Source organism: Manacus vitellinus, unplaced genomic scaffold, assembly GCF_001715985.3.
Source record: "Manacus vitellinus isolate BGI_N305 unplaced genomic scaffold, ASM171598v3 scaffold_5_pilon, whole genome shotgun sequence".
Classification (NCBI taxonomy): Eukaryota; Metazoa; Chordata; class Aves; order Passeriformes; family Pipridae; genus Manacus; species Manacus vitellinus.
In genome coordinates, this window is record NW_021940682.1 from 23439021 (window position 1) to 23511109 (window position 72089).

At 36.2% G+C, this 72089-nt stretch overlaps 2 protein-coding genes across 2 annotated transcripts; both read left to right on the forward strand.

The window, feature by feature from the left end:
• Positions 1 to 10462: 10462 nt before the first annotated feature.
• On the forward strand, positions 10463 to 46476 carry DCN (decorin). The gene is made up of 8 exons (XM_008934654.3): positions 10463 to 10656; positions 14635 to 14870; positions 29622 to 29734; positions 39518 to 39731; positions 39920 to 40033; positions 41226 to 41319; positions 43711 to 43849; positions 44975 to 46476. The coding sequence occupies exons 2-8, from the start codon at positions 14663 to 14665 to the stop codon at positions 45167 to 45169; spliced, it is 1077 nt and encodes a 358-aa protein (XP_008932902.1). The 5' UTR covers positions 10463 to 10656; positions 14635 to 14662; the 3' UTR covers positions 45170 to 46476.
• Positions 46477 to 62371: 15895 nt separating this feature from the next.
• LUM (lumican) lies at positions 62372 to 71421 on the forward strand. Its single transcript, XM_008934655.2, has 3 exons — positions 62372 to 62683; positions 65550 to 66446; positions 70386 to 71421. Exons 2-3 carry the CDS (start codon positions 65570 to 65572, stop codon positions 70538 to 70540), a joined length of 1032 nt encoding a protein of 343 aa, XP_008932903.1. The 5' UTR covers positions 62372 to 62683; positions 65550 to 65569; the 3' UTR covers positions 70541 to 71421.
• The last annotated feature ends 668 nt before the right edge of the window (positions 71422 to 72089 follow it).

The window sequence follows — 72089 nt, forward strand, 5'->3', positions numbered from 1 at the left end:
GGCCCATCCCAGATAAGCTACACAAGCTTTCCAACTTGCCTGTGGCAGCCTTTACTCTTCTGTTCTTATCATACTCTGCGTAACCCTAGAACTACACTGAGGCAACCCAGCTGAAATGTCCAGCCAAAACTCTGTCCAGCAGCAGACAGTGAGCACCCAGATTTCTTTCAGAGGCCTCCATGCAACACACAAACTTGAAAGGAGCCTAGTGCTCAACGACATTATTTCAGTGTTCTTCCCACTCTACCCGTTGTTTAGAAATTTTTAGAAAGCCTGCTTTTTAAATTAAGAAACGTGAAACATAGAATTTACCTTGTAACAATACAGGTTCCTTTTTCTAGAAGTGACTAAAGAAATTTCTCAGCATGAAAGTAAGTAGAAAGAAGTATTACCCTGTGGGAGTGTTCAAGAATACATATTTTTAAAATCTAATTGGTGAATAATGGCAAAGGATGTCAGAAAAATACATGTTCTAGGGGAGGAAAACTTTAAGTCTTCAGTCTGGTAAGCAATAGATATAGCTTATATTTTGATATTTCTCCATCTAGCATTCTCCTTCCCCATTTTTCTGTCTTTTTATTTCCTCCTTTAATTTTAATTTCTTCACATTCAATTATAAGAGTGATGTATTTTCTCAAAAGAGATGCTGACTCCCACATACCAATCACTGTTTATAGCACTATGTGCTAAAGCAAAAATTTTTCAAATATTCAAGGGATGCATATTTTTGCATACTGTACTGCCCCACAGTTAGTGGCATTTAATACAAAATATAATGAATATAAGTACTTTTCCATATCCATGCTCCGAGAACAGCTTTCAATACCTGGATTGCAAACAACTTCTTCAATGCCAGAAAAAAATGGTGTTGTCTCTATATGACTCTACAGTCCTTTTGAGTTGCAATTTTAAAGTTACCCGGCTATTCTTTCACGCCTATAGATCACATAATTGTGTGTCAGTGTTAATATGTTCCTTCAGTAATTGGTTCACATGAAATGGATTGCTATAAAATTTGCATCCGTGTTTTCATTGTACAAGTGAAGAGGATAACCCAGGCTCAATGGCATTGCAATTTTACTCCATAATTTCTTATTTCAGACACACTAAAAGATAGGAATCTTTTTTTTGGACCAAATTAAACAAACCAAAAAATTTCTCTGAAATAATATGTGCTTCCCACGAAATATTTACAACTAATCTCTGCAAGGGTAGAAAGAACTAAATCAGTCCAATTTAAATGACTCTGTAAACCCAGTTATAGTAGGTTGGACATAGTCTCATATTCATTTCAATCTACAGTATTTGCACCAGACAAACTGAAGAACTCCAAGCCTGCAATCCCTCAAGGAACACAGTAATCTTTGTGCATGACTTAATTTCTGTGAAGTCTCAGAAAAATCTGCTACTCCAGACATTTGAAGTATATGTCTGTCCACTGTCATTCATTCTCTCTTAAATGCAAAATAGTGTTCAGAAATAACATTCACATCATAAGTACATTTTTGTTGCTGGTCTCTTATTCTGCCTTCAAGACACATGCAATGTAGTTTGGCTCCAACCTGATCAGAGCTGATTTGCTGGGTTCTACTTGTGATTATTGATGTACCCACACAATCAGTACACAAAACCAGACAGTGGCAACTGAAATATAATGTTACTACCTCTAGTTTTAGAAAAATTGTCAGAGCTTTGGCACTATCAAACCTAAAGAAGGTATTTAGACATAGCCTTTCAGTGACTGAACTCACATCTGTTGATACAGCCAATTCTGAAGTCTACAGAAAAGCCAAGAATTCAAGATGGTCACTTTTTACAATGTTTTACCAGAGGGTGATGTGTCAACTCTTCCTTCTTGTTTCAGAATATGTAGTCAACTTTGTTTTTAGAGAAGTCATTTGTCTGAGACCTGTTTTGTTGGATTCTGACATGAGAGAATTGTCTACTGGATGTAGATCTTGTTTTTACAGAGTATGTTGCCTTTGTATTGGATAAAAAGGTGGAGATTTGCTCTTTTTCAGGGATGTCAGGGGTGACAAGAATTATTTCTATAGGTGCATCAGTGACAAAAGGAGACTAGGGAAAATGTGAGCGCTCTCCAGAAGGAAATGGAAGATCTGGTTACCCAAGACATGGAGAAGGCTGAGGTATATTTTTTTGCCGAGGTATATATATGTAAGAAAATCCATAAAAATTAATAATCTCACAAGCTGAACCTTCTTTCAAGATTCAAAGAATACTTTTAAGAACTACAAAACCCATTTTGCCATCTCCAGTGTTTTTGGCAATTACATTTCATATTTTTTTAGCATCACCAATATTGTTCTCCTTTAATCTGAAACATACTGTACTAAGTGATCAATTCACTATTTGAAAGAGAAACTATACAAAGAAGCTACTTGCTTTGGAGAATAGCACCAAACTGTCTCAATAAACAAAAAAACTGAGAGGTCGTGGGGACACTTGCAGGAAAGAAAGGGAGAATTTCAGTAGATGGTGGCAGGTCCATAACTTTGTACTAAATGAATATAAAATGGCTGACCGATAATGTTTATGGACAAGGGTGAGAACATACGCAGAAATGAAGCTATGAAAAGTGCTGACAAGAGGTGAATAGAGATCTACGCAGAGAAAAACATGTTTTGTTGTCATTATGGGTGACTATTTGAGCTCTTCAGACTGGTCAGGTCATTGAGCCTCTCAGTCCAGCAGTGCCATCTCCTCTTACATGTCCTGGTAGTGATTATAGCAAACTTCAGATGACTTCAGGTTTAGCACTTCAAAGCCACAAAACAAAATAAAAATATATTAAAGTAATCCCAACCCTAAGGAACCCTAGCTTGCCCCTGCAAGCCTGCTGTAGTCCATAACTCAAAGGTTTATTCTGTTAGAACAGGGGAATGCAACATGCTTTGGGACATGGGAAAAGAAGAGAGGTTGTAAAATGTACTCTTTCTGAACCATATATGCTTTCATCCTGCATGTGCACCTGACAAATTAGATAGGCATTTCACACTAAATAGCAGGTGTCCTTTAGGCTAAAATATAAGTTAAATTAGTGGGATATGTGAAAAAAGAATCCCCAAACCCAAAAAGAACCAAACAAAATAAAGCCACAAAAGTAAGGATTTTGTGAGGTCTGAAATGTTCTACAGAGTTTAAAAGTTTCTAGCATTTTCTTGGATGTATTTTAAAACATGTTTTTCTCTCTTCTATCCAATAATTTGAATAATAATTTTTTATTTTTTGTAACCTAATTCTATTGTTTTTTTTTAATCAACTGTTTCACATTTTATATTGACACTAAAATGGCACTGCAGGCTGTGAGTGGATTAGATAGAGTGTAAACTCCCCAGAGAGATGAATTTTCTGATTATGACTCAAATATAGGTAATTCCTCTTGTGAAGCTGATTCAAACTGTTTGGAGACACAGTGTGCAGGAAGACAGAGGAAGGCCCTTAACAACATGATAAGAACCAGCTGTTCTAACCCCTCCAAGTCTCAAGAACCAATTTGGAGTGAGTTTGGTTTTATAAGTGAAGAATAGTCTCTGAAAAGATTTCTACTTGCAGGCACATGTATGGCTTCTTTAGAGGCAAGCTTTCTATCTTGCTATAAAAAGCTGATACATTCATTTTGAAACATCCTATTTAACTTTTACATGTAAACCAGAATAAATCAATCCTTAAATTTAGTTGTAGTTCCCAACTGCTACAATAAACTGATCTTCCCAAAAGCTCTTAGATAGTGCAGTTTCCTGTCTGTTTTCTGTGTCCATTCTCCAGTGGACACAGATTTTCAAAAATTGCTCTTTGGAAGTCTCTTTGAAAATCAAATCTATCTGAGATATTCTGGAAAACCATTAGTCACTTTTACGAATCTTGACTTAGATTTCTATGGGTTTGGGTTCCTCATATATTCTGATAGATGAAGATGAGTAAATAAAATCAGTGACTAAGTTCAAAAATTGCATAAATCACAGGATACTGCAATTTCAATAAGATGGTATGACGTGTCTTCTGGAGTTGTGTCCCTGCATGCTCATAAAGTCATCTATTACGTACACAGATCTGAAAAAAACCCCAACCAAAAACCCAAAAGTGAGATAAATAAGTACCACCCAAGAATATTAAGAATACGAACAGTAGTTTAACTTCTATTCAGATGAAACACAATGAATATATGTTATCCTCTAAATTAAAATGTAACTGGGCTTTTTGGAAAACAATGTTTCAGAAAGTAACTGAGAAACAAATTACAAAGAAGGAAATAAAACAATGAATAATGTCAAAAGAGAATAGCCTTAATTGTTTTCTGACTGTCAATAAACATTTCACTGTATTTTGGTAGCTGAAGGAATTGCCATCACGTTAAAAGATTTTACATGTAGAATTAAACTCTATTTTGTTTAGAAAACCTCACTATGTTTTATCCAGATTGACTATGGAAAATTCCTGTTGAGGAAGATCAGTGAAATTATTTGGTCAGAACAATCTTTTGAAAATCTTACTTATAAGAATAAAAGTAGAATATAAGTACTTTAAATTGTAGGGAAAGAAAAACTCGTATTTGGTTAATGGCAAGTTAAAGTGAATGACTCTTCAATTGCTTAATGAAATCCAATGGATGTTTTGGAGACTGTTTCCAAAGAATCCAATACTTTTTTTTTTTAGCCGTTATAGTGTGAAAATCACTTTAAAAGCTTTGACTGCCCTTTTTTATAAACTTCCATTTCACCCTTCTTTCCTCTATAGTGAGGACAGAGAGTTTATAAAAACTCTGTCATTACCTGTGTCTTCAAAGTCATAATTTTGTATATTTAGCTGAAGTTAGAAATTTTTATTTCCTCAGCAGATTACCAACATACAAAAATGAGCACTTTGATACAGAGAAAAAGACACAAAACCTTATGTAAATGTCCTTTTTCCCTATTTCACTCCTGTTTTCAGGACTTTCCTTGTAACACCGTCACCAGCTCCCCCTGAACAAACTTATTCTCTGTGATGACTAAATGGGAAATCCAGGATGACTCGGCTGTTCACATGTTTTTCATAATCTGGGAATAGGCTGTTCAGAGCTGCACAGGATGTGTCTCATTTTGAATGCTGGTTCATAACCCATGATTAAAAGAGGATGTGCAAGGAATACAGTTCCAACATTTGCATGAATTACCATCATCCTTTTCTAGGGCATTGTGTAATTCAGCTGGGATGATGAGGTTTGTCCAGAGCATGATCTAGGGGCCACTGAAATGAGAATTAAGGTTTAAATTTTTCATTCGAACCTTGAAAATAGTTAACTCCAACTCAAGATACTGTGAAATACAGAGAAAAGCCAAAATCTGATAAAACAGCTGCTCACTTGAAGAAGATTAGTCTCCTCTTACCTAAATTAATCCTCTATCCTCCCCAGTCATCACTCCCTCTTTCACAACCCATGTTCACAGAGTGACACTCTTTCCTGGGAAAGTGTCTTCCATGGGGACCTGTAGCCTCCTGGAACCTTTTCTGAGGGGTGTCTACCAGCGTGTGCTTTCCTTCCTATAAGAGATTTCTGGAGGACAGGAGGCTGCTGACACTCGCACAGAAGTCAGGGAGGAGCAAAATTTTATGCTGTCTATTACTGAAGAGCAGCAAATGGAGCACCCGAGTACTGATACAAAGGCGTGTGATAGCAAAAGTTTTTGCCTGTGTTTTCTTCACCATTAATTAAAGGTGAAGAGGTAAAGTCAAAGTGAGATTCTCAGGTCTTTGGTCCACAATTGCCTTTACTTTCCTCTCATTCTTTTTTTCTAGGAGGGCTAGGGGCTGGAATGATTCATACAAAGTCTATTTTACCTATTTGCTGCATATTTGAGGAAGAGAGGTAACAGTGATCTCAAAACGTACATTTACACTACAAAGACATGAAGAATAGTTAGGAAAGGCTTCCTCCTCAAGGAAGTTAAGTTCAGAGCATTTGAAGTCATAGTGAGTAGTAAGGCTACATGGATATGTGGTTAACTCCTGCAGCTCCTAGATACACCTGGACAATATGATTTGATTCGAGAGAGAAAAGAAATGCCAGTGGAAAGGAAAGCAGGTGTCAGGTACAGGAGCAGATTGGCTTTCCAAAGAAAAGAGACTGAAATAAAGAATATGAATATGTCAGATACTTCAGCTGGGGAAAATTTGAATTTATTTCCTAGAGTGATCTGCAGATGCCACAGACCGCCTTCAGGAGAGAGCAGAGAGATGATCATGAGGGGTAAACAGTACATGCTCTTGCAGAGTGGGAAAGGCAGAGATGGGAAGACAGACAGTAATGAAAGAGACTATTCCTCCAAAGAGAGAGCTCTCTCTTTTGAAGTTTGTCTGTATTTTGTTCAAACTATTACACAGGGACTGCTTTTCACAGCTGCTTTAAAAAAATGGTACTTGTAGCACACATTCAAAAATCTGACACGTTGGTCCTTTTGATCTGTAGAAATGAGAAGAAGTTCAGGATGATAATTTCTGAGGTCACAGAGCACTGAAGGAAACTTTCATACTCAGAATAACCAGAAATTACATTTCTGTCTCTTTAACTACCTTGTTAGGCTGTGCCTGGGTCAATATTTACCTGAATCAATGTTTACTAAGCTGGGGTGAATATTTACTCACATTTTTAGTAGAGAAACTCCATTGCTATGGTAAAGAACTGTTTACTACAGTTAATTGGAAGAAATTATTATGCCCAATGTAGAAAGAAGAGACAGGCAATAGTATCTAGAGAATGTGGAGGATGCCATGTTAGGGAGCTGGTAAAGCCCAGGCATGAAATTCTGAGGATGTGGAGGGGATCCCTGAGAGGCAGCCAAGCAGGGGATCTGGTTTCATTCCTTCCTGACAGGATTGGCACTTACCTAGTTGGCTAACAAGGACTTTGAGGCAGACTTGCCTGCCCTTCTTTACCACAACAATCACAACAATGTTAAAAAGTTTTTGATCATCAAAGCTGGGATCTATTAAAAGGCAGCCCAAGAAAAGTGCCTTTTTCTGTAGTGAAAACTTAGACTGAGAAAGAACTTGAATCTCTGGGACACCATGTTCCTGCAGAGCAGATCCTGTCCTCCTTCTTTGGTTTTATTCCAGTAGCTCTCTGCATTGCAATAAATGCTACCCATTTTTTTCCCAGACTACCTAAATAAAAGCCCTTCTTTCCACCCCCAGGGACAGATTGTGTCAGTTCTGAGGAGTCTGCAACCTGTTCTGGCAGCACTGGGTGCCTGTTGGATGTGCCTCTCTCCCAGCCCAGCCCCATGCTCTGGGAGCAATTTCCCCAGGGTATGTTTGCTCCTTACAGGGCAGTGTTCATCTCTTTCCTGAAAAGACCTCCACTGGACCCAGGTGGAGCAGTCACCAGCAAGTAGGTTTCCTGCCTTCTTTCCCACCACTTCCCTTTGAAAGACCCACAAAGTAATCTAAGAGCAAATGAAGCAGATGCTATCCATCAAAATTTAATAAAAAGATTGTTATATAAATAACATTTACATGCAGTTGCCCGTGACTTTCTGGGAATCAGTATTCGGAGCACCATGTAGCCCTAAAAATTTGTTAAACTGGAGTAATAAAATCACATAGAAACCAAGACTGTTCTAATAATGGTTTTTTATACTGACTAAGCAGTAGTCAAAGTAGGTCAGACTGGGAAGGATGGCTTATTGATGCTAGGCCATCTGTATGGTCATGGGCCATAAAATTATATAATGACTTAATATTGTTCTTTGGTTGTTTGGCTTTTTTGAGGTTGTTTATCTTTTGAGTGACATAGCAAGGGGAAAAGAGTGAGGTTAAAAGAATACTTGTATCAGAAATGATCCCACATTCCCATAAAGGCGCACAGATATTGTGTATCCAGATAAGGGCAAAGCTGGTGAAGAGTCTAGAGAGTAAGTCCTGTGAAGAGCAACTGAGGGAGCTGGGGGAGTTTAGCCTGGAGAAAAGGAGGCTCAGGGAAGACCTTAACACTCACTACAAGTACCTGAAAGGAGGTTGTAGCAGGGTGGGAGCTGGCCTCTTTTCTCAAGCAACTAGTGACAGGAGAGTACATAGCCTCAAGCTGCATCAGGGGAGGTTCAGGTTGGACATCAGGAGACATTTCTTCATGGAAAGGGTTGTTAAGTGTTGGAACAGATTGCCCGAGGAGTTGGTGGAGTCACCATTCCTGGAGGTTTTCAAGAAAAGACTGGACGTGGCCCTTAGTGCCATGGTCTAATTGATAAAGGGGTGATCGGTCAGAGCTTGGACTCAATGGTGTTCAAGGTCTTCTCCAACCTAAACAATTCTGTGATTCCTTAACTTAAAACAATTAATAGGACACTGCACCAATATTCAATCTTCTAAGTCTTCTCCCACTTAGTTGCTCTGTCCTCCACATACTCCACCTGCTATTTTAGGAGGGTTTGGACACCTAAAACATACCCCTTCTACCTCTGGGTATCTGCAGGTAGCATAGTTGTTTTCATAATTCCTAAATGGAGTAACATCTTTTCCTCTCTAAGCTTCTTGGAATGGACCCCCAGTCCACTTGGCAGGCTCCCTGTGCTCCACCTTTATCTTCACATTTTGGTTTAACTCTCCCTAAAGCCTAAGACAAAAAGAAGGACAGATGGCTGTCCAATCCTCCTTTGCCTCCAAAGAAATGACTAAGTAATTTAAATTACAATGCCTTTCAATCCTGTAACAGATATCAGAACAAATGTATTAAATTTTGCTGGGAAAGGATATGAATGGGTTTTGTGAAGCAAACTGACAACGAGTTTACCCTGACCTGTTCCTCATCAAAATCTTGCTTTGAAATGTTTTTAAACACCAGATGCAGCTGGTGACCAAGGTTCAAATAACTGACATTACTAAGATGTAGCCAAGATTTCATCAAGCCTCATGGCGACACTTCTGGACAAAGATAAGGCTTTGTTGTAGGCATGAAAGCTTGGAACACCACTAATCATATGTAGAAAAATGTCACAACAAAACCCATTAGCAGTTTGAATCCAGTGAAGAACAGGGAAAAGACATTAGCTTAAGGACTAGGGTTGAATAAACAATTCTTAACTTTTAGAGTGAGCTACATAAAGAAACTGTAATGTAAGGTGTCTGATTACACCTTTGTTCTACACAGACCCAAACTAACAGTCAATTATTCTACCGTGGTTTTTTTCCACCAAAGGACAACAATTAAAAAGCTCTTGCGAGGACTCTTGAACTTAAATGAAGAGGACAGCTAAAATTTCAAGAGTCTGTTGTGTCTAAAAATTTTGAGTTCTTTTAAACATCATTTCACATTTACGGGCTTTAATTTCAGATTTGCACCTGGTCTTAGCCTAGGGGCAGAAATAAAAGGATACAAGTCAAAACACAGAGACACAAGCCTTCAGTATTTAGATAGGACAGCCAACAGCACAGGGAAGCTACACGTGTTCACAATGTGTTTGGGTTACTAAATAAATAGTAATTATTGGATTTGCTCTTCTTTCAGTTTGCTAGATTTTTAAAATTGTGCAGGAATAAAGAAACTGCATTTTAGCTTCCACTGACATTTGCATAAACCCAGAAATTACTAAAATAAAATACAAATCTGAACAATGAGTCAGATATATTTTTCCTTTCATGCTTTAAAAAAAAAATCTCTTCTGTTTCTTAAACCCCCCAAATAACAACCAAAAAAACCCACTCAAAAAACCCACAACCCCCCCCCCAAAAAAAAAACCCCAACCAAACAAAAAAAAACTAACAAAAAAACCCCACCCAAACCCAAACAGTTAAAGCTAATTTCCTCTCTGCTTTGCTGTCCTGGTGAGAAGGCAGTCAAGAAGAAAAAAAAAAAAAGAAGCAAAGTTTATATAAAGCAGTTCTAACCACAAATGTTAGAATCATTTTACTAATGAAAACATGATTTTCATATATCTCAAAAATATGTTGTATTTTGAAAAAATACATACAAACTCTATTATTAAACAAGATAATAGTGAATTAAACTATATACTACTTGGTTTGACAGTGATTATAACATAAGCAAAGGAGGGTTGATGTCTGTTTAAGTAGTTTTACTTAAAAGTAACTCTTTTTTTTCCTGATATTAATCTCCACTTTGCCTAACTCTAAGATTAATTTTATATAGTTTCTTTGACTTAAAAATACTGTAAACAAGAGGAACAGCCAAACATTTTTTTCATTAATGAGTCATAAAAAACCCCATAGTTAAAACCAAGAATTTCCTACATATATATTGTAGGGACTTAACTAAGTAAGATGAATTACAGCTAAGAATCTGTCTTATAATGTACAAGTAATTTGGGACAGTAAACAGTTGAGAGAGAAATAAAGGGAATGAAAAAGAAAAGAAGGAAAAGAAAGCAAAAGAGCTGATAAAGTTTCTGGCTACAATACAGGAGACATATCATTACCATATGATCTAATGTGGGTGTCAGCCTGGACTGTGTTCATTGAGAGAAACCTTATTTTTTAACTGTGCTATGGAATAGAAGCAGGAGGGTTTTCCACCAAGTGACAGTCACTGAGCTGAATTTACCCCCTCCTCCTTTCCACACCTGCAAAGCTTTTTCCTGGGTTGAATATTTAGTTTAATTACATCTCAGCTTTGAGAGCTCCTGTTGCAAATCCCTGGATTAAAAGGTATGGTTTTTAGTAATTCTCCTGAACTATGCTGCACTAATAAAACTTCAGGCAAGTTTACGGCAAGAACTACTTGAATTTTAAGATAAGCAAGCTAAAAATCCTACTAAATGTTTAGCAATGTTAAGTTTTCTATCCAGTACTTTTGTTTCTTGAAAACACAAGAATGCATTCTCAAGGACTGTGTAGATTTCATACTGTTTATTTGACTATTCTGTCTCTTGTTTTGATTTGTATAGGCGCTGCTATAGCCCTTTCTTTTTCTTTACTGTAAACTTTTGCAGCAGTATATTCTCTCTCTGCAATCCAGTGTTTAGAATCGGTGATGTAGAGAGTGTAAAAAATGCGTGTGTGCTTACATTTCTGTTTTAAACTGCACTCTGTGATTTCTTTTTCATTTCGGTTTCTTCATATATATTCCAGACACTGAGGAATATAATTTCAATTTCAGAGAAAGAAAATATGTAGTAGTTAGTTAAACAGGCTCATTGTATGCCTTTAAAATGTTAGAAAGTGCTATGTTACAGGGTACAAACAAGGGAAACACATTTAAAGAAGGTTCTTATGAATGAAATAGTAGGAAAAAAATTCCTGGAGTTGAAACTCCTGTTAACAGAATTTTAATCTCTTTAAGAGTTCCAACTCCTATGTTTCCACATCTAGACTTGATTGCACAAAATGGGTAAAACACAAAATTGAGGGGATTTTTTTGAAAATGCACATATTGTTTAACTTGTCTTTTCTGGAATTTTGAGAGACTTCTGACAATAGGGGAACTAATTTAAACCTTAATATTAAGGTAAACTGACATGAAGACCACCAATACAGTGGTGACGTGAACTCATGAAGCACACTTCCAGGGGTATTTTAAACTGAAATGTGGCCAAGCCTATGGTATAGCTTCCTCTGTTTGTGGAAAAGTCTTCCTCATTGTAAACAGATAACTAAAGCAAATTTAAACAGTTATGTCCTGCAGACATAAATATTGTGTCACAGAACTTTAAGAATTTAGATTTTTGCCCTCTTTATTTTTTTTTTGTAAGTGAAATGTAAACATTTCTTGAAAGTACAGTTTTGTATATATCTTTTTCTTTGTTTGTGTTCACTTACACATGCAAACAATAGGCACAGATACATGTGTCTTGCAGGATGAATACATATTTGACTGAAGACATGCAGACCCATTTATATTTCTATATCCTGATTAATATGTAGCTTGTGTTTGCTATTTTCTCTTCTGTGTCCTCAGATTATATACTCGGTATCCTTTGTTGTCCTAAAGTTTTACTTTATAGCCAATTCTTTCTGATTTTATTGCAGTTTTTAAAAAACAGGGACAAAAGGAAAAGGCCTACTACAGGGTTTAACTGAGATATATGAAGTCATCAATATTAATGTGAATAAGAATCAAAGTGTGAAGACTTTCAAAGTGCCTTTGCATTTTTTGGGGGCTTTTTTGAGTGGTAGCAGTTTAGTTCCAGGATAAGATCCTGATAGTGCATTCTTAGGATGGATGGTACTTATCAGTGACCCTGAGAAGGAATACAAGAAGTTTTAAATATTTAAAAATAATTTAGAATCATATTAATACATTAAAAAAAATGCTGAGGAAGGTCTTTAAAAAGTACTGACTGCCACTGGCATTCCAGGATTAGCATGCAGCATTCCAAAAGTTTATTGATGTTAATGTACATTCTGAAAAATAATTTCTACTGGGGTAAAGTTTTATTGATTATTTTCACAAGGCAGCTTATTGCAATGAATGGTGATAATTTAGCAAATTTGTCTTCTCCTTTAAGACTACTAATAAATTGCATTGTTAATTTACAATAATTTGTAGATAATAATTATTATTTAAAAAAATCTTGTTTTAGATTAAATCCTGGGAACATCTCACCACTATGCGTTAACAGCATTTTGCTGCGAAAGCCTGACTTTTCCACATGTACTCTGCCTGCACTGTGGAGGTGGTGTTGGGGAAGGGACACAGACCACAGACCCAGTGTCAGTGGGGGCCCAGGACAGTAGGAAGCACAGGGGGATGGTCCACACAGGAACACAGCCTGCTCCATGTCAGCTACATGTCACGAGTTTACACAGCACTGAGCTTGGATGACAGGACATGCTAAAAACTCTGACTCTCTAGTTGATGTTGGGGTCTGTGAAACCCCTCAGTGCCTGCAGTAAGTCTGTTCTAGGAATAGAAATACTTTCGTGTCCAACTGATGAAACAACTATGTCTCTTAAAGAGACAACATTAATAGTGGTTTACTCCATGTGATGTTACTTGGGAGTCTTTGGGATACCTGTCTTCCAGTCAGGTAGATCACAGAAATGTGGGCTATGATCTTAAACCACTAGCCTCTCTCATAATGTAACCTTATCATCCTCTCAAGAAACAGACCTAAAGGCTTCTGCAGGACTACAGAATATAAATTGTATCTAATTCCAGTCCTGTGGGGTTTTATTTATTTATTTAGCTTTTTTTAAATTGTTTTTACACTAACCACTCCTGTTAGAGGAGCTGGTTGTAGTATTTTAAGAGACAGGCTTCAGTAAACCACGCTTGCCTAACATTACCTATTCTTGTTAGTCATCTACCTGATAGGTTCCATATGGCAATGTAGGGAGGGAGACAGTCCTCCTCTTCTGCCTCTCCCACAGTTTTTTTATCTTTCCACCAATGTAAAATGCTATAATACGCCTATAACTGTCAGATTATTTCTGCTAGAAAAAGAAGTAGTCTCAGCTAGCACCCAGACAGGGCATTTCAAAAGACATGGACCCCAAGAAGAAAGTGGACATTCTTCATTACACAGAGCAACATCTGTATTCAGGACTATGCCATTCATTTTAAGAAAAGGCTCCTCTATAAATGACAAGTTAGCCTTTCTGTCACTTGGCAACTGGAAAGCAAATTTCTTAATTTTACTTTATTATGGGTTCTTTTAGATCAATGAAGGTTTGTAAAATATAAGCTGCTTTATATAAAATACACAGTAAAAAGAAAATAATTTTCAGAAAATTAGCTGATCTATACAGCCTTGATACAAAACCTGCAAACAATTTTGTAATTTCACCTTAGTGCAAAACAACACAGGTAGCACAATGTACAGTATGTTGTAATGCATTTAGGCCTAGGTCCTGAGAACATGTATAAGCAGTTTTTCTTGTGTAGTGTTGCTCTGGAACATGAAAGTCTGCAGAATTAAATCCTGAAGTCCCATTAGAAAGCCTGCACACAACACCACAAACAACAATTTGAATGCTTATGCAGTGCAAAGCAGAGGATTTTCAGGGTGCATGTAAAAAAATTTGGAAAGAAAGCCAAGGATATTTGATATAATCCAACATTGTATTACATTTATTATGCTGTTTAAACTGGGAAAGAACTATAGTGCATTTAAACAGCTAAAGATCTTCCCCTCTCCCTCCACCCCATCACTAGATCCTACACTTTCTCAGTCAGTTTTACTAGGCTATAATTTAAAACACACACCAAACTGGCACTTAAAAAAAATATTTCTCAAGACATGAAATACTGAATTACAGTGAGTTTGGGAACCTCAGGATTGTCCCCAGGGGACAAACCCATTGCTATGAAATAAATGCTAATGAAATCAAATAGACTGTTACGTTGGCTGAAAACAGGCACATGGAAAATGTGGCTTATTGCTTTGACTGTTTTGCATAACAAAGTTGACAGTGCTGCCTGTTCTTAATAAATATTGCTCTAAATATGCAAACAGATGTGTTTACAGTTGCCTTCAAAATGCTCTGTAAAAAAACCCAAAAAAGGCTATTGACAAGAAGTTACCAGAGTCCTATCACATAACTGTCCTGTTTTCACAATTCAGGTTTCTTTTATTGAAAGGAACAGTTATGCAATTGGTGGATGCACTGGACCTCCTTCAGCAGGAACTCTGCAGCTATGGGAAACTGCTACTTTTGTTGTTAATCTGCTGCTTTGAATCCTAGGTTCTGCTGGGAGTCGATGAACTAAGCCATGAAGAGGCTGGCTCTCCTCTTCGTCCTACTACTGCCAGCATGCTTGGCCAAGCCATTCCACCAGCAGGGCCTCTTTGACTTTATGCTGGAAGATGAAGGGTCAGCTGACATGCCTCCAACGGATGATCCCGTCATGTCTGGATTTGGACCAGTGTGCCCCTTCCGTTGCCAGTGCCATCTTCGTGTGGTGCAATGCTCTGACCTAGGTAAGCCAAGGAGTATCTTCACAGGTTATACACTTACTTTCTAGTCACTGAGTTTGCTGCTGAGATGGTGAGTCTGCTATGCACTGCCACCCTGTAACTGGTTTTGTTTTCAAAGAAATATGTTACAGCTACAGTTAACTAGAATTTACCATACAAAGTAGGCCATAAACCCCTGAGAAGATAGACATTTGTTGTGATCATGTTGATTTTTTTAATATGAATTTTTTATATATAAATTTTATTTGTTCTTTGAAAGACCACAGATTTCTTTTGCAGAGAAAATAACTTTTCAAAATTGTTTCTTCAAATACATCTGAAATAAATTCAGTGAGGTCAGATGTGGGGATGGAAACATTTTAAAAGGTTCTAAATTGCATGGTCCAAGCTCCAGTACCCTTAATCATTCTGTCTAGTACCTCAGTATAGAAATCATCCTATTTCCATTGGAATACATGAGCGTGGAATAACTAACTGAATCATACATCCTGCAACCAGCTCTTTGGAGGAAAGAGCTTGGAAGCACTCCAAAACAATGAACACATTTTGGAGTTCTTTATTAAATATCTTTATTAGACACTATACAAGCCGAAACCATGAGAACCTTTTTCACAAACTCCCCTTACTGCCTCATGTACAAGGGCTTGTCTACACAGTCAGAGAAGCAGGATGTGAAGCCTTGTCTGCCATCACTGTATTTGACTTTTCCATGCAGAAGTCTCAAGTAATGAAACTGACTTCAGTGAGGCTGAATTTGTTTTAAACCAGTATTATTCAGACTGAGTCAGTGCGCAGTGCAGAAAATCAATTAAAGTTGGTTTTACTCACAAGGAAATTAGAGAATTTATTCAATGGACAGACAAATAACTTCTCATGATTTTAAAGAGGCTGTTTGGGTTTTTTTTTTAAGTCTTCCCTCAGTTCTTTAAATGTATAGTTGGGTGTTTCTATTTTCCTATGTTGTAGCATTGGCTTTGATGATTACTGTAAATCATGGCACAAATCTTCCAATTAGGAGCTGTATCTTATTGTGGTGGGTGTTGTATAATTACAGGAAGGAGGGGGAAACTTTGGTTACACCCCTAGAAACTTCTGTGACTTTATTAAAGCAAGCCACATAATTACGCAACAGATATGTTTGGCAAAGACCCAGTGAACAACGCAAGCCAAGTTGCACAAATGAGTGCAGGCTAACCTAGCCATGCATTCATAAAGTTTCACAGTACTGTCCCTGTTGAAAGATATTTTCTTTTTTTACCATTTATATGCCAGAGAGTAGCAAACATGGAGTGGGTAATGGGGAGGAGATTACCCCACACGTCATGAAAGTCTTAGGTTTTATTATTGTTACACTTGGTAATGCTGATGGAATTTGAGTTATTTTGGGAACTTGTTCCTAGTCTGCTTCAATTCTGCAGAATGTAAGGAGCTTTCACTTGGTAAAAAAGTAGAAATATTCACACAGAGACCCTTTGCTGCTGTACTTGCTCCCATGGTTGTTCAGTTCTCCTTCACACACATGTGATTTACAAAGGGTTGCACTACAGTTCACTGCATACAGATACTTTGGGTTAATAGAGTCCCATATTGACCAAGAGACTCAGAAACACCACAATTAGGGCCCCAGGTCTGTGTTTCCCAGATAATTTCAAGTGGAGTGAAAAGAAAGAGTTACATTTTGAGCTTGGTTTAAACCCACATGCTGTATAATGTCCAATGAAAAAAATGTGCTTTTGAAGCAACTAGGCTGATAATGTCCAGCCTTTGGACACGAAGGAAAAGAGATCTCCCTGGGCTCAAAATATGCAGCCCTGAAAAATAAATAAATAATGTTTTCCTGGCAGAGCTCAAGGAAGTAATAATCATTCAATGTCAACCTTGGCATTAGGTTTCACCCATCCTTGTAGCACATGGCTACCACAGCCCCTGCTGGGTCGTGGCCCAAGTGAGAGGCTCATGAGAACACAGGTCTGATGGCCACCCTGCAACAGGGACAGGACAGCTGTGTGTGCTGCCAGCTCACAGGCAAACCTGCCTTCCGCTCTTCTCTCTTCTGGCCTTGAATCCACTTCTGTGTGACTCAGACCCAGACAAAATCATATTTACCTACTGACTTGAGGAAAGCCAGTTGCTGGCCCTGAGAGATCAAACTTTTGCTGTAAGCTGTGGACATGACCTAGCATGCTCCCGAGCTGTGAGATGAAGGGTGCTTGAGGTGCAGCCATCAGGAGGGCAATTTACATGCAGGAGCCATGAAAGCAGCAGTGACAGTTCCACCCCTCTATTAACCACTGCTCTTGGCCTGACTCTCCCTTCAGCTCTGGGCACTTCCGACCCAACTAAATTAGCTACCTCCCTTCCACTAAATTATCAAATCGTCTAGTCCCATGAGCACTAATTGAAGAAAAACTGCAGGCCGCAATAAGACTCCTCCCAGGGACATATTAAGACCTTACTAAATAAAGTCCCACAAAGAAAAGTTGAAATTTGAATCAAGATGCTTTCTTCTATTCTCTCTCTGGCATGGGAGGGCTCTTTGCAGCCATGAGCCCATGGGTGCAGAGGGCATGTCAGAGAGATGCCTCTGGAGGACCCTAGTGTGGGCAACATTTGGAGAGGGCTCCTCTTCCTCAGCCTCTTTCTTTTTGTGCTCAAAGGGGCATTTACTGTTTGTAAACTCTTGCTTCATAAGGAAAAAACAACTATCTGACACAAGGTTATGTGAGTAAACCACAGGAGAACTATTGGATCCAGAGTCCAGAGATCAAGTTCGCGCTTTTTCTCATGAGCACTGGGTGGGAATAACTTCAGTGATTCTGTGGTGATCAGTCTCACTCATTTTATGAGTTCAACAAAACAGATAGACTTACTTTTCATTCTGTACATACCTTTAGAATCCCTGCCACTCTTTGAAAGCTAACCAGCCTTTCAAAAACAGAATCTTTAAAACTAAATGTTTGGCTCAAAATCTTCTGTGTTTCTAAACATGCAATAAGAGAAAGAATGGATTCTTAAATGGTCAGACATTAAAAAATGTAATTTCCAAAGAAAAAAAAATTAGTTAATTTACATTGCAATTGATGAGCCTTTAGGACAAGTTCTTTCATATTTTATGCATTTTTTTTTCTTCTAACAATAAGGATTAGAGACTTACTCCTTTTATGTTTATTAGAAGCTGAGAATCTCATGATTCCCTGGCTTCATTAAACTAGTTCATTTAACAAAATTATTATCATTAAAAATGGAACCAGGAAATCTGTGAACCTATACTGTCACTTACACTGAGAATAGCCTCTACATCGTGATACTCTGGCCTTAAAACTGAAGACTAAATGCCTTTTTGGACAACATTCTTTAGCTGACCATAACTTAGGCCATCATCAAGCACAATTCATTGGGCTTTCCACATGCTGACTGAGTGAATTTCAATGCTCTTAACATATTGGCGGTCAGGCTGGAGGATCTATATGAAATATTACAGGTATTATCTTCAATATAGGAGCTATCTCAGGTGATGTTAGGAGTCAAAGAGTCATCTGAGTTCCTTTTACAGCTGTGGAGTGAGTTAGGCAGCTGCCCATGCAGTAGTTCACCCTGTCTAAGGCGGATGTCAGTGACAGAAAGGATACATCACTCTTGGAGAATCAAACTGCCAAAACAGAGCAAAGACCGCTCAAGGCTATGCAACTTACTTTCAGATTAACAAAGTTATGTGTGATAAAATTGAGGCATGGAAAAATAAACTCATGTTGCCAGCATTGTTTTGTGATAAATTTTCCATGGCTTATTAAAATTTTTTTATATATTCTGCTTCAATACAATTTTGGTGATGCCCTGGAAGTTAAAAAAGCATGATTAAAGCCCTGTATTCAGTACATTCTGGAAAATTATTAAATCAAGAACCCAATAATTGGAAAACACTCTTGAAAAATTACCAAGAAAAAAAATAGACCTGTATGTAATCTGCTTTATATTAACAAAAAACCATTTCCCTTAGCCAGTGTAACAGTAAAAGACAGGCCTTTTTGCATTCCCACCTGAATTACTGATGTTCCAGGTCCAGATGATAAATAGGATTCTAGATGAAAATTAATCTACTCTAAATATATCCCTTCCTTATTGACTGCTTACTCCAAGGTATCAGTGACATACTCTGTATATTTTCTTCTTTTTTTCTTGTATTTTTTTTAGATTTGTTTGCTTGCTTCAGACTAGGAAATACCATTCAAGTAAACCTAGTGGCAGGAATGGAAATAAGGGCTGCTAAGTCCAAATGATACAAGAAGTGATGGTTTTCTGTCTTGCTCTGTGACAAACATTAATTTCTAAAATCTCCAAGTGTACAAATAAATAGCTAATAGATAACTAGTAAAATATGAGTCAGTTATAAGACATAGGAGGTGACTACAATGCTTAAAACATGCTAAATAATCACTCCTCACACCAACTAGTGTTATGGACTAGTAGGTGTGACTTATACGGTGGACTAGTATATGTATTATGGTCTTAACGCCTTTGAGGGGTATATTACTTGGTAAGACATACAACTATTGAAAAATATCTGTGTTTTCACAACAAAAACCTGTGCTATTCAACTGTGGAATCTTCCCAGCCAAGTCTTAGAAAGAGCTAAAAAGCCCAAAAGCTCCTTCGCAAACTTCACAGAGAACTCATTACCAACAGGGAGGAAATCTAGGAATTTAGGTCCTATGTGAAGCCAACAATGATAACAGCAAGAAACTTCTGGTATCAGCCTCCAGCTCCTCAGGAAAACTCTGTTCACAAGGTCCAGTTACCATGGTATTTTGAAAATATTCTGGTTTTAAGAATATTTTCAAAACGTTCGTCTCAAACCCAGATTTGAGTGGGTCCCCTCCTTATCGACTTTGGACTCACTGGTCTATATCTTGCTTTACACATGTTCTGGATCTGTCATAGGATTAAAAGGAACTGGTCCAAAATCGGATTACAAAAAAAAAAATATTTTTCTGAATATACTTTTATAATTTCCTAAGGTTCAAATCAAAGAATATATTCTTCAAAATACATTGCCATTTTTTAAAACTTATTCTTCCTGCTTTACATGCCTGACAAAAAAAAATTGGCAATTGCAGAAGGCTAGGTCTCTTCAGCTGTATTTTATTTAATATATTCACACAGAACATTATTGTCTATACTATATTTATAGTATAGACTGTATTTATACTGTAAAAGAAAAGAAGATAGATGGAGCATCACAGAACCATAGAATATTCTGAGCTGAAAGGGACCCATCAGGATCATCAAAGTCCAACTCCTGGACCTGCACATGACAACCCCAAGAATAACACCATGAGCTTATGAATGCTGTCAAACACTTGAACACCATCAGGCTTCATGCTGTGACCACTTCCCTGGGGAGCCTGTTCCAGTGCCCAACCACACTCTGGATGAAGAATCTTTTTCTAATATCCAACCTAAACCTTCCCTGACACAACTTCAGGACATTCCCTCGAGTTCTGTCACTGGTCACCACAGAGAAGAGATCAATGCTTGCCCCTTCTCTTCCCCTCACGAGGATGTTGCAGACTGTGATGAGGTCTCTCCTTAGTTTCCTCTTCTCCAGTCTGAACAGAAGAGCAGAACTTGCTTTTCGGCTTCTCTACAAGGAAAGAGGGAAAACAGTGAACACAGGCACACAGGGGCTTTAAGACAAGGAGCATGCCTGCATGGTTTTTTTTTTTTGAGGGAGGGGGAGTTTGGGTCATAGTTTTCAACTTATGGCATCAATTATGAGACTCAAACAGTTCTGGGCAAATGAACCTGATTTTAGTGCGGTTACATTTGCTATATGGGCAACTCTACTGCAAACCTCTTATGTAGTCAATGGGAATAAAAATGGTGAAAAACAGTATTTACAAAATTTTGTGCTCTCTGCATGCATGCTCAAGTGAGAGGGCACCCAGGAGAGCATCCCATACTATCTTTGTGCTTGTTTTCTGGGATCTATTTGAAGTGGTTTTAGTTGCTACAAAAATCTGTTGAAAAAAGGATGGTTGCAGTTTTAATTTAAATGAGAAAAGGAATGCAATAAATATACCTTTAAAAAGCAGTGAAAACAAGAAACATTTCTGCCCACCTGATTTCATGGCAGCCTTAGGGATTTAATGGCAAAAACCCCAAAGGGACAGATTATTTATAGAAATGCTACAGCTTTTAAAACATTTGCAAGTGTAAATGGGGCAACAGTCTGGTCCTGTAATACAACATTAACACAATTGAAATGTGCAATAGTGCATCCCAGAACCAGTTTCTGCTTGCACCTCCTCTACTACCTAAAATGTGAAAGCCTAGGAAAATTTCAGTTTCTATGCTGGAGTACATGTTTTCCCTTCTACTGCTCCAGAGTGGGCCTCAGAAAATAAAAAGGTTCTCGATGAATTCTTATTTGAGGGTGACATAGAAGAATGCTTGCAGCAGTGCAATAATCAAACTCATTGCTGAGTATCTCTACATCAGAGATATAGGAGCAAAGGTAAAGAATTGAATTAAAATCTTACTGTTTTTTAGGGTTGAGGGGCAAAATGTACATTCTCTTTTTTATTCTTTCACTCTGTGGCAGAAAGTTTATGTTCTGTGGGCTGGGGATGACTGATACAGCTGTAGTTGACCTGGTGAAGATCTATCACTAAATGGTTAAGAAAATAAAAGGAGATACAAAGGAAAAATTTCTAAGAACTAAAAGGATACATACAACATCACGTGGTAGAAAGAGGGAACTAGCAAGTTTGCAGACTTCGTGGTTCAGTCAGGAAATTGCCTTCCCAAATTTATTTAAATGTTATTCACTATGTCCCAACACGATCACAGCAGCTCTTTTGTTTGCTTGCATGAGAGTAAGTTGACAACAATCCTACAACATTTATGAAAAATGGCCATGTTATGTTTAGAAGTACCTGAAATAACCATGAACATATCTCTGCCCTCAGGTTATAATAAAACTAGGGCTGTGTAATGACCATGTGGTCAGAACAGGAAGGGGAAAGTTTACTTGAAACCAGAGAAGATCTCCCCCAAATGACACTTTATAGTAATTCTGGTAAGTCCCAAAGTAAAGACTGAGGAAGCTATCCTCAAATTGTCATCTGCTGCCTGTTGCTTATTTAAACTGCAAAACAGGTAAACATGAAATTATATTACTGCAAAGGGTCATTCAAAATATAATTTTTTAGATAATGCTTACTATTCTGAGTCACTGAAACTTTCTTATGACAACTGTAAAACACTTGTAAAAAATAAATGTTTCACCTCATGCATCAGTAGTTGCAGATAGTAAGTACATCTATGTTGTAAATTAGTTACTTTGAGTAAAACCATTATGCACATGGTGTTGGCAGATTGCATGAATCACACAGGTCAGTTGCTGCTGTCTGATGGGATGTTTTATGTCTGTAACCATGACAATAGGAAATGTAAAGCTGATTATTCTAGGAGTTCAGAGAACTCATGATATTTTATTTTAATTTTACCTAATGTCTTAATCCCTGAAGTCTCAATATTATTTCAGATTATTTTTCTGTCTTTATAAAATGCTCCAGTGATTCTTAAGGAGGCATATCCCTCTGAGATAATTGAAATTAAAAGTCAGTTAGAAAGAACACAGAAGTAGAAGTTGCTTGAATTTTAGCTTTAAGAATGTATCATTACTCTTAGTGTTACTTTTGGAGCCAGGATGCTAAATCTATCTGTACCAAAAATGTAACTAGGACTGAAAAATAATTCATAACATCTGTGGCATGTAATATCTGTTATACTTTGAAATATGTGTTCACTACACAGAGTGGGTTGAAACGGAAAAGAGCAATTAAAGCAATACATTCATTCTAAAACATTTACTAGACCATTTATAATTATTAGTACTATCATAATGCAGAATAATGCATTTGATTGTAATGTGTGAATATGTTTCTATTTTTTTGTGTTCCTCAGTCTATTCTGGGAAGCAATGTTGTAATGTTTGGGAAAAAAAACCCGGCATAGTAAGAGGTCAGTAGGTCTACCATTGTGAGAGGCTACCTCAGCAGGGAATGAAGTTTGTTTTCTTGTTCTTTCCCATGGAAAGGGTCAGACATATACAAAAATATTAGTCTGTAATAAAAATAAGTACAAAATGGATCTTAATGGAATATGAGTCTTAAAGACTTCTGAACAGGAAAAAAGTGATAGTAAATCACCTTTAAGATGTATTTTAGAAGTCTTATGCATTCAGTAATGGATTTTTACATCTCCTAGAAAAAATATTCCTACTGATTTCATAGCAACACAGGAGAAGGTGGAGAACAAACTTTTAATTTGAAAGTGAGACAGAGAAGGAGACTATGGATACTCCTCTGTAGAAAAAGACAATGATTTCTTATTTTATGGATGGTAGGATGCAAATAATGAAATTATTCCTATTTGCAAATTCCACACAATAGAGAACAAATTTCCAGTAAATGGTGTAACACATAGCCTGGGAAAGTGTCAGCAAACTTTTCTAAGTCAAAGCATTCAAAGCAGTTCCTTGCCATCCTTCCAGAAAGCAGTCCTTGGATCTTGTTATTTTTCTGTGACTAAGATTCTTGACCCTGTAAACTTGCCATTCGCCTCATTTGCCCCAGAGTCCACTCAGGCATTGCTAAGGTCATTCACCCCTGGGAGGATTGCTGCCTGTCAGTGGGATGCAGGAGAGCTGGGCTTGGAGCATGCACAAGGCAGCTCAGGCAGCTGCTGGAGAGGCTGCCTCCACTGGGAGTGTAGCCGCTGATGATCACAGATGGGAAATACATGTAGTTCAGTCCAAATTCCTCAGCTGGCAACAGCTGCTTGTGGAAACTGAGGGAGTCTTTAGAAGAGCCCCATTTTATGGCCTCTGTCAAAATAATCATAAGCGTTGCTATGTAGTAACACATATATCTGAGCTACAGCATTCAAATTTCTCTCTACCTTTTGGCCCCTCCTCTCCAGATGGGGAAGTGAAAGGTTATTCAGAGGAATAAGCCCCATCTCTGCTGCTTGTAAATGGATAGATGGAGGAAAAATCTCCCAAAATACCCCAAACACACACAAAAATCAAGCCACAAACCCTGTTGCATAATTGGCACTGTTCACATATTTGTTATTTTGTTGTGGTGGTCTCATTGTGACAAGGATGAAATTCTCAGGAAACTGTCCTCATCTCTGGAATACAGGCTCAGACTTCCATTTGCTTAGTCTCCCTCATGGCCCTATAAATCTTGCATTCCTTTTCTGCATAGTCGTATGGCTTCAGCAGAAATGTGGCTCCATGCCAGATGCAGACTAGCTTGTGGCTCTCACTGCTGAGCAACTGGAGCCGTGGACTGAAACCTCTTCATAGAGAGGAGAGTTCAAAATACATCCTTCTCCTTTATGGGTTAAACAATTCCACAGCCATTTGATCGCAGCTCCTGTAGCTAAGCAGGTTACTCCCTCAGCTGCTGAAGTAATAAAACCTGTTATGTATAGCAAACCCCATAACCTCCCTTAGTCCTCACACTGTTCCAGATCCTTTCTACATCTCCTATACCTGTTTGTCCAGTTAAACAGCAGCGTGTGCTAGTTGGGCTGGTGCAGTGCTACACAGGAGATGGTTAGACACTGATTGATTCTCTCTCAGGGACCAGATAACGGATGAATTATACCAGTCTTGGCTCTTCTCTGCCTAATTTCTGGTCTCATAAAAATCTCCAGACCCATCAGTCTTCTGTCCTCTCCAGGAGGTGAAGCAATCACAACTAAAGAGCCAGACACTGCAATTTGCTTAAGAAATTATAAGAAAAAGCTACACTCCAAAAGGATGCAATCCCACAGAGACAAGGCTGATTTCTGCAAAGTTACCTTCTCCATCTTCCACTAAGGAGGGATTTCTGAGCCTTGTAACCTCTCCTCAACAAAAGTGACTCTGTATGAGCCTTGCCTGCATAAAAGAAATTATCCACCTATACTGGAGTTTATTGAATATATTTTGATTGTGTTTGTTATTTCAAAAATCTGTGGTGTAGTGACTAAGTGTAAGAAAAGTTAGGAACATTTCTGCCAGGGATAATAAAAGTTCAGCTTATCCTAACAGAAGGAAATATCCAAGCTTACTTACACACCTTGTTTCTTCCATTTTGTAGTTCTATGGCATATTCTGTTCTTTATGTGTTTTAATGTGCATGCATTTTTAGACATATACATGTACACTGGTGGGAATAGTTGTTTGCTACAGGTTGATAAAGTAAAACAGTAGGAAATTGCTATTTCTAAAAATCCATGTAAGATAATACAGTTTTGACCTGTGCTACAGAAACTGATGGCTGTTCAGCTTCTATAAGGAAGTCATGATTTGTCCCAAAGAAATATTTTAGTGCAAATTAAAATTGTATTTTGACTAAGATACATAAACTGGTTAATGAAGTCTTTTCTATTTCCAGAATATTTAAGCTCTTAAACTCAATGTAAACAAGGATGTTGGAAGGGTGGAGCTATACCTTTTCTACTTATTTGTGAATAGATTTTTTAAAAATTTATTTACCAACTTAAATTCTAACTGACTTAGTTTTATTCCACCAAAATAAAAAAGACATATGTATTTTCAATTTAATGTAAGTGGGAAAGGCAATAGAATCTAAATTTTTAATCAGTTATAAGTTAATCTTAGGAGCCAGAGGCCTGAAATATTTCAAGGTAACTGAATACCAAACTATGTAACACTGATTATTAACATAAAAACTCAGATTGCTATGAGAGATTTTCATATGGCTTTTTAAGAAACAAGCTATAATGTATGAAAAGAACATAGCCAAGAGCTGGAATATCAGTGTATACTGTTCTTAAAAATTTGAGATGTGGCTCAACTGACATTTTCCAACACCAGTTCCCCATTTAGCTGGTATTACATAAATTTCACTGGAAGGCATTTGTAGGTGGACATGTGGTTGTACTGTACAACATGGCTTCAGAAGTACACAGGCATCACTTGAATTTCTTGGAAATGAGTAGTAACAACAGCCCACAGTTCCCTCCAAATTTCTGTCTCCCAGACAGAAGATTTAAAAAATCCTTTTGGGAAATAATAATTCTAAGCCAAGAGACAGAAGTCTTTTGAGCTTCTAGTAGGATTACAATTTTCTCCATTCGATTTAAATTCTGTCACACTGTCATGTCAGATCAGGTTCCCTCATTCATCTGACTTGACTGTCTGTTGATCTGTCCTGACCAGAAAAGTTTGAGGGATTGTTCTCTAAGGAGGGACTCTTCAGCACAGGGGTTAGCTTGTACTACATCAATGCTCCTCCAATACATTCTCTGTCCAGAGGTACATCATATAAAGAATTGGCCCTGCAAGGTGAAGCACAAGCTAATGTAGCTTTGGTCCAGTCCACACCTCAAATGCGGTTTAGTTCTGAATTATTTAGATGCTGATTTTGCAAGGCTGTGTCCAGATTCACCCATTTATAAGCTCTTCTTCTGTTGGAGAACTCCTATTGATGTAGCTGAAGCTGGAGGATGTACTAAATTGCTTACTGATAACGCAAGGTCTCTCCAGCAGCTGATGTGCATCAGATACTCCTCTAGGCTTTGCTCTTCAAAACTCGCATAAGTCATGAAAAGAAAAATCAAATATAATGTCTATAGCTGATTTTGAAAATATTTTAAAAAACAGATTTAGGAAATTCATAACAGAGTTAGACATGAGGTAGGTAATAAAATAACTTTAACACTTCAAGTGGTGGCAAATATACTCTACAGGCAGAGGCAATTATTGTATTGTATATCTGTCTAGTTTCTAGTACAAGATAGGAAAATGTTATAAATAATTTTCTCTAATGGATACCTGATTATTAAATTTGTCTTATCTTTATAATCTGAAACATTTAAAGTCCAACTTTGTTGCTTTCAGAAATTATTGATTCTAGTATTCGTGGATAACACAAGTTTTTAGGAGCTGACATGTGAAGCTGAAAAGTAAAGTTTAGTTTGAAGTTTAGTCTCTGGCAAATTATCCCTTCAGTGGCAATCCAAATGTTCTCCAAGTGTTCTTACAAAATATGTTCCAAGAGCATTACATAAAGTACAGCTGTAGAGTTCTTGTGCCCCACTGTCTGCCATAAACACTTAGAGATATCAGTCTACTGATATAAATGTGCTGACAGCCAGAATATACTAACATTACTTTGAATACAAATAATTAAACCCTTAGACTTTTGTGTTTATATGTGAAAAATGCTATGAGTTGCTAGACTGTAAGAACTTATAACAGCATTATGGTCTTGAAAAAGTAGTGCTTTTTTGGTAAGAATTTTTAGTTGCTGACATCATTCCTGTTCACTGAAGACAGAAACTGTCCAAAGACAACCAACATACAAATTACACAGTATCACATTTTTATATATTTGGAACTCTAGTACTAAAATTCTGAAGGTAATGAGGGTTTTGCAACTGCTGCAGTGAAAATGAAGTCCATGCCTGAATGAGGAAAGGTTATTTTAGTAATATGAAGAATGTTAATCCGGATCAAATATTTATGCACTAAATATCAGTAAAGTAAACAGGATGAGATGTGAGTTTTGGCTCTTGTCAGTTTATGAAGCTTTTACTAATTCATCCAAGGCTGAATGATTTTTCTTTTAAAAACTCTTGAATTCTGGTGTGATTAAAGCTCAGATAGGTTAATTTATATTGCACTGAATTTTAATAAAAATCTGATCCAAATATTTTAATGTTTTTATCTAATGTTAGAGAACTTATGGGTGGGAAAATAAATTTGAAGGGTGTTTGGGATGATGTTTTTTTAAATTCAGACACCAAACTTTTGTAGTGGTTCATAATGGGCAATGGAATATGTTCTGTACAGATTAATATTATCAACTCAAAAGTAAGATTAAAAGAAAGAAACACTTTTCAAAAGTTTAAGTCTCCTGCATCCATATATAGACAACTAAAAAAGCATCATTTTTTCCATAATTTGCTAAGCAAAAAACAGCATTAGCCGACACAATGGGATCTCTGACATGTTCAGCACTTTGGAAGATTCCAACAAGGTGCCAAAAGACAAATTGGAGGCCTCATCTGCATGCAGATATTTTTAAGAATATGGCCAAATCTATAATGAATTCTTAGCACATCATTAATTGTAGTAAAAAGCTTCAGTACACATCATTGTGCCTCTCTACAGTTTATGGTAGAGTTTTATAGTAGTAACTATACAGAAAAGTGCTCCTTATGTAAATTGAAAAAATTGAATACAGTACCAAACATTTCCTTCTTTTCATGGTTTGCCTTAATCCTTCCAAATAAGAGCCAACCATACATACAGATATATTCTAAAAAAGGATTGAAAGAGAAGTTGTTTTGCTTAACACCGGACTTTGACAGAGAAACCTACATTCTATGTGTCAAAACACATTTTTGGTGAATGTGAAGTATCACAAAATGTCAGAATCTCTGAGTTTAGATGTCAACTCTTGAGATCATCTAGTTCACCCCCTGCTTAGGGGGGTTACTTAGGGCTGTGTCTAGACAACTTTAGAGTATGCCCATGGATGGAGTCTGCACAGTCATTGTGGGCAAAATATATTTTGTCTGTGGGAAGCATATCTCCCTGTGTTTGCAATTCCATGTTTGAGATTAAAATATACTGGTTTAAAAAGATAATATATATAGGCATAGATCTTTCATCTGAGAAGAATATCATGCAGTCCACCATCATACTGGGTAGATACTGGCAATACTTGCAGAGAGATCTTTCCCAGAAGAGTTCAAATACAGCTTCAAGAACACTAGTTAAAACCTTTACTTGCAGAAAGACTGTTTTACCCAGAGAAGGCCAGATGCCCATATAGAGACTTTATTAGTGTCTATAAATTTTTCCTACCAAGTATTCATTTATCATTTCGTATTCTGTTATATAAAGAAAAGGCTAGTTAGGAAAGAACATTTTAATTTTGTGGTAAATCAGAATGAATATAAAAAATTTACTTTATTCCAAGTCACAGTATGAAAGGAAAGCTGGGTAAAGCAAGTGTTATTTAACACTAAATAATTTCATTTCCATGACTTCATCAGACTTACATATCAGCTATTCAGAAAATAGTCCCAAAGAGAGTCTTTAATTCAAACTGTCTGATGTTCTTTTGGCAGTTGTAGTGAAACCAAACGATTTGTTCTCCAGAAAACTTGGACATAGTTTCAGTTCAAAGAAAAGGGAGGAGGTAGATTGTGGTTTTTTTTAAGGTGGACTGTACTACAATTTACTCACTGTCAAACAAATAGTATTTTTTCTGGAAATGATTACAATTAACTATTGTACCTCTTTCAAAAAGCCTAGTACCTCTTAAATAGCAGGAAACATTCTTTGTCCACAAAAATGCACAATGAAATTGTTAAATACCATATCTGTTTCCAAAAGCAGTTTTTATTTACATAATTCAGTGGAATTAAATGAGTTAAAAATAATTTTCCCAAACTAAATCTTTTTCTTCAAGCTAAAATTCAGATATATTCTCAGAAAAGGCATAACGGAAATGTGAATAAATAAATTTTGGTTAACTTAGCAAAATAAAACTCTCTTTGACTGGCTGGAGACAGAAACACTTTCAGATAAGTCTTCATAAACTTCTCCAGGAAATGAGTTCTAGAAATGGTGTTTACTGAAAGGAAAATGCTACAAATACTGTCCCTTATTTAAAGTTTCTTTCAAAGTCAGTTGTCTGTTCTTTTCACTGTTGTTAGGTCTGGAAAAAGTGCCAAAAGACCTTCCTCCAGACACAACTCTGCTGGACTTACAGAACAACAAAATCACTGAAATTAGAGAAGGAGATTTCAAGAACCTGAAGAATCTTCATGTAAGTCTATAAATGAACTGGCATTTGTCAACAAAAATGGGGAGAAAATGTGGTTTTGGCCTGGTACTGTGATTTTTAAGGACAACTGATGAAATACTCTGTGATCTTCCTCCACCAGCCCAGCCTTTTTAGTTGCTTTCCCATTCCTCTCCTGCAAATTCTCTTTTCATACAACAGAAGTTTTTCATCTTTCTTCAGCTCATCATACCTATCTTGTGTCCATTCAGTCTCCTGATCTCCATCATAATTTCTCTCACCTATTTATTTGTGTTTTCAGTCTCTTTGGGACAGTGACTTGGTTATTTCAATCTCAACCCTGCCACCTCCCTCACTTATTACTCTGTTCCTTCCCCTCCCACCTTTGAGCTCACAGAGATTTGTATGTGCCGTGTTTGTCAGCAGATTTTCTGTACTAATTTTAGCTCAAGAATTTTTCCAAATCACTGCAATAAAATAGTTTATTTGCAACAGCATTCTCATAGCAAAGCTCCATCCTCATCCTCCTTTACCTGCCAGTCTCTTCCATCACTGCTGTCTGATTTGCCCTTTGCTGAAATATTTTCCTTCCTGGGTTCTGTGACTGCTTAATTTTTTCTGGTTCACCTCTTTTCCAAGTTTCCATCAGACAACTACCTTCCTCTCTTTCTAAATTTCTTTTGCTCTGTCTGAGGTCCTCCTCCCTGTCTGTAGTTTTTATCAACATCTTACAATTTATACCTCATACTCTTGCTTCAGTTTTGTTGAAATATTTTTCTTTACAGATCAGAAAATGGCTATTACTTCTCTGTCTCTGAAAGTAATACCCTAACTCAGGAATATGTCTGAAAATATTATTTTTCCAGAATTTCAACAACTGTTTATTCTGTGCATTACTCTATTTGATCATTTATTATTATAAACAATAAATTATTTGGCTTTGCTTTCCTGGCTCTTCACAGCCTCTTTTTATTCTATTCTATTCTAGTCTAGTCTATTCTATTCTATGCCATGCTATGCTATGCTATTCTTTCACAAACAGGAAGCTAATTCCCACTTTTTATCCATTACTGGTGCCAATACCATCAACCAAATAAGCAATGTTTCCAACCAGAATCTGCATTCAGCCACTCATACTTGGGAAAAAAAATCCTACATTTACCTTCTTAATTTCTTCCAACGTTCCTCTTAAATTTTTGTTTCAATTCAACATCAAGAAGATAATTTTTTAAAAATTTCTAGGAATAGGCACAGTGCCAGTCTGTCCATAGAGAAGGGATCTGCATGACTCAATCATGATGACATTCATGTCATCTAATTTTAGCATGGGTGTCTATACTTGATCTAGTTACATAGATAACCCCTAAAGTCAACAAAACACTTCTACATCACATTTTATTAGGCTAGGTTTGAGAATGAGATGACTTTTTCCCAGATTATTTTCAATTTCTTTCCTTAGCTACTGAGCAGATTTGACACCTTAATTCCTTTCCATTTTTTTTCGTTTTCTTCCACCTTGGAAAGAAGTCCTATGTTTTCAGTGAAGATTATCTACAAGGTGCTAAAAACGACAAAAGTCTTATCAGTGAAATAAATCTTTTAGCAATCCTTCCTCAGACACTGCATTGAATTAGTCAGAGCATGGTATTACAGGTGAAAATCAATGCTCCCAATGATTTTGACTCCTGCCTACTTGGCATTAAGCTCAAGTCTGTTACACATCCTGCCATGAGTTAAGCCATTGTGAACTATTTTATCTCATTGAAGCTAACTCTAAGGGATTTTCTTTTTTTTTCTTTCATTCTTTCTTTCTTTCTTTTTTTTTCTTTCTTTCTTTCTTTCTTTCTTTTTTTTTTCTTTCTTTCTTTCTTCCTTTCTTTCTTTCTTTCTTTCTTTCTTTCTTTTCTTTCTTTTCTTTCTTTTCTTTTTTCTTTGCTTTTTTTTTCTTTCTTTCTTTCCTTTTATTGCAACAGATACTATTTAATAATGAATTAAATAGGTAACTCCTCATTATTTGTTTGGCTTACTCCTAAAGGTACCCAGTACTTGCTTGGGGATGACTGGAAATCATACAGAAAAGTGACAACTTTAACAAAATTTTTGACAAATAACCTTCAAAACTGCAATTTTCCTGAATTTACTCAAGAACAAATAATGATTTTCTTAAGATCTCCCTTCAACCGAAACCTTTATATGATTCTATGATTCTGTGACTCTATGATCTCCTCCCCAAAATAATTTAGTCATGTGGTACATTTATGTAACTAGGCACCATCTTTGCTCTCAGGAGGAATATTCCTGTGCAATAGCTGGGAACAATTCCCATTCCTCAACTTTAACTTAAATATTCTTCAGAGTGATAGTGAAAGGGAAATGTTGCTTTTAGGAAATAAAACTCAAAAACATTGTTGGTAGAGCTCCATTGCAACTTTTGTTTTAAGGAGATAAGTGTGTGTGTGATTATCTATCTATCTACCTATCTATCTATCTATAATGTATATTCTTTTTAATCGTTTTTTCTGATAAACATAGCTTGAGTTAATGTCACACTTGATGTGATGTGTGATGTTCAAAAATTCAAATATTTCTTAGATATTATTAAACCTTCTTGTATTCTACTAAAACAGGAAGATTTGCAAAAACTGTCGGTATTATTGTTCCAAAATCTAAACCCAGAAAGTGAAGTTAACCTTTTTCATAAAGGGATCACTTAAGTGAACAATTCCTTAAACTCCAAAATGGATAATATACACAGTTTATTCCTTTTGAATAATCCTTTTAAATACCTTCCTAATACCTATAGATATCACAAACCACAACTGTAATAGTTTTAGAAGAGATTTTCATGAGCAAGTTGGGTTGAACCTAAGATTCAGCTAGTACTAAACCCCAGAATAATTAACAAGAAAAGAAAGGATTCACCTATAACTTGCCCAAGGATTCTCTTTCAGCACAAATGTTGCTGCTTCTGCTCTGTAGGGTACACAGCAGTGAGATGAAAGAGAAATTAGAACCTACAAAAATATTCTTTGTCTTGGAAATTTTCCGAAGTAGATAAAAGAGCAGCTAAAATTTGCAGCTGTGGAAATAAGACAAGCAATTAGAAAAGGATACAACTAAGGGAATATTTACCTGCAAATAATAGATTCCTGCCAGGAAACACCAGAGTCAAGAGTTATGCTTCATATTTTTATAGTTTTAAATTATCCAGGAAAAAGTGACTAAATTATTAATGTTTTACTAAAAAAACTCAGTGAGACTTTACTCAGTTTAAAATTGACAGACAAGATTTTATTTTTTTTAACCAGGGGACTTGAGTCTTTTTTAAGGGTGGAGGACTGAGTTTTGTGGTTTCAGAGAGCTGACTTATGTTATGTAAAAAACTTGCTTATAACTTAGACCTGTGGCAAAAAATCAAACAGACGCTATTGGAAAAAGCCAGGAAAAAAGTCTTCTATTTCTATGAAACTGTCGGAATTTTCCAGGCAGGCTGACATTTCTGGATAAAGTTCAGTACTTTGACCCCATGGACACAGTAAAGAATCCAAAATACTACATGAGTAAGCCCTCATGCAGAGTAGAGGAGGAGTCTACACAAACAACACATGGAGTTGCCTGCTGTGTGGCAAAACCAAAGCAAACCAGCATAATGCCTGGCACTTGGAAAAGGAGGTAAAAGAAACTACTGCGTAATAGATCACTATAAGAAGAGCACAAACAACAGAATAGTGACTGCATGCTTTTCCAACAGGAATTTTTCAATGACACGGTGTTAGTATAGTGCAAGAAGATCAATGTGTTATTGGCCTGAAATCAAATAGAGTATTACTTAATTGAAGCTTGCAGAACTATGCAAAGCCATGGTGGTACATACAACAGTGCTAAAACCAGTTTTATTTAAACTGAAGGAAAAGACCAAAGACTTAAGCTTGGAACTTAAGGTTGCAGCCATATCCACACTAAAGGATTATCAGCACTAAACATATGGGCAAAGAAAATGAAACATTCTTTGTAGTAATAGCAAGTGGAAAAATAATGTATTGTATTAGAAAAGTTTCATGACATATTTTTCTTCAAAAAAAACTTTAAACTTTTCAAACTTTAAACTTTTCTTTAAATAGATAAATAAATAAATAAATAAATAAATAAATAAACTATTTAACTGAAGAAAAGTCTAAGGACATCTTCCAGGGATATAGAAAAGCTCCTAACAGATAAAAAAAAAATGGAATAATCCAGTCTTCTGATGAGTCATTACAGGTTCAGTTCCCTTTTCCCAGGCAGAAAGAGAAGTTAGGTAAACACAATACTCAGTAAATCACAGAATGAAGAATCATTAATTACTGTCATACTGTGAAAAACACAAGGAGAGATATCTCTGTCCAGGTTCTACTCTGAACTCAGCTCCTCCTATTATTGATGGCAGACATTCTTAGCAGGACTGACAGATATATATTTAAAGTTTACTTTTTTTCTCTCCCAGTTGGTGCAGCTGTAGGTTTCTAAAAAATATTCTGAGGGGAAAAAAATTTAATCTTTCTGAAATACAGTACTCCCTTAGAGAGTTTTCATTTCCTCAGACTCTCCTTTGCGTTATCCTTAACACACGATGAGATTTTCCACTGAAACAAGCATGCAACATACCACATGCACAAAAAACATTTTTCCTGTGCAGCAGGTAAAGATCTTCTCATGTTACGAAAAAAACAGGACAGAAGATCTTTTAGGCCCTTAAAATTCTGGGAAGAGTCAGCATACCAAGTTTATGAAAAAAAAAATAAAAATTATAGAATACAACAATAAAGTAATCAAGTCAATTGTGATAAATTTAATTAATTACAAAAATGCTTGTCATAGTAGACAAGGACGGGTTGAAAGGAAAAGGGAAATGTAGAGCCAGCTGCTCCCTGATCATCTGTGCAAGTCATGTTGCACGAGAGTTACCAGTGAGAGCTCAAAGGCCAGGCAAACTAGATCTGCAGCAGGCTCATTGACTTTGTGAGATTATTCAACAAGTTTCTGTGTATGTGATCAAACTACTTTGCACAGGCTTCTGTACTGTCAGGTTGTTTCAGGGTCTTGTCATCTTCTTTCTTCACAGTTCATTCATCTCTTCCCTATTGCTTCTATGTCATCCCTTTTTCCTTGTCTTTCTTAGTTTTGTCCTCTTGATCCTGGGATTGGACAATTAGAGAAGAATGTCAAGTTCTGAGTTATTTTTGTTTGGTTTTGTTTGTGTTATTTAGTTGTTTGTTTTTTCCCTAAGTGTACATGCGCCCCTAATAATTTGGCAGAAAACCTTGACTATATGTCCAGGTTATGAGTATGACTTAAAAACTGAAAACATAAGGCAAACAAAAGGGATGAATTTTATTATTGTTTTTATGTAGATGCCTAGCTCCTGGGCTTAAAGTTCTTAAGAAATAACTGTTCCTAGCAGAACTGTAATAAAAACCAGGAAAAAATGTAACACATAACCCAGGAAATTAAAGACATTCCATTGGGTAAGTGGATTGAGTTTTCAGTTTAAACCCTCAAGGATGCATGCATCATTAAAAAACTGATAGGTTAGATAAGAGTACCATCCCCAGCTGGCAAAACAGGTGTTTCACTATATAGTACGGCTGATAAGAGTTTGCTGCTAATTGTACAGTTTAATTCTGATGTCTGCAAGGCTCTCACTTCAAACTATTCTAAATTAAGATGAAGGGGGATTAAAACCTCTCAGAACAATCTCCTGAGATTCTAATATAATGAAATTACACACCAAAAAAAAAAATAAATAAATCCCCTGCTCTCCACTCCTAGACAGGTCAAAAATTGTAAGTTTTAGTAACCTCGAGAAGAAAAACCCTATGCTACTTCCTACATGACTACTGCATGCTCCCTCTGCAGTTTGTCAGGGTATGTTTTGACAAAAGCATGCCAATAAGGGTTCCAAAATTTTCCTGAATTGTGAATCCCCCTTTTTGTTTTGGAAATAAATATTTGAGGTAGAAATCATGTCAGAGGCAGCTAAACGGCCAGACTCCCACTGACTTCAACATAGCCAGCATCTATTCCTGTCACACAGTGATTTTTCCTTTTTTCCTGACTACAGAACTACCAGAGGTGTTTCACTAAAAAGAAAGTCATCTTCAGAGCAAAGCTTGGATCTTTTTCCTCTCTGAACACCACTTTAACTGCAGGTTATGCTAACGTGGTGCAATATTATAAAAATGTTAGTGTTTACTGCGCAATGTTTACATACGATGTTATGACAAAGGAAAAAGGCTTTATCTCAGGAAAATGAAGATGGAAGTTAAGTTTTTTCTTATCCATGGGGAATTGCTCTGAACCTTCTAAGCCTGGCTAAGTGATATATTAATACTTGATGTATTTATGCCTTTTTTATTTTCTCTTTGTTTCTTGTCTCTTTTTTTTACCCATGGCTATGTATCTTTGCATCCGTACCAGGTCATGTTGAAAGCTGTACTTTTGTATGCTCAGCGTTTTTTATTGTGAATTGTTGATGTTCTTCTTTTTTTTTTTAGTACATTTATTTTAAATTAAATATTTTTTTCCTCCACTAAAAGCAGAAGTGTGGAAGAAGGTAGATTTTCAAATAAAAGTGTCATTTCTTGTGACTCTCTGTTCTAGGCTGTCAGATTTCTGCCAAATCATTTCATACCAGCTGCATTGCAACTGATGTCTGTGACCAAGGGGTCCAGCATTTTGAGCACTTTCAGGTTTACCCTTATTTTCCTCTCCAATTACTCCTTGCTGTGTACAAAATTTTTGTTATGTTCTTTGACAGGATGCATAGAATGTCCTATCATGCCATCTGGTCCTTATTCAGGATAGCTAGTCCACATGACCTGGTTTTGCTCAGGAACACTGCCTGCAGATGTTTTCCCTAGGTTTTTCCTCCCCTAGTTCCTGTTTTCATTGACCTCTAAAATCCCCTGAGTTTTTAATTTTATTTTATTTTGATTTGGTTTAGCTTTTGTTGCATGCAAACCATACGGGACACATTCTGAGGAAAGTAAACAGCATTTCTCCAAGCCTAATAACTTAGTTCTTTAAGTCTTGCATATAATAGAGTTATTGTGAAGTGGGAAGGGAATCCAGGGCTATGACTTGCCAGGTGCTATACTGGTGTGTTGTCTTCATCATTTGTTGTTGCTCTGGGAGATAGTAAAACTTTTCTTGTAAACTCTAGTGTGGTTTATTTTTATTTCTTTGCAGCTGCACAACAATGTGGAAAAATAATGCAGGTTTAAAATACTGGGAGCAAGGATTTGCAGAGGAGGGTCCAAGTGGGAAATGATATTCTGGTACAAAAAAGTTGAAAACTTTGACTTATGATACCTTCCCACCTTATACTACCATACACATGTTCCCACTGAGAAATTAGTATTTTTAAATGTGCTTTTGATAGACACCATCATTTCTGAGAGACTTTCTGAGTGTTTGAATAAAACAACAGTTCTGTGTGTTTCCCCAAGATACCATTAACATATTCCAGAGAAAGAACTGGCAAAGCAGAACAGAATAATCCTAGGTACCTAGATAACTTCTGGGTTTGGTCAAGGCTATCAGTTCTGCTCTGAAAAGATATAACATCCTCTTAACATAACTACTCAAGAGAATATTTACATTGCAGTGCCTAGCTGAATGTATACCCACCTGTTTCCATCAAGAAATATTTCATACTAGATTATCTGTTGTGATAATCACAGCCCAAAGATTTTTATCTAAAAGATAACAAAGTTAAATCAAAGAAAAAAGAAAGAAGAAAGATAATGCAGCTTTTAGCTGAAATAAATTACGAAGCAGTACCAAGCAAGATGCAGGATAAAAATTTCAAGTGCTCATTAGATGAGTCCAAACTCATTAAATGTAGACTTAGAGATCTATAGAAAAGAAATCCATTATGAAATTAAGAAAAATAAAGAAGAATGTAATTAGCAGTAGAACATTCAATTATTGCAATAAAAACAATGTAAGAGATTAATCTGTATAATTCAAACTGTACCGCTTTTCAATAACTGGGATGTTTGCCGTGTCCTAATACTGCACAGGTAGCTGCATTTCATTGTGGGCAGAATCTACATCTGTATCACAATTCTGGCAGTGATGAATCAAGAAACCACACCTGATGAGTACCCTGTATGTTCTCATGTCAGTTCTTATAGCTCAGTCTCAAATAAAAGAGAGTAAGGGCCATGGCTTCCACTGGCCAACATACTTATTTTGGGAGAGGCTTATTGTTAGGGAAATACTCTACTGAGCTACGAGTGACCTCTTCTACCTCCTCTTGCATATGTGTTATTTCTAGCTAACATATAAAATTAAAATGAGATATGTTCCGTTTTACGTGTACTCAATGAAACCATGTACAGAACACACTGCTTGCTTTGCTCAGGATGATCTGCAAGAGGAGTACATTAGGGGAAAACTACACATCAGGCACCATTTAAAACTATCTTCTCACTTCTCTTTCAGTTTACATGAGAGAGAGGTGCTGTCACAGATGCTGACAGCCTTGCCACTGTTTTAATAATTAACTGACTGTGGAATGAGTTGAATGCTCCATTTTCCTCCAAGAAACAGACTAAATTGTAATTCTGAAAATATTGAAAGTGTATTAAAATGCTCTGAATGTTAACTATAGTATACACAGCAACTTTTTTCTTCTGTATCTGAAATTAGCATAATGGAGGAAGAGAACAAAGATGCTCTGTATCTATTCTCTAGTAATAAATAAAAGCAGATATTATATCTATGTTTACATGGTCCATTCTACCTAATTCACTGCAACTAACATGCAGCACTGTAAGATAGCAAATGTAGATAGCAAACAGATGAAATTATAAGTTTCATTCAAGTATGTATCATATCAAATACTTTCCATTATGTGTGTTATGTTCTGACAGTAATGGGACTTTCTCCTCCCTTTTTGTGTCATGGTTGATTAATCAATAAGAGACTCAGCAATAATGTAAAATTTCAGAGGCATGTGGAGTCACCTATTACAAGTAACAGAACTTTCATGGAGGCCTTTGTCCCTCAGCTGTATAGAGAGCTCATTTGCTTGGAGTTACCTGGAGTCTAGATATCACAGTGGTGAGAACTGGATCAGGCACCTACATGGAAGGCAAAGTGGGTCCATGATCCCTAACTGCAGGACTTGGAGTATGATGCCTCAGATTTTTCCCCTTCCATACAAAGTTACTCTAACAAAAAAAAAAAAGCTTATATATCTCTGCAAAAAATGAGGCTGTTATCAGATAGAAATCTATTAAGCACAGTCATAAGACTGAGAGGAAAGAGGTGATGCTATGTATATTTTTATTAAGCTGGGCTGTGCCTTCACTGCACTGAGTCATAGAATTTCTTATTCAGGAGAAACTGGTTAGAATGGTTGTGTGATGATGGGCAAGGCATAAAAATACCCTCAGAATAAACAAAATGAGAAAAAAACCCAAGCAAAAATGATAATATTTGGACCTTTTGTGACTGTCTTGTTCATTACAGCTTTCAAATGGAAAGGTTGTACTTATTCGTGGGCATAAATTATGGATGCTAACAGAAGCTGCATATGGTCTCAGCAATGAAACAACACTTGCGTTTGTTCTGTAGGACTTTTTATCTTTCACTTTTTCAAAAGATTATAATCTCTTTTCTTTAATACTGCATTGCATTTTCTTCAGCTTACTAAATTGACCAAAAGGCTCTAGAAAATAATACGAATTTTTAAATGCTTCATTCCTAAAGTAATTTCCCTTGTGATCATCTGAGATCTCCTTCATTATTCCTCCACAGGCATTGATCCTTGTTAACAACAAAATCAGCAAAATAAGCCCATTAGCTTTTGCTCCTCTGAAGAAACTGGAAAGACTATACCTGTCTAAGAACAACCTGAAGGAACTCCCAGAAAATATGCCGAAGTCTCTTCAGGAGATACGGGCTCATGAGAATGAGATCTCCAAGTTGAGGAAAACTGTCTTTAACGGACTGAATCAAGTGATTGTCTTAGGTATGATCATGAGAAAATATAACAAAAGCAACTCAGTATTTTTCATAGATGTTGTTTTTAGTTCAATCAGTGATTTCATGTAGAAAGCCAAGAAGCACTCCAATAAATAGTACCTCCAAATTAGTTTTGACTGGAAGAATATAGGTACCTACACTGCATCACAGCTCATGACCATGTTTTGTTGGCAGAACTAGGCACCAATCCAATCAAGAGTTCAGGCATTGAAAATGGAGCTTTTCAGGGGATGAAGAGGCTCTCCTACATCCGTATTGCGGACACCAACATTACTAGCATCCCAAAAGGTAAGAAATTCAATTAATATTTCAGAGATTTGCACAGGTATAATATAGTGACTTCCAGTCAGTTGGGGAAAAAAATGTTGTAGAAGCTTTTTGAGCCAGTCCTTACAGTATTTATTACTTGACTATGTTTTTTGATCAGTTGACTCTACTTAGTAGTTTGGAAAATTTTGTCTCTCTGTTATGAGAAGCTCCACGAGAGGTGTACTGTAAAAAGTAAGCCATTTTGTGTTATTTGGCTTTTCTTGTCCCATAGCTGAAATATAACGTGGAAGAATGTTTTTAACCTCCAACCCTGGTTGTTGAACCTGATTAATATTAAGCGGATATGAACTCATGTAGAATTACCTGAAATTCTAAAAGCATAAAATCAGCCCTCCACAAGTCTGTGGGTTTGAAGCCAAAAATACTTTCCCTATACAAAATAGCAACCTTTGCTATTTTTAAAAGTGCTTAATTGCAAATTGCTATGACATAAACAACTTCATTGTGATTTATTAAAAATAAAACAAACAAACCAGAAAGGTGCAATCCAGAACAAATTAGATTCAACTTATTCATACTTCAGCCAACTGATTATTTTAGAATGGCTGAAAACTTTTTGAAAGTTTAAACTGGTTGTTATTTTTTTCTTCCCACATCTGTTTTGGATGTTCCTTTGAGGGTCTTTGGATAGGTAAAATGTTTCCTTTTTTTTCCCTGATAAACAGAATCTGTAAACTAGTATGTACCCTAAATAAAAAAAAAATTTAAAATTATTTTACCTCATCCTTACAATTGCATTTTCTACTGCTGTTACTTGTTAAATACCTAGGTGCTAAATGTTAGTACATTTATGTGTGTGGATACTCTGGCTAAAATGAAAATTCTTTCTCTTGCACTGTTATGCATGTCCCATTTACACAATCATGAAGGCTAGAAATCATATCTGGGAAGAATTTCAAGAGGTATTTTTCAAGAGTTAACTGTTCTGTAATGACCTTAGGAGCTTGGTCTTATTTCATGCTAAATAAATTGTTACTAGCTGTTTTAATTTTCCCTGATTGTGAAAGTTCTTTGTTTCATTCAGTGAATTGTTCTTGAGCATGCTATTAAAAGTCTTTTTTTAACTGTAAAAGTTAAAAATGCAAGTCTTTTTTTAAATGATAGTAATCCAGTATAATCAAAAGCAATTTGATGATGTTCTTGTTTTCAGGCCTTCCCCCATCCCTTACTGAACTTCATCTTGATGGCAACAAAATCAGCAAAATTGATGCTGAAAGTCTGTCTGGACTCACCAACTTGGCAAAGTATGAATTAGTTTCATCTGTTCACATAAAATATTAGTTGAAATTGTAATTGTCATACACTCACAATTAGAGAACATCAGTCTGGGCTTCATGAGCATTATCATCAATGATGCAGGAAAAGCTTCTAAGGATTTGTGTACTGATTTAAAAAAAAACCCAACAACTTTATTATAACAAAACTTTCCATCTGTTTTCAACTATGAGTGAGGTATGTCCAAGACAACTGTTTATTTGATTTATTAAAAAACAAAAAGCAAGCAAACAAACAAACAAACAACAACAACAAACAACAAACAACAAACAAAAACAAAAAAAGAAAAAAAGAAAAGAGATAAAGGGAAAAATTAGATTTTTTTTTTAGATTATATCATATTTCTTTAATTTTATGTCCATCTTTGGTTTATGCAGTTTTCTTGGTCATACAATTTGCCCTGGAAACTAATGAAAAAAGCACATGTGAACCAAAACTGCTTTCAACAGTGGTTTCTTTGCTTCTCAAGAAAGGCAAGTCTCCAATGGGTCCAGAAACATGATTAAAAAAAAAAAAAATGAAAAAGTGTCACTGTAAGATTGATTTTAATCTGCTAATCTGTGAATATGTTGTTGAATTAGTTTCTCTAACTGTAGGAAAATGTAAGGAGAATTCCCAAAGAGCAGTTATATGGAATTATTTGTGAATTTGTTCACATCACAAAATATGCTAACAGAGTAAAATGGGCCTTTACTACAACTTATTTTGATGATATAATACTTTAAAACTTTAGTATAAAAACAATTTATTTGATCAAGAAGACTATTAATCAGACCATTAGTCAAATTACTGGATCTAATTCATGGATCTTCCTCTTAACCATTCTGCTTGTCAAAATGAAGTTGAAAACTAGAAATCAAATAGAGATTATTTAGCAATAGGAGTTAAGTTTACCACTGTTTATAGTGGCATGGACAGCAATTTAATACAATGAAGTATACAGTAACACATATTTTGGATCTGACAATTCCAAATGATAAAGCTTAGAGCAATTTTCTAGAGCTTATAAAATAAGATATTTCATTTTAGTTTTATCTTCATATTTGATCACAGACTTATCTCTGCTCAAAAAATGTCTGTTCGTTTATTTTAATGAAAAAAATAAAGATACCATAATTATGGGATAGAGGACTATGAGGCACCTATTGTTTATAACAGAGGTTTAGTATAGAATGTAACATTCTTCAGAGAAATTATAAAGAAAACTTCCAAAACCAAAACAGTATGATAACTACTCAGGTAGAGAGTAATTTACTTTATTGGAGGTGTGGGCTGTGGGGTGTGTGAGTTGTCCTGCAGATGACAGTTTTTCTGCTCTTTCACATTCACACTTGGATAACACTACAGGCAGCATCACATGGACAGAATTGTTGAAAGTCCATCTGAAGACATAAAGTTTTACACAGCAAGTGCCAATATAAAAATGTCTAACCTTGGGCTGCTTCTATTGTGGCTGTTCTGTAAGGAGAAACAAGATATTCTGTTGATCATGGTGTAGATATGTGGAGCTGCTCAGAGCAGGCACCAAGTCATAAACCACTCTGCTCTGTTCTCAAGCAAGTAACCCGAGCACAATCAGAAGTTCTCTTTTGCAAAGTTGAGAGGTAAGGCAGAATACAGATTGGTGAACAAGGAGCAACAAGGATTGGACGTAACAGAGAAGACAGATGAAGAAAGGAGGGAGCTACGGGAGAGCTCCAGGAGACCATATGGGATGATCTAAGGGCAGCATGCCCATTGTGCCACAGAAACAAGCTACCAAAACCAGCTTTAATTTACACATCTAAGTCTGTAGAGATATTAGGAAAGAATCATATAACCTGGATCATGTCAACTCAACCTCAACAGTCTAATAGGTACCCTAAAGCACAGTTAAACTTTGAGAAACAGGACATTTTTTCTGACTGTGTTAAAGTATTTTAAACTGTAAAATGTTCCATGAAAGAGCTTGGTGTAGGTACTGCTCATTCTCTTTTGAGTTCTTGAGTTCTAGTAGATGGCTAATATTTGTCCTTTTTGTTTGTTCATTTTCCTTGTAAAATTACTCGAGTCTTTCAAAGGCCTTTCAGAGAGTATGCAGTACCATAAGCAAAAGTTGAATGATATAATGATAATTATGGTTGCTCACATCAGATACCAAGCTTATTTGAATATATTCCTTTAAACTCCATGGTGACTCTAGCTCAGACATAATTCTGAAAATTAGTCTGATCTCTTCTACAACAGTAATGTAGAGAAGGAATCAACTCAAGGAAGATGGTTATGAGGGCAAGTTTAACATGTTTTTATTGTTGGTTTGTTGTGGGGGAGGGTTGTTTGTTTGTTTTGTTTTATTGTTTTTGTTTGTTTTTATTTTCTAGATTGGGTCTCAGTTTCAACAGTATTTCTTCAGTTGAGAATGGCTCTCTTAACAATGTACCTCATCTGAGAGAGCTCCATTTGAACAACAATGAACTTGTCAGGGTACCTGGTGGACTGGGTGATCACAAATATATCCAGGTAAAGTTTATCATATTGTCTCAGAGAGCAATAGTTGAAAGATTCCAAATGGTATTTGTGTGTTTATTCAGTACTGAACAGAAACATACACGGTATTTGTGCAAAAGGTAACTTGATGCAAGTTTCATAAACTCTTGAATTGTTGTGGAAAGGTTTCATACAACAGAAAAGCTCTTATTATGATTTTTGTGGAAGTGGCTATGGAGGTATATAGATCTGGAGGTGTACACTTGCTGTCTCTGTGTGTCTTAGGGACCACAACAAATATGAGATATTTTGCGTGCTTTGATTTCCTCTTTACTTAAAAAATACTTTCAAAGAACATTTCTTCTGCTGATTTTTTTTTTCATTTCTACTCAGTGACATTTTGCAACCTTTCCCAAAAACCTTTCCTTTGTTATCTCACAAAGCTGTGCCTTCAGGAGGGCAAAGAGATACAATAGGCATTTCACTTCAGCAGTATTTTTAGGGTCCCTGTGGCTGGATATCTAGAAATATGGCCTCTTGGAAGCAGCTAAAATCTTCACCTGGACTAAGATTTTACAGGAAAAAAGCCTCCCAAAGAATGAAGACTCCCAAATGTAAATCACCCCTTGTGTGTAGCTTGGCAAAATTAATGAGAAATTATGACTCAGTAGCAAACTAATATTCATCACCTATTTTAAATCATTAGTTAGTGACTACTTTGGTTTTGAGTCCTGTGCTGTTGCTCTCATGAGAGTGAAAGCATTACAGCTGGAGAGAAACTAATTAGCACCAAATGCATTCTCTATATACAGCACATGCTTCTGAGCCACAGCACTTTATTAATAATTACACATCTTTGACTCCCTATTTGGTTACCGTTACCACATGACGGTAATGTTATTAGATTGCCTTGCACAGTTTCTGCACTTTTTGTAGAAATTATTGTATTGAGTGTACTGCAGGTATTTCAAAAGGTAAGCTGAATCAAGGATGTGTTTGGGAAAAAAGATGTGCTGTTATTCTGTATAATGTTGCAAAAAACATAGCAAGCATTTAATAAATGATATAAAATAATATATTTTTATAAATGATATTAAATAATTTATCTTATTTGTACAATAGCTCTATTTCTCACTTCTGTACTTCCATGCTTTTCAGGTGGTCTATCTTCATAACAACAAAATTGCTTCCATTGGTATCAACGACTTTTGCCCCCTTGGCTACAACACCAAAAAGGCTAGCTATTCTGGTGTGAGTCTTTTCAGCAATCCCGTGCAGTACTGGGAAATCCAGCCCTCTGCTTTCCGATGTATCCATGAACGCTCTGCAGTACAGATCGGAAATTACAAATAGGTGTCTAAAGATGGGGTTCGGTTGTGTTTCAGCTGAAGTATCTCTTGTTACAGGCCTGTTCAAAAAATCGTTGCTAACAATTAATGCCAAATACCAGAAACTTCACTTTAAAGTGGAGATGATTCATTGATGTAGAATAAATGAAACATTACAGATGTACAAGAGCAAGCATAACATCAAAGAGAATTGTCAACTGTGCTTTAAACTGACTTATTTCAACCTTCTTTTCCAGCATGCTTTCTGTGGCATTTTTCAGTTCACTGAGTGCTGCAGGTTTTCAGATTCCACTGTATATGAGATTTGGAGTAAATATTTGTTAAGCTATGATATAGAAAAAAAATAGTGAGTGAGGTTATTTTTATAGCCACACACACACAAAAATAGTAGAGGAAAAAAGACTCTCAAATCATCTTGAGACTTGAGAAGGTGAGAGTTACCTCCTTTAAATTTATTTCAAGCCCTGGAGGTTTAAAAATATCCACTATAACTCTAAGATAATTCTGAATGTATCTATTTAGCAGAGGCAGATAAAGTGGTTGCTAATATCATTATTTTCGGAAAAATAAAAAAAATTCTTATTGTATACATAATTCTTTAAAGGTTGCCATTCTCCTATTCAAAATTGGCCTAACATCATTGTATTGAACAAAGTATTGAGTAGTCTGCAGTAAAAAATGTGTAATCTATACCTGGAGCTCGATGACTAAATTTCTGTAGTTCAAATCCCTCTCACCTTAGTCACAAGAGCAGTTTTAATGACTTTACTGCCTTGCAGAGTATGGTATGGTATGGTATAAGGGTTTAGTAATTGATATCAATCCATGTATGTATCTACAACAAAAAAAAAATAATTCACTGTTCACTTGTTCACATTGTACATTTTTCAGCATCCTTTACTGTTTTTGTTGTTTAAACAAAGTTTTTAATTGTTAAGTAGACATATGCAGGCTCCTCCGTCTGACGAATTTGTGGAATTTAGATTGTAAGCAAAATCATAAGTATAGAAATATATGAAGTGAAAGAAGTGCAAATATGGACATTACTGGGACACCATTTGTAGAAGTATCTATTTAGAGTGATTTTGAGCCCTCTTTAAACTGGGATTCTTCAACCCATATCAATGAGTAGCAAGCACATCAAAGGTAGGCTGCACATTCCTACTGTCAATCTACAAAGCTAAACCTATACTCAACAAAAACATCACCTGGAAAGAATCTTCTGCAGTCTCTTAATACTCCAAGGTCAATCTCTTTAATTTGTAAAACTTCTATGTCATTTATATTAAAGAATAATGTAATACAGGCAAACTCCAAAGTGTTTGTCTTTCATTTTGTTTTGATGGCATAACACAGTGTGTCAACCTAAATTAAGTCTTGAAAACTGAACATCTTCAGCATGGTGATAGCTAAAGTAAAAGCAAGCTGTGTGAAAATCTTTTACCTCAAGGAACTTTTTCCCTGTGTAAACCTCATATTTATTTTTTTTTTGTAGAAAACAAATATTGCCTTTTTATAGCTGTCATTTATTCAGTAGTAAATAATTGGAAACAATTATGACTCACTAAAGCCATTACACTCAAAAAGTATATTTGCACTCTTGCTAGCTATCTTCTGCATATAATAACCAATGATTTCTCCCACTTGCCTCTGTTTTTTTCTTCTGGGTTTCACATTTTCAGAGTGTTATTTTTAAATATAATAAACAGTACATATCTTTCTCTCACTGAAAGGAAAACCCTCCAGAAAGTCATCAGTTAGAGTTTTTTCCCTTTTGGTTCTCGGTTGGCTATTTGCTGTTGTGAAGACAGAGACTTCATGCAGAAAACTGCACACTGGCATTTCAAGAGAGAACAAAGGTACTGTAAGTACAGGGTTTGCATGTGCCTGGTTCAAATTAGCAGATACAGATACAGTTTACAGAAGAGATTCACACAATAAATAAAAACAATTACATGTTACTTAAAGCTTCATATAAACATATTCACAAGCTTTCCATTTCTCCATCTGTAGTTTTAAAATCTCCCATAGGAAGGCTCTGCTTTCAAATTAGAAGGAACTTTAGGTCCAGAAGAAAATATCTGAGTCTAGTCGTCCATAGTACCCATGACATGTTCTCTACCCCTGCTTGCTGCTAAAGCACAAGTTTTCCCCTCTCATAAAATATATTCCCTGCTAATAACCAAGGGGTGCAAAGATAGCAGGGCTTTCCTCATTCCCAGTCTTGCTCAATGAAACAGAATAAGCACATCCTATAACTAGAGACCTAAGCAAGATCCTGAAAAATTCAAAAGGTAAACACGTTGTTGGTTTTCCATAAATTGTGCAGCCACACTAATATTGTTCGACTGATGGGATCCTATCCACACACAGCATCTGCAGAGACTTCAAAGAAACGGGAAGCCAAATACTTTTAAAACTGCTTTTCATATAAATATAGAACAGATGCTCTCCCACTTAAAAAAAAATAAGGAAAGGAAAAAACACAAAAGAAAGAAAAAAAGAACAAACAAAATCTATAAACAGTTGGGAGGAAAGAAATAAGAGAACTGAAGTAGAAAGCCTTTGGGCCCAACACTGCATTCTCTATTTCTCTGTAAAATATGAAAATGGTAAATAGTCACAATTGTAGGACTCAAATACATAAGGAATAATACCCTTGTTTCCTAGTGGAGCCCAAAAGCATCTTGTCCCTTACTGAAGGCAAAGCTGTGACCATTTTGGGCTGATTTCTCCTATAGTGCACCAGGTTATGGACAATCATCATATTTTTGATTGCTGATGTATAAGTGACATTAAATTTAATTTCATTTCCAGGATAGATTCACCTCTTAAATCCTTGACATGAATGGGTTGCTCTAATTTCCAGGACCATAGATTTCTTTCAGTTGCCTCCACAAACTCAAATGCTCTAAGCCCAAGGTCTGGAAACAGAGCTTTGGCCCATAACTTGGTTGCTGGGTTTCTTGAGCTGCTATAGAACTGCTCTGTTTTAATCTATTTCTGCTTATGTTTGCTATTTTTCTAAAAACAGATATAATTTTCTACCCCACAGTCATATGTAAAAAAAAAAAAGAAAGCTGAGAAATTATTTTTATTTGAAGTGAACATTAATTTAATGCGTCTCTAATGTCATATGCAAAATAACTAGAGATTACAGACTTTCTGATCCCACCACTACTCTGAAGTGCCATCTAGTGTCACTGAGGGACAATAACAAAGTTACCGTTCTCTAGTGAAAACCAGGAGGAAAGAAGTTTATGAGGTTTTATGAAAAGAAGGTACACAAATTCACATACTCTGCTGTTTCGGTTTTATATTTATATTAAGTCAGGTGTGCATAGCTGTGAAATCAATAGCCTTTTTGTATATTCACAGTTAAATACTCTTTCCTTGAACAAGAATGGATTTTTGCTCATCCTCTTTGAATGCACACATTGCTCTGAAATCAGTTTTGCTTCGGAGACTGGTCTACGTCTGTCAAATTTTTTTTCAAAAGAGGTGGCCTAATTTAGTTGAAAGTAGTTCATTCAATAAAAAGAAAAATAAATTAAAGAGCATGTTAGTGACAAGTTGCACAGCACTGAAGGAGAGACATGGGCTGTGAGATACATGTTCAATATTAAGTGCATCATCTTCAAACTGAAATAGTGCAACTAAAAAGAGTTGATAAATTTTAGCATAAAACAGTACCTTAACAATGTTCCAGCAGCTCCATCTGCAAAAGAACAAAGGATCTGTGGATGTCCTGACAAGCAACAAAAACTGTTTAGCTGTTTGAATTACACTCAACACGAACACTCAAACAGCTAGAGTAATTCAATGGCTACATTTTAAGTGACATAAACCAGCCTTTGGCCTCCTGCCCTACTTCCTGCTCTGGAAGTTCAGGGCTGTTAGTCTGCCATAAGTGCTTGAGGATCAGTCTGGATACAGGCACAACAGCAGGCCGTTTGCCTTATCTGTTAAACTCCACACTTTTCTTTCTGAGATATAAAGATGTGGTTTCTTCAAAACTGCTTTGTCAGGCAATTCCCTTACTCAGTGTGTACATTATGCTGCTTGAAAGCTTTGGAGACTACCTCCATGTGGGTGTCTTAAATCAGCAGACCAGAAGAATGTTAATGCTCTTCTACTGCCTGCTTGAACTGGGACATAAATCTGTGAGAGAAAGAATGGACAAAACTATGGTTTTGTCCATTTATTAAGACAATACCAAAAAATGGTATTGTCTTAATAATAAATATATTCACTCATCCTTTTATATGATAGCAGGGAACTAATAGTAAAATTATAGCAGTGTCACGAGAAAGAGTGATGTCGTGTTTCTATATCCACATGTATGTCTGCAGTAAGCAACATAGTGAAGAAGCTTTTGAAAAACAAATTTTTTCAAAATTTACCCGCACAAATAATTCCAATATTTTCAGTCAGAGGAATTGAAAGCTACAGGTCGTCACTCAGTTTTGAAGGGAAATTAAACAAAATATGCCATCCATTGTCTAAATACAAAAATCTGCTTTTAAACAAACAAGCAAAAAACTGTCTAAATCACATCCCTCTGGAAAATTTTCATCCGAAGAATTGTACCAGGTACTGGTTTTGGCTCACACCCAGATGGAGAGAAGATGAATACTGAAAATTATGATTTCTGGTGGTAAATGTCATAATATTTTGTTTAGATGTACAAGTATTAATTGGTAGGTTGTGTTGCTCCTAACATGGCAGAACAGACAGTAGAATGTATATGCTTTACTCTGTATACTTCCTGGATGAAGAGTTAGAATGTACCATCAGCAAGTTTGCTGATGATATGAAACTGGAGGGGGTGGCTGAATCACGTGAAGGCTGTGCTGCCATTCAGTGGGACTTTGCTTGGTTGGAGAGTTGGGTGAGAGAAATCTAATGAGGATCAACAAGGGCAAGTGTAGAGTCCTACACTTGGGGAGGAATAACCTCAAGTACCAGAAGAGGTTGGGGTCTGACCTACTAGAGAGCAGCTCTGCAGAGAAGAACCTGGGAGTTTTGGTGGATGACACGTTGATCATGAGGCAGCAGTGTGCCCTTGCAGCCAGGAGGGCCAATGGTATCCTCGGGTGCATCAGGAAGAACGTGGCCAGCAACCTGAGGGAGGTGATCCTACCCCTCTGCTTGGCCTGGAGAGGTCACATCTGGAGCACTGTGTCCCATTCTAGGCTTCTCAGTACAATAAAACCAAAGAGAGGGTCCAGTGAAGGGTCACAAAAATGATTAGGGGTCTGGAGCATCTATCTTATGAGGAGAGACTGAGGGAGTTGGGCCTGTTTAGTCTGGAGAAGAGAAAGGTCAGAGGGGATCTCATGAATCTGTACAAATATCTCAAAGGCGGGTGTCAAAAAGATGGTTTAGACTCTTTTCAATGGTGTCCAGAGACAGGATGAGGAACAATGGCCATAAACTAAAACACAAGAAGTTCCACCTCATCATGAGGAAGGATTTTTTTACATTGAGCCCTGAAACAGGCTGTCCAGGGAGATCGTGGATTTTCCCTGTCTGCAGACATTCAAAACTCACTTGGATGTGTTCCTGTGTAACCTGCTCTAAGTTACTTTGGCAGGGGTGTTGGCCTAGATGATCTCCAGAGGCCCCTTCCAACCCAAACGATTCTGTGATTCCGTACAAATGGTTATAATCTGCTAAATGTTCTATATTCATATCTAATGTAAAATCGAGCAAAATTTTTTCAACTCTTTATGTTATTGTCTCAATAGGATTGAAGTATATAATTTATGATAAATCCTGCTTACACTTCTTATTCATTTTCAACTAATATATTAAAGTACATATTATATTTGAATAAAAAAACCTTAAGGATTTGGCTTCTTTTTTTGCAAACTTTGGGCTCATACGAGTTACATTATTGTTTCCAGATGAAGACTTTAATTGAGATAAATTAGGCTAGTTCTCCTCTACAGAGTAATTTTTGAAAGTGTTCAAATCCCAATATAAAGGCATGGAAAACAGGGACCATATGTCTGCTACTAAATGGATGTGAGAAAGCCCTTTCAACAGAAAAACTTAGAAACAATTAAAGCTAATCATGAATTATTCTGCTGCTGAATCCTTTAATCTTATAATTTTAAGGTATTGAATCTTTGCAGGAATCAAAAGCTTATAAAGAATAAACCAAATTCCAGAGAGTAGAAAAAAATAAAAGAAATTTCAAAATGCATAAAATAATCTTGACATGAAAGACAGAGTAATTCTAAACATTGCTTGACTATGCTAGAAATTCTAGACAACTGAAATGTTTCAAAAGGCTTACTCACTTCTGAGAATAAACCTCAGAGGTTTGTCCCTACACATCATTCTAACCTTGAAGGAAAAAGTGGATACATTGCAATGAAGTCTTGAAATAAAGCACTGTCTTTGAAGTGTTGGCTAGAAGAGAGCGACTGAAAGATCCTAAACCTCAGGTGACTTAATATTTCATCATGCCATCACAAAAAAATGAAACAAAAAGATTAACCTTTTGGAGTATTTTTTTATTTTTTTATCCTTTACTGCTCATTTTCAGCATGAAGTTCTTTAAAGACAAGCCAATCATTTTTTTTTTATAGAGAGAGGAGGCAATGTATGTGTAGATTACAGGAGATAAAGAAGACTGTGCGAAATTCTCTTTAACAGATACAGATAATTGGATTGTTATGGAAAAAGTTAAATAGGTAGGCTCTTTACTCCTGTCAAAGGACTAAATTGCAGTGAAGTGGTAATATTCCCTTTGAACTTCCTTGTTAGAATTCTGACATACAGGATTGTTTTGTTCCCTATATCTTAGACAGAGGGAGTGTGCTCATACTATGAAAAACAATGCAAGTGCACAATGATTTTAGATTATTCTGCAGAGCTGAGAAAGAAATAGCAGGAATAAGAACTGGAGAAGAGCTCTGACCTACAACAGACAAAGCCAAGGATGCCTCCAGTCCCTCTCTATCCTCCCTCACAATTCAAGTGAGAAAGAGAAGATAAAAGAGCATTCTAGCCTCTTGGTTAGCTCATGGACAGTTTCTGAGCTAGTATGAGAGTGTATGAGGTAGTATATGAACATATGTGAACCTCATGAAGATTGAGGTAATCCCAATATCAGTACATACTCAGTTATAAATAGATTGAGATCAGTCCTGCAGAAAAGGGCTTTGGGATACTGGTGGATGAAAAATTGGATATGAAAAAGCAATGTGCACTTGTAGCCTAGAAAGTCAAATGTATCCTGGGCTGCATCAAAAGCAGCATGACCTGCAGGCCAAGGGGAGTGATTTTGTTCCTCTACTCCACTTTCATGAAACCCCCATCAGCAGTTATGCACACAGTGCTGGGGTCCCCAGCAGAAGAAAGAGCTGTTAGTCTAGAGGAGAGCCATAAGAATGGTCAGAGGGCTGGGACACCTCCTGCAAAGACATGCTAAGAGAATTGAAATTGTTCTGGAGAAAAGAAGGTTACAGGGAGATATTATTGCAGTCTTTCATTATATAAAGAAGGCTTACAAGAAAGGCAGAGTCTTCTTACTCAAAGCAAAATGGTTTTAATCTGAAAGAGTGTAGAATCAGGTTGGATAGAAGGAAGATATTCTTTAAATAAAGGGTGGTGATACACTGGAACAGGTTACCCAGAGAAGCTGTGGATGTCTCATCACTGGAAGTGTTCAAAACTAGGTAGGACCAGGCTTTGAGCAACCTGGTCTCATGGAAGGTGTCCCTGCTTATTGCAGAGAGCTTGAACTAGACAATCTTTAAGTCTCACTTCCAACCCAAACCATTCTGTGATTCCATATGCAGTATCAGGGCCCTGAGTACACTGGTAGGCTCTTGCTGCCATGACCATCTTCCAGAACCTTTGTCCACCTAGACATCTACAACTCATTGTCCAGGAGCTACATTTAAGCTCAATTCCTTGAGCTTATTGCTGGGGTTCAGCAAGAGAGGGCAGCTGTGCAAGTGAAGGCAAGCTAGGAGCCAGCAGTTACACAAGGCAGGGTAGCAAGATGCCTCAGAGCAAGATGCACGATCCCACAGCACCTACTGAAGTGGAGCAAAGCTGGTTTGGTGACTGTAACCAAGTCTGCTCAACCATCCAGCAACAGATTTCCACTGAGGAGGCGGGTTTAGGGTCAAACTCAGACATCATGTGAGTAATATAATGCCAGGTACAAAGCTAGGCACAGTTTACCTACAACTTGGACTGGGGTTCATCTTGAATACAGCTGCTGGCCAATGGGTAAGCATGGAGTAAAATGTTCATTATCACCTGAGTCAATTAGGACCCCAAACATTGTTTTCCAAGACCTTAAGAGACACATTTCAAAAATATTTTACATGAATATGTGACAAGTCATTAGTGGTGGCTTTCAGAAAAAGGATTTTGTGCTAATTGAGAAAGCAAACACCTTCTTCCCTTCACTGAGGTTTGAATGAAAATGTGGGCTATCACCTGCACATCTATTCCCCACCTGCCTGAAAGAATAACCCTCATGTGGGTTCCCTAGACAAGTCACTGATCTGAGACAAAACAAATCTGATGTGTCTCAGGGTTATTCAATTATTGTTGTGCTAAAAGTTCCATAATAATTGCAGAGATTTAACTGCTAAAACACAGTGCAAAACCCTTCCCTTCATGAGTAATATTATTAGAAATGTATGATCCTCAGCTCTGGAAACAAGAAGGTCTTATTCTGTTTTTGTGAGATTGAATAGCAGCAATGGATTTTCTATACCACAGTTGGCTACCCATATTATTGAAGTTATCTATGGGATAAGAAAATTACTTAAATTATAGTGTTGCTCACCGGTACTGCTGTAGCTAAGTTTGTGTCAGCAGTCCAATGTGAAACCAGTTTTTCCACTTAAATATTATTACTCTGCTAAATCTTGGAATCAGATGTTATTTCTGGAATATATCTGTTTCTCTATTGAAAATTAAAAATAATCCATGTACCTTCTTCAAAACTTCAGTGTAAAGCAAGACTGATATATGCGCACACATACACATGGAAACACATAAATTTTGAGATAATGGTGAAAACCGTGAAATTATATTTTGATAATAATACAATCGTGCATCAGGGCATGTCAGCAGACCTTAGAACCTCAATGTCTACTTGCTTATTGATGGATCAGTTTATACTCCAGGGTCTGAAGCTGCATTTGTACTATTAAGTGAAATCATGCCATTTTCCACCTCTGGAACATGATTTAGCCCCATCTCTGTTGTAAGGCTTTCTTACCCAATGAAACAGGGTGGCTTCATTTAAACTCTCTGTTGAGAGTGGTAAGTCTCAAATCCTGGCTAGGAATCGTTCAGTTCAGGCTAGAATCACACAAAAGCCCGTTCTAATAAATTAATACTATAAAGAATAACCTGACAGTGTCAGAGACATTATGATGTTTACTGGTGTAGGTAAAGCCGAAAGGGGAGGTAAGTCATCAATTTGCTTTTATAAGATAATTTTGTCCTGTGACATTAATATTTTACATTGATCTACCCAAATATTGAAAATGTGGTTAACCTGCTTGCTATCTGAATGTTTTCCTTATGTTTTCTTCTCAGTCAATTCTAATGTTTTCTTCAGCCCTTCACAGTAAAGTTTATCTCTGAGGGTTTTTTGTTTTTTTTTTTTTTTTTTTTTTTTTTTTTTTTTTAATCTTTGAACAGCTGATACTATGGAGTTCTGATCCAATTGAGAGTTTGGAAGAGTTACAGCATTTGATTGCAATGCTTTACCTTCCATACCCACAATCCAAAAGACATTACAACCCAGTGTTTGAAGAGAGAAGGGAAGACATTCCCTCTGAGTTAGCTTCATATTACTATTCCAAAAAGGTACAGCATCTTTCAAAATGATATTCTGTTGCATAGCATAATGTATCTATATAAGAAAGGTAATTTAAAATATTATGAAAACATTAAAAAGTCTATTGGGAAGCTAAAGGGATAGATTTTCATTCCAGTTTTTGGTCCAAACTAGTTTACCATTTAACAAACAGACATACCTATGTATAAATATACAGATTTAGAATTATCCAAATACAATTGCTAGGTGCTTACTGAAGTCCAAAAAATATAAAAAGAGATAAAATAAAAAGAGGTTAAGTAGACAGAGGTCTAAAATCTATTGGCAGTTAACAAATTTAATTGGGAAGTAGTGTATTCTCCTTAAGACATTCCAGGATGAGGGAAATGTTGGTGCAGCTGGCCTATTCTTGGCTTGGATGGATATCAAATTAGACCTTGAGCACTTTTGCATCCATTCAAAATAAGCTTATGAGTGTTTGTGACAGAAAATGTCTTAAATAGTTTCTGTCCTTCTCATGTGTAAAACTTATACAATTATATTTGAAATCTATTGAAAAGCTTTCCTCGACTGAAGAAAAAAAACCCTGTTCAGTTTTTTTGAGGTCTCATGAAACGGTCTAAAAGAATCGGGGAACTGTCTTCTGAATTTTTATTCGACCTTTCAAAAAATTCCCAGTTTTGCCTTTTTTATTATTATTTTTTTAGAGGTGGTAGGAAAATGGAAAATACCTGTGGGGGGATAGTCTTGACTGTCTCCAGGTTTGTACATCTCATTTTGCTTGGATGAATTTCTGTGGCATTTCTTTGCAGACATTCTGATGAATACTCAGCTAAGAGAAGCTTGCAGAGAAAATTGTTGGTGAAAATACTATTCAGACAGTTTACACAAAGTGAGGATATTACTTAGGAAACTGGCTGTCTCCTGGATGGGAGCTCCAAGGGCACAATTAAGGTTCCAAAAGAAAAGTGTCTAATGTCATTCTAGGTTGCTTATATGTGCCTGGCCTCCTGCTACTACTTCAGGACAGGATATATCTTAGAATCCTGAGTCACAGTAGCCAGACCCACTTGGATGTGCTATACAGCCCTGGATATGTCAGACAGCAGTTAGATGCCCTTGTATTACCTGACTGAAACCCTTGACAACAGGCAATTGCCTAAATGCAGATGCCTTGTTATTAAGCACTGTGGAGTTCTTTGCTTTGTCGTCAGCTACCATTTGAAAGGGGCACAAGTGTTAAAGTCCTTTCTCATAATCTATACAGATGAGCTGGATAACTTAGAGCCTTTCAGATACTATTAGATGTCTACCTAGGCAACTGAATACTGTTATGATGTCTAGACATCATAAACAATTCCATAAATTGTTTACTACATCCCATTGACCTTAAGGAGTGCTTGAACTCCTAGAACACATGTAGACACATATGTTTGCTGTCTCTCAGGACCAAAATGTGAGATACAGCACCTGAGACCACTTATAATAATAGATGGTCTGCATCTCACAGAGAAGTGGAGGCAATCTTAGTGAGGTATAAGGTGGAGTAACTTAAGAAACAAGTAGCTTTTCTAGTGGGAAATTTGATTTTTTGAGATGTTAGTAGTGCCAAGTACTAAAGTGTACTACAGTGCCTATACTAAAGCATTGAGTTTCTCAACACTTCACAATCCTAAGACAAAAGGTATTGCTTACAACATGAGTTTAATCCATTCTGGACCTCTTTATAAAGAACAAAGACAATTTAATCACTGGATTGGAATCTGTGGTTACCAAAGCAGGCCATTTAATATGACCAAAAGCATATTTCCAGCCAGTCTTGCAGAGGAACTCAATGTCTCCAAACAGGAAAAGGATGAATGAGCAAATTTGTCTGGGAGGAAAAAATTGTAGGAAAAATAAGAATACTTTAGAAGAATTTAGGAGATTGTCCTCAAATACCTCTTCCCTCTTGATATTACACCCAAAAAGGTCAATTTGAGCCATAACTTTGTTTCAGTGGAAAAATAAAATGTTATTAAAAGTGGAAAAAAAGCATGAGACATGAAGAAAGAAGAAATTTTTAGTATGTATAATAGTGTGTCTGTCCATATTAGTAATAGGGCAAAAATAAAACAGTTACACTGAAGATATCAGTGACAGATTCAGAGATAGCATGGCTGAAGATAGTTGTAAGATGAAGTTCATGATGAGAAAATTAAATTCCAACACACTAAACAGACAAGACAATGACTGGAAATTAAATAAGAAAAAAAAAAATCAATAAACACTGTTTCTCTGCATCTGGAGAGGAGTAGAAGATGTGCTTTCTTCAGACTGATATACTTTTATCATATGAAGACTATCATGTTCTTTCTAAAGGGGAAAATAATATTTGTTAGTGATAAATACTTCTAAATTTGGTTGTCATAATAATTTGTACTTAAATGTCTTAGGAAGCCACCTAAGAGTTCCTTGGTTCATTTGCAGCCCATTGTCATGAGCCTGAGAATACCAGAACACCACTGTGTTGTTACTGTTCATGGACAAGTAGGTAGAAGCAACACCTCAAACATATTGACATGCCACCAGTCCCAGGGAGAGTAACAAAAAGAATCTCATACAGCATTCAGTTGGTAATGAATTAAGTGACAACTAGTGTCAGAATAGATATTAATAGATGGTCAATGATATAATAAATATTATATAGGAAGCCTTTATTTGCTTGTGAGGTTAAAACTTGGTGGATAGCAGTGACTTCCATAGTAGGAGTAGATTTGTCCAGATTTGAGCAGTATTTTTAAAAGCTGCACATTTAGTGCCTCCCAAACTCTCCCATTTCCATGGCAAAGACAATTTATCACCAAGTGGATCTGTTTTAGTATAGGGTCACATCAATTAACAGAAGGCCAAATACTACATTCTGGTCATACAGCAGAATATAGATGATGTAAAATGTCTTCTAGTGTGATGTGAATGCAGACAAACATTGCTAATGCTTAGATTAGGGGAAGGTGTTAAGAAACCAGTGATTTTCAAAGGAGGTCTATATTGATACATCATTAGTATATACAAACCACAAGCAGTGAACTAGAGCCAAGTTTGCCAAGTCCAACTCTTCCTATAAATTATCTGTACTGTTTAAAATCCAGAGATGTTATAATTTTTACCTATAACCACAACTTTCTCACAAATTCAACAACTTCTTGTGATTCTCTTGGATTCTTTATGGAATCATTTGAATTGTTTCATGCTCCAGGACCACCTGATTTTCTTTTATGCATGGATTAGCAAATTTTGAATGCTATGACAAAACATACAGTATATATAAAGGAATTTGTTTTAAAAACAGACTCTCGCATAGTCTTTATCATAAAAAAGCTTTGATCAACCTTTGAATTAACTCAAAGGAATTTTACTGTTGACAATTTGAATCAAATTAAGTACCGTGTAGTAGAAAAACAGTCTGAAAAGAAATGGAGAGGAGTATAACAGAGCTAGAGTATAGACACAGTCAAGTTTGAAGCAAAGCAGTGAGCAGTTTTTCAGAAGGAGAAAAACAAGCATTCATGCTCAACTAAAATATCTGTTGCGGTCTGCTAGTAAGTTGTAATACTATTACCATTTCTGTAAATTTTGAGAGCTGGTATTTCCTTTTTAGGAGAAAGGAAAGAAGGATTTAGATTGCCACAAATTTTGTAATGCTTATAGTATGTGGTCTGACACTTTCCATTTGACATGAAAGTGCAGTGTAGAGCCTGAAAAAATAAAATTTCAATTAGCAGGAAAGGAAGTTTTCAGATGAAAAAATAAGCACCTACAGGCTCCAGAATCTGGAACTGAATTGTTTTTAGTGGAACTCATTTGATGTGAGTCAACCTTCAGTAATATTTTCAAAATGCTGTAGAACTTTACAAAAACATTTAACTAATTGTTACTGGAGATTTGAGTCAACATCATATTTTTGTTTATATGCTACCTCTTCTTAATTAAGTGTCTTACTGCGTGGTGTCCAAGGAACAGCACATTCTTTACCTTCTTCTACAGGTAGCCAATTAAAATGAACTAATCCTCATTTCATCTTGAGAGGAACGTTTAATTTAAATTTTGAGAGATCAGTGGAAAAACCTCACTACTTTTTTTTATGTGGCAGTGCGAGAACTTCCACAAGGACTTTTTCTGGGGCTATATGACCCTATGATACAGATATCCTACTCTTAATGTTCGGCACACAAATCTCTTGGTTCTGAGTACCAGATGTGTGCACAGGTTTAAGATGAAAACAAAGCAGTTGGATTAGATAATATCTATTAGGTTTTGGTAACGAAATATCTATTAGGTTTTGGTAACTTCAGTTTTTTGGGAAAAAGGGGATTAAAAGCAAATAGATTGGGAGGCACTTCCATTTATGCAGAAGTATGCAGAAGTACACAGAAGTTATAAAGAAGACAGTTTTACAACAGAGAAAAGGTAGAGAGCATAACACTGATGAGCAAAGAAACAAAACAGTGACACTGTAACCTGACAATATTTGAAGGCTAGATCTTGCCCACTGCAAATTAATACACTTGCAGTGAGTTTTCCTTTCGGATTCTTTCGCTACAACCTACCAGACTTCTTGACCATCTCCAGACACAAAAATATGAATTATAAAAAGGAGTTTTGTATCAGAGTAAAGAAATATTTCTGTTCATGTATCACAAGCCAAATAAAATCAGAGGAGTATAGGTCTTGATCACATGTCCCACCAAAGAAAAATGAATAAATGAGGAATAAGAAGAAAATTAATTTTGAAAAAAACAAACTACAGCAAAGGATTTGTAAAGGGGAAATATCAATATGTCCTGACATGATCAGGTGTGAAGTGTACATCCAGTTTGCAACTTGGATGTCATAGATGAATTTACGCATTATTTTGCATATTCCTTGAAAATTAGCTAGACTATATTCACAGACTGTCACAAAAAAATCGCAACCCAAAACAGAAAACAGAGACAGAAAAAAAGAAATCACCCACCCACGCTCTGCCCCTTTGTTGCAGAAGAAGCCCTACCTCCATTTGCTGGGCTTTCATACCTACCTGTTCTCCTGAAAAGAGGTTTATGAGGAGAGAGCATCATGAATCAGAACAATAAGATTAGAAAAGCATAAAAATTATGCTGAATTATTAAATAACAGAGTGGAGAGATGGTAAAATTTTTTTTAAAGAAAAGGGAAAATCTATTGGTTTATATCTTAACCTTGGAAGGCATGCAATTATTCATTTTGACTGTGCAATTTCTATAGCTAACTTAAAACTGTCAGTACGACAGGAGCTATGTGAATGAATATGTCTCAGCTGGACTTTATGTGACTCAAGCTTTTATCATATGTTAATTGTGAAATACCATCACATTTGCTTAAGAAGATTTTTTATACAAGTTATTAAGATGTGCATGTTTTGTGTTTCTGTTAATAGAATGAGAAGAAGGATATATACTGGATGTACAGAAATCAATGTAACAAAAAACTGGTGCATAAATACAGCTGTGTCAAAAACATATTAAGCCTAGACTATCCTGTACTTGTAGACAATGTACAATTCTATTTGTACTGCAAATGCAAAATTACATCTATTACTGAAAGTTCAAAATATGTATTAATTTATCATAATATTGAGCTTTTCCTTCAAAACAAATCCATAAATGTAAAAAACTCAACTAGTACCTTTCCCGTGATTTTAAAAATTCTCTTTACAAATATTATACTCCATTCATTGCTCAGCTTGATGTACTTTCTTTCACAGAGAAAACTTCAGTATTGCCTTGAAAGCTGTCTTTCTGTGTTAAAATTATTTTCCTTATTCCAGCTGATCTTTTGCTGAGTGCTTCTGCTTGTTGCCAAATTTTCAGTCAAGTCTACAGTTTAGGTTTTCCTTGGTCAACTAAAACTAATGGAGTAGTGTTCAAATAAATATTGTTCTGTGTGTGAGAAATTCCATCTGGTCTCTGTTTGTCCACACACAGAACAACAGCAGCTTTGTCCAATTCTACATTTCTAGTTCTGATACCATGCACAGATTTTCACTTACTTAGATTAATTCACTGTTGTAATACCACTTCTTCACATTCAGTTATTTGCACCATTCAAATAGTACTGTAGTTATGATCTGTCACCAACACATTTCCCAATGTGTAAATGGTTCTCCCACACCAGGGAGACAGGCATTATGTCAGAACACCAAAAGCACCACATTCACTCCCTGTAAGCTGCACTGGTACTTGGCACTCTGTCTTGAGTAAATTTGTTTGCTAATTGCGGTATTGCAGAAGTACAGAGGTCTGTAATTGTTTGGTGTCTTTCCTGTTCTCAGGGAAAGGTACTGGCCTTTCTCTGTTCCCAGAAACCTTCACTGGTGTGGAGAGTGAAATGTATCAACGGCAGATTTTGGGGGATGCACACGTCCAGGTTCCTCTTCTTCAGGAAGCTGCTAGAGTTCTCAGCCCAGCCACATTCTGTACCATAAATTTTCATAAAGATAGTGGATTGATAATGGACAAAAACCCCCTAACTTCTACACCCAACAATTACAATCAAATGCAATTAAACATGCAAGTCACTTTAAAATGGCTTGTGCATTTTAAACACGCACAAACATGTGCAAAGATATGCATGTTAGACATTTGCCCCCATCCAATGTTTTTTAAAAAAAGATGTGTCCCACTAAAAGGGAAGATGTACACCTTTTAGAGATAAGGGAATGTTCTTATGGAAGTTTTTATGCCCACTATAAATAGTTGCTGTCTTAATGCATTATTTTTCGACACTGACTCGTGAAAATAACATGTCATCCAAGCCTTAAGAGGAATTCTTGAACTACATCCATGGAATAAGAAACAGACAACATAAAGCTGAGTAGTTCCAGATTCTGAAAAGCAGGAGAAAGCTGTAAGTGCAAAAATGAACAAATGTATGAAGGGAGTTTACAGTAACTGCTGAAAAACCATTCCTGGGATGTGTTTTTATTAAACAAACATGCATTCAACCACCAACGAAAATCTCCCGACCAAATCAATTCCAATGATTTGCAGAAGAATCTTTGAATTCAGTACGTAAAGTGGAAAAGGTTATGATTGGAAGACAATGCTGCATCTTTTGGATCTGATCCTTAAACTAAAGCTTCTATTAAGGATATTTTACTGTGGTCATAAGATAGTTAAAGAAAAAGGCAGAAAAATGAATGAGTCACTTGGCTGAAGAAGCCCAGCAGCATTGAGGTCTGAGTGCTATGCGTTAGCTCATGTCTAGCAGTATAAAATAAGTTGGAAAACAAAAGCCTGTTTGCAATTTGTTTTACAATCTAAAATGTTTTCCCTCTAAAATACAAAAATTACTGTATAAGCCTACGGCTTATAAGTTTTCTCAGGTTTGTGGAATATCATTTGGTCATCCTACAGGAATAACAGATGGGTTGTCCTTGTACGAAATATGGTATCCACCTGCACTTCATTAGAGAGCTGCATTTTTGTACATGCGACACCACAAGATCACCATGATGACATAGCAGCTTCAGAGAACAGCGTGACTAGGGCTTTTTTTTTCTTTTCCCCTCTTGTAACACAGAGGATCTGGCAGACTTTTATCTCCTGACACTGTTAAGAGCATATATTGGTCGATACAGTCTCTTATTGCATCTGCTCTGGGAATTAAGGAAAGCAGCTTCAAGGCAGTAAGGTAAGTGCTGCTGCATGTTTTTACTGTAATGTTCAGCTATTTAAATGTAGCTGCAGTGGGAACATGAAAACATGACAGGATAAGTTTGCCAATTTGTAAACTGAGCAGAAATCAGCAGTTGCTTAGTGGATTTGCTTTCTCAGTTTCCTTAAAACAACTTCACATATTTTGTAGATCAGTATTGCATCTTTTTACAGTCTGTTTCATTCTATTTCAGAACAAGAGTTGATATACAGTACAAAGAAATTTGTAAGAGTACTCATTGTGTATTTTTTCATTCATAATCTGCTAGTAAGAGCTCCATAAACTCCATTTGTTAAATCATTCTGCTTCATTCTACAAAGAAGCAAGGTATCCTGATATTTAAATAATTAGTCACATAAACAATGAGAGGAAAACTATAGATATTTTGAATTTTTTAGTTAATTTTAAGGTACATTTTAACTATACTGTTGAAACTTTTAAAAATATAACCTTTTTCAAACTGTGTAACAAGTTGTGCTACAGAATTAAGGTTGATTTACTTATAATTTTGTATTTCTTTTTTTTCCACAACAACTTTACAATTAAGGTAGTATAGAAAGGATCAAAAATAGTTTGAATAGGATGTCTACTCTAATTTAGTGAGCATTTTTCCAGAATCCTGGATTTACATTTAGTATGATTTGACAAGTTTCCTGAGCTACTTCACAAATATTTTCACAGGTATTTTACAATATAACTGCTTAGAGCAAACACAGGCAATTATTTCAATCACGCTTATGTTGTAAGATAACTGTCTAAGAATGTATTCTGATTTTATCTTTTGGATTCATGTAATTCAGTGCAACAAACAAGCATATGTACATAATTTATTAACCTTTTACACTTCTGAGAGACAAAGTTTTAGATACCTGAATGAGAAATTCATTAATAAAACAAATTAAAAACACTATATATGTACTTTGTTATTTTATGCCACACGCATGCCCATACATCCTTGAACCACAGAATTGTAACATACATTCTAAAATGTTGTTGATAAATTAATTCAAAACACTTGTTATTTTAATTACCTCCAGGGATCTTCAGAGAAATTAAACTTTGCACACTACTTAAAGGACTGTCAGTCTATGATATTAATAATGACACTACAAATAAAATTTGAAACTAGAAAAGCAATAGAATTTGAATTAATAATGTCTGTTATTTTATCTTTAAGGCTATAAAATTACATAGATGTGTAAAAAATACCACCCAAAGAATGTAGTCCTAGAGGTTCACTATACTCTCTTTTATACTTTGAATACAGAAGCCCTTGGTGTCCCTTCCTTAATGTTTAGTACCTGAATAGGACCAAATTATGAGCTGAATTGTGTTACTGCATTATTTGCTTTCATACCAGCTGTACTTGTTTATACCAACAGGGGACTGAAGGTTGAGTTTGCATGTTCTTATGCAGTAATGAAGAACAGACAAAGGAAGTTACACTGATAACTAATATTTCAATGATTATCCTAGGATTTGTTATTGGTTAAATGTGATGGGACCAACACCATGGAAAAAATATGCAATCATATTCCTTATTCAGGGACTAACTTACTCTGTGGAAGATTGCCCAGATCTGAAGTCAGTATTTAGTGGTCTGTTTGTAGGCTTCACATACTTTCTGAAATTACTTGGGAACAAAAAGTTTTAAGGATTTTCTTAATCCTCTCACTCTCTGAACAGCAGCTGAGTACCTGGAACCTTATCTTTTACTGGTGAAAATCAAAGCAAGCTCACTGACTTTACTGATGCTAGACGTACTTTACCAGCAAAATATCTGTCTAAGTAGTAAGAAATATAAGCAAGATACTAATCTGCACAGATTAATCAGCAACTTGTGGAGTATTTGATGAGAAAGATATGCTTTTAAAAAGTAAGGTGAGACCACTCATATTGAATCTCAGCAAAATATCCCCAAAGACATTGAATTTTTTCACATACTTTGCTCTATATGAACTGGAAATCTATGTGAAGCCAGTGTTTCATTGTTTGATTGATTTTAGAATGGACACACAATGTAATCAACACATTTGTTATACAGAGAATTTTTAAGGACATTTTCACTATCTGAAAATCAGTTGTTTCAGATCCACTGTAGATTCATATTTGATAGAGTATCCTTCTGCACACATATGTAATATGGGTTGTTTGGCATGTCCAAGATATTATGCTATTTATTTCTATTAGTTTGTCCTCTAGGTGAATATGAAACTTAGTGGACCATGCTTTACTGCACATGATCCATGAGAAAAAGATATTTCAAGCTATACATGTCTTAAAAACACACAATGCAGCAGATCATTACTGTCAGTTTGTAACTTCCCTGTCTCTTTCAAACTTAAGTCAAATAACCACATGTTTAGATATGAGGCAATTCAGTACATTATGATGCTCAAAAGAATTTAAATGGTGGAAGTGACTCTGAGCACAGCCTTCAGCAAAACTGAAAATTCTTCTTTGTCAAGTTTAAAAACCTTGGGCTTTATCAACTTTCTTGAGACTTAATGAATGCAGAAAGATATAAAGAATGTTTTACTTACAACAACAGAATGGCCTGTAGTTTTGCATTACAAAGGCAGATTATAACAAGATGGGCAGTAAGTTTATAGTAGCAACAATGAAACACTAACAAACCAATATTTTTTTCCTTAATTAATAGCTTTAAACAGGAAGCCTAATTATTTTAAAATTATAATTAGATTTTAATTATAATAATTTAAAATATATTTATATTTTAATTATGATATTAAAATTATAATTTTTGTGGTAAACTTTTGCATATTGCCAAAAGAGACAAAAAATTAAAGTTATAACTTTTTTATTCCCTTTCACCATACAGGGACAAGACATATTAGAAAGATGACTTTAGACTCCCTACCTGTCTTGCTGTTACTGATCAGTGGCATTTTTTGCCAGTATGACTATGGTCCTGGAGATGATTACGGTTATGATCCTTTTGGGCCCTCCGCAGCAGTCTGTGCCCCAGAATGTAACTGTCCTTTAAGCTACCCTACTGCCATGTATTGTGACAATCTTAAGCTGAAAACCATTCCGATTGTACCAAGTGGAATAAAATATCTTTATCTTCGAAACAATATGATTGAGGGAATTGAAGAGAATGCGTTTGATAATGTAACAGACCTACAGTGGCTGATCCTAGATCACAACCATTTGGAAAATTCAAAAATTAAGGGAAGAGTCTTCTCTAAACTAAAGAATCTGAAGAAACTTCACATTAACTACAACAATTTGACTGAAGCTGTTGGACCACTCCCCAAAACTCTAGATGACCTGCAGTTAAGTCACAACAAGATCACAAAAGTCAATCCTGGTGCACTTGAGGGGCTGATGAATCTGACTGTCATTCACCTCCAGAACAACCAGCTGAAAGCAGATTCCATTTCTGGGGCTTTTAAAGGCCTGAATTCACTTTTGTATCTTGACTTAAGCTTCAATCAACTTACAAAGCTACCGACAGGACTGCCTCACTCCTTACTCATGCTGTATTTTGATAATAACCAGATTTCCAATGTTCCTGATGAGTACTTCCAAGGTTTCAAAACCCTGCAATATTTACGTTTATCCCACAATAAATTAACAGATTCTGGAATACCAGGAAATGTCTTCAATATCACATCATTGGTTGAATTGGATCTCTCCTTCAATCAGCTGAAGAGCATTCCAACTGTCAGTGAGAACCTTGAAAACTTCTACCTCCAAGTCAACAAAATTAGCAGTGAGTTAAATTTGCATATTTTCATTAATGTTAACCACAGACTAGACACTGATGGTCAATGCAGGTATCTGAAATGATAGATGAACCACTCTGAAGAAATGGTACTGGTTAGACAGTTAATACACTGACATTTATCTGACTATTGTCCATGTTAATGTTAAAAGACAGACATTTATCTAATAGTGTCTCAAAATATTGTTAAAGAGAGAAATTTCTGGTTTTATACTAATGTGGAAATTACTGCTTAAATTCTCATCTCATGTAAATTGAGTAACTGCATAGAAGCCAATGGAGTTTTCTTATACAACTGAGGAAAAGTGCAAAAGAATTCAGAATTCTTAAATCAACAAGAAGAGACAGATGTCAGCTAAGGGTATGCATAAGCTTTCAGGAAGCTGGTAGTGAAAGTGCTGGAGGGAAAGGAGAGGAAGAAGACTAAATTTGTAAGGTATCAGGTACAAGACACAGTGAAAAAAATACAACAAAGAAGCTTCTTTTCTTTCTTTCCTCCCTTGTCTCCTGCAGTATACCTCCAAATCTATCCTGAAATCCAAAGAGCTGCCCCGATCTTTCTTTTTATTCCCATTTCACACATCATATGGTCAGGTGGCAAGCTTGTCTCCATTTGCTCATGATTTGAAAAGTGTTCCTTCTGGAGTCAATTAATGTCACACTTTGCATGAAATCAGGGAGGTTTCTACTAAGGCAGGGCTTTTACAAGGTTATCCTATTCCTGGGTCCACAAGGAGGTGTTGCAGACCTGGAGAGATCTCGTCATCATGTCAGAAGACCACCCCTGTCAGTGGTGGTCCTCGATGGAGAGGGAGATCTATCCAACATATCAGGATTTCTGCAGGAGGATTTACATCACCTTGCTAGCTGGCATAAAATAAACCATAAAGTCCCCCCTTTTGTTTGCCTGTTCTGTATCCATCAAGGGTTTAAGAGTATCAGTACCAGCTATTCCATAAAAAGCCAACTCCATAGAGATGTAACCTTTAAAGCCAAATATTTTTAGTGCAGATCTTACCAGACGAAGGGTAAGACCTTTTGAAATGTTTTATATTTACTATGTTTCACATTTTCCTCAATGATATGGTGGTTTTCTTTTCTACTGCATCTCGGTTCCTTGTTTTGATGAGGGAAAACAATGAGTTAATACTTCCTGCCTAAGGCACTGCAGCAACCTGTGGAACTCCATCTGACACTCTGCCACTACTAAAATAGCTAACAATGATGATTTTTAGTTTCTCATGAGATATATGGGGTAATTTTTGCTACTTAGAAACATTGTTCTGAGCCTTCTGCAAGATACCTAGGTACTAAGCTTTTTTGATATTACCAGAAAGAAAAGAAATATTTCTCTAAATTAATGTCCATGAGTTTCACCAAGAACTTCCTGCAATCATTATGCACTGGTATACACAAAAAAAAGTCTGTTTGAGAAATACCCTCATTTGAGTGACTGAGTTTTTTTAACAAGAGCTGATAAACATGCACATTAAAAATGTGTAGCAGAATTGGGTTCATTTCAGTATGTTCTGTCATCGTTTGTGTTGCAAGAAGCAGTGTGTAAAGTAGATAACAAACTGTAAAGGAGACAAATTCAAAGTAACTCCTCTGATCTCTATATTGAAGCACATCCATTATATTGAATGTGGGTGTCAAATATATACATCACCTATTGTACTTGATGCTGGTTGGACCTCCGAGCTAGCACAGGACCATGGAAGATTTATAAAATTCTTTGCTTTCTCCATACCTCAAACCTAAACCATAACTTCTAAACTGAAATGTCTTTTAATATTTCCTATTAATGGTAATTTAAGGGTGGATTTTTCTGTATAATAATAGCAGTGGTTAGCTACCATATTTTTAAGATGCCATTAGTATTAATATACATACGTTGTGCACGCACACAAACACACACACACACAAACACACACACACACTTGCAGGATGGAAAATATGAGAATCAAAGAGGTTTGGTGGTACAAGAAGAAGGTCCAAAGATGGACTTCTCCATATTTCATTTATACCTATAAAGGATTAATGAGAGAATTGTTGCTCCCACATGAAACACCAGCAAGTAGATGCCATGTAAATGGAGTATAAATGGGGAAGTGTGAAAATGTTCCAGAGGATAGTTAAGGGGAGTTATATATTCTACTTCTGTCCATTGACTGGATCAGGACCTGTAGCACAATTGCACTTATTATAAACAGAGTTAGTTGTGGAGGTGCTTGATGGTCCTTTATGTGACTCACTCCATCAAACAATCACCTGTTCCTACTTTGTTTATTTTTTTTTCCTCCCACATATTTCAGGTAGTTTGTTGGAATATCAGAATTTCTTATGACAACAGGTGCTTTTAGTGTGAATATAATTGTTCAGATACAAATCCAATTTTCATCTAACCATTCTTATTCTCAGTGTCCAGCTTATGCAGGAATCCTGTGTTGGGAAAATATGTGAGAAAAATTCCAGGTACACTGCCCCTGAACCTGATTATAAATTCAGGAAGACATTCTAACCCCTGCAACATGAATAAATGTAACAAAGGAGGAAGTAAGCTACTGAGATATTTTATGCAACAGTGCTCTGGTCTCACTGATTGCAATTCCTGCAGTGATGTAGACTGTTCAAAGGATGCTTTTCATCTCTCACCCTTCCAAAAGAAAACTGCATACTAAACAAAATATAAGAAATTGTTTTGATTTGCTTTAATTAAATTGGTGATCATGATCTGATATTTGAATTATATATCCTCAATCCCTACTCAAAACAACTTATTTTGTGAAAGAGACATGAGTCTTTACCCATTCTTAACATCATATCTCTGTCCAAAAATTTATCTAAGCTCTCATGTTTTAAAGAACTGCCTGTACATTTATACTTAGTTTGCAAAAGCCCAGTTACATCAGTGACAAAAGATTATTGTAATGCCAGTCCTGGAAGTACCCAATGGTAATCCAGAATTTAATGTGGAGGTACAAAAGCTACTTCCTTCACTTCCAGTAGTTCTACAACATGAAATAGGTCATCACATTTTCTTAGATGAGTTAAAGAGCCATGTAGAAAAGAAACATAAGGTGGTGTTTTCAAAAGTTCACGAATGACATATGATTGGTAGTTAAAATGGCATCCAATTTTGAGAGTGCTAACTTGATTTCTCAGAAATTATGAGATCTAGTGCTTTGCAACTTAAAAGCAACTGAAAACATGAAATCTGTTTGCTGGTATACAGGTTCATCGAAGGAGTCCCTTCATCCCTTTAAAATATTTTCTGTATGAATTCACCTCATGTCAGTGGCCTGAAGAGGGATCAGTCTCTCAGACTGCTTCTTTAGTAGTCATGGAGCTTTTCATTAGACTAATTGTCTGTCTGACTCAGAAAACACAGGTGAGAACAAAAGATCATCTTTGCAGAATTGCACAATGTTGTATGCAGGGGAAATCAGATTTATTCACACACATTGTCTCTTGAGACTAGGTCTTTACATGAAAGAGATCTATAATATGTGTATGTCTGTGCTTATGTATACTGAGCAAAGAACCTCAGTGATTCATCCAATTTCTAGCTTACAGTTAATACTGATCATAGTTTACAAGACAGATTTCTATTTGAGATCTCTCTGGTGGTATGTGAACCAAATAATACTTCAACTGAATAGAGATGATATATATCATGATATATAAATTCTGAACATCTCACAACTAATAGAAAGAACGTCTCCTAACTCAAGTCTGTCAAGTTCCAGTGAACTCATGGGGATTTACATCACTGTATATGCAAAATATTAAAAATAGTATCATAAATTAAGGGCAAAATTCCCAACTAAAATTAAAAAAAAAAAAACCAAAACAGAAAAAGAATGTTTTTTTCCTACTTGTCCTAATTATTCATGTTTTCTCTTGTTCCTGTTCTCTTTGATTCAGAGTTCCCATTGAGCAGCTTCTGTAAGGTAGTTGGACCAACAACCTATTCCAGGATCACACATTTGCGCCTGGATGGAAACAACCTCACTCGGGCTGACCTGCCACAGGAGATGTACAACTGCCTTCGGGTGGCTGCTGAGATTTCACTGGAGTGAGATACCTGGGATTACCCAATTCCCTTCTAAGGGCAGTAACTACAGGAATAACACATCATGATAGTGCTTTAAAATTAAGATATGCCTTAAAAGAAATGTCAATCTGCCTATTATCCATTCTGTTTTTAATGTTTAGCATGCACTTGGCAGCCATAAGGAAATGTGTGCTTATTTTTACAAATGTTTGTATTTAGAAAGCACAAGAATGACCAGATATAGTGCAAAATATGCTTTCATCTGGCTAGGTGAGTGAAAAACACTCAGAGAAATCTATGTCCATGCGTGCAGTACATGTCAGCTGGTTCCAGGTTTACATGGAAATCATGTGAGTTTCATCATGGGTTATACTGAAAAGTATGAGCTGGCCTGTGTAAATACAAGATTCCTCTCCAACTTTATTAATTATCATACCTTTTATATATTGCTATCAATGATAAAGAAAAAAATGATTTAACAATCTAAGAAAATTTAAAATGTATGAAAATATCTTTTCAGAGCCTATGACATTATTAAATTAATGGAATATGTGAAAGATAATCAGGGAAAAAAAAGGTTAAAAAATTTTTACCTTTTCTTTTTGTCATACTTTCATTTAACTTGCATGGTAAGATTTTTATCCTTTACTGGTATAATTGTAATTTCAAAATAAATCATATATACATATATTTTTATTCAATTAATTGCATGCTACTCTTAACCAGTTTGTAGGAAATAAAAGATATCAAATAGTGTTCTTGTGTCCTTATCATTGTCAACTATGTTTCTTTCTCTTATACATTGCAAAAAAAATCAGGTTGAGACAAGATAATCTAAGCTATTCTATTATTATTAAAATTTATTGTAAGGTTAAATAAACTGTTTTCTCTACTTTGAAGTTTCAATATGTTTGTAAATGTAATTTAGCATGCTCCATTGCACTTATGTTGGCTAGTAAGTTGATGCATTATGAAGTTTGCAGTATGGGAATCATGGCACTATGAAAAAAACAGAAATTAATGTTTCAGTATAGTCAAAACAACAATGAAACCTCTCAGGAACCACAGGCAGTGAGTAAAATGCAGTTACACATGGTAGAGGCACGGTAGTATATTCTGCTCAGGAATGAATAGTCCAAATATTGTCAGCATCCTGGAACACACTAAAGTAAATGTGTAGTAGCTGAGAGCCAGAAGTGGTTTGCTTGCAAGCACAGATCATCCCATGGGTACTATTTTCTTTTCAACTGCTAGGCTATTAAACACTCAAACAGAAACTCTGCTAGTTTCTATAGCAAAAGCAGAAACCATCACCTCTCAAAAAACCCCAAACCTTTAACCAATCCATACCAAACCATTTAGTCTGCACTTTGCCAGTTCCAGATGTTCAATATCAATGCACAGTTCACAAAGAAACCTGGGACTAAAACAAAAGGAGAGATGCAGAAAAAAAAATAGAAATACTTCCCTCCTCATTTTTGTCATTTTGGAATTCATAAGTGTTACTGCTTTTTTTTACCCACATACAGGAAGGATTGAAAGGAACCTTTGGTACAAATAGGCTGGAATTTTCA

Bases quoted from the DNA above. Each gene is read 5' to 3' on its own strand.
- DCN (XM_008934654.3), top strand. From the start codon at position 14,663: ATGAAGAGGCTGGCTCTCCTCTTCGTCCTACTACTGCCAGCATGCTTG. The intron at 29,735-39,517 runs GTAAGTCTATAA...ATTCCTCCACAG, and splicing joins AGAACCTGAAGAATCTTCAT to GCATTGATCCTTGTTAACAA. The intron at 43,850-44,974 runs GTAAAGTTTATC...CATGCTTTTCAG, and splicing joins GTGATCACAAATATATCCAG to GTGGTCTATCTTCATAACAA.
- LUM (XM_008934655.2), top strand. From the start codon at position 65,570: ATGACTTTAGACTCCCTACCTGTCTTGCTGTTACTGATCAGTGGCATT. The intron at 66,447-70,385 runs GTGAGTTAAATT...TCTTTGATTCAG, and splicing joins CCAAGTCAACAAAATTAGCA to AGTTCCCATTGAGCAGCTTC.